Raw genomic sequence first — 70,710 nt, 5'->3', positions numbered from 1 at the left:
ACCTCATCCTTTTGTCGTTTCCCTCATCCTTCTGTCATTTCCCTCCCGCTTGGGTAAGATCTCCAATGTCCCCAGCTCCCCTTTTCTTCCCCGATGCTCTGTCAGGGACTTCACCCGAGTAGACAGCCTCCCGTGGTAATTTCTTGTACGTTCCTCCTCTCCTCTTCTTCCCATCATCTCCCTCCTTCCCAGACCACCCACCTACTCCCTTCGCATCTCCTGCAGTCGGCATTTTTTCCTCCTTGTCCTTCTCCTTGAACAGTCCACGTTTAGCCAACTCACCGCCCTTTGGATCATTCACTGGTTTTATGGGACTGGTTACCTCTTCCTCATCTCTCCCCGGGTGTTTTTGGTCTGCCACCTGATTCTCCTCCGGCTTGCGCCAAGATGGAGCATCGCTCCCTGCTCATCTCCCTGACCTGCCACCCCAACTGCCGCTACCCGAGCTACCCCGACTGTCGCTCCCCCCAGCACGCCAAGGTAAACTCAGCTTTCCTCCCAAGTTCCGCTCACCGGCCCCCTCATCTCCTCTTCTTTTCTCCGGGATGAATCTCAGAGCCTTTGAATACTGCTGCGCCTCGTCTTTCTTCAGCTTCGTCCCACAAACCCTATCTGTGTGACCTATGATGCCACAGGTGTAGCAGAAATCCGGCAAGAACTCGTAGACCAAGGGACACCACAAAGGTTTTTCATCAGCACCCACACACAAGGTCACCCCCCTCATCAGTGGCTTGCGAATGTCCAGGCGGACCTTGATCCTGAGGAACTGTCCTACCGCCGTACCATCGTCCTCAGCATCCATCTCCACAAACTCGCCAATCTCCGATCCAATGGCAATCCCAGTTGCCCTGTTCATCTCTCCTAGTGGCATTTTCATTGCTCGAACCCAGATCGGGATGAAGAAGAATTCCATCTCCTCTAGTACCTTGGTTTCATCATACTCCGCCATAACCACTGGATCTTTCCCAAACATCCACGACCCATCATCTAGGGCACGTCTCTTCCCCAAAGCTTGGAGAAAGGCGAACAGGAAGTGGTTCTCGCCGAGCTCTTTGCAGACAACCCCCTTCAGCGGGCACCAGATCCTCCCCAGGGCCTATGCTAAGCCCTCTGTGCTCACCGGTTTCTCCGCCAAGACCTTGCAGACCGCTTGCGCCGCCAGAGGTTTTGCCCTACCCTGGCCCCCTCCACTGATCTTGATCCCTTTCTTCTCCGCCTCCGACAGCTTCATGCGCTGCAACATCCCCTCCACCGCATCCATTGGATCGTGATCTCCCGACCCCGAGCACCACAATCGGGAACGGCGGTTCCTCCCTCTAAAACCTAGGCTAGCAGATCTTGGCTGGGCTCCGAAACGGAGGGTGAACGTGGACACGAGAGTGGAACGGGACGTGGACTCGCGGCTGATCGAAGGAGATCAGACCAGGACGGGACGGGAGAGGAGGAAGGAGAAGGGAGGGAACCGAAACCCTAGATGCACACCCACCTCGAGTCGCCGAAGCGCCGAGGACCTAGCCCGTCCGCACTGGCACGGTTTCTCGGAGACGAACGCGGGGGACCCCTATTTGAAGTGGTGCTTTAGTGGATGGATTAGATGGACTATAAATACGCCAAAAAAAGTGCAAGGGACTCAAATCAAGGTCCCAAGGAACACAATCAATGACGTTACCACCAATCTAGGCTTTCCTTTGTGAATATATTTGATATTTTTAACTTTTAACATAGATATATGCTCATGTTTCAATTACTAATCGGACAGGATGACAGGTCACTGGCTGACTAAAGAGCATCTCCAAGAGTTTGCTAAATGAGGTTGGCATCCTAGAAAATTTGGCAAAATAAGAAAATTTCGTCTCCAATAGTTTGGAAAACAAGATTGGCATTTTTAGCAACTTGGCATTCCTCCCGTCCGCACGCGCATCTTTACGCGCACGCATCCGACTGGGCATCGCGGTCTCGAGCGCCGGCGCTGGACTTCCTGCGCCCTCGAGGAAATTTCCTCGCCTCTTTCCCGCGCCAAGGCTGCGTCCCTCGTCCTGCCGCCTCCTTCTTGGTCGCGATTTTTTCCCGTGGCCGCCCCCTCCTTCAGTTCCCTCGCCAAGGCCGCCTCCTCCGGTCCTCCCCACCAGATCCCGACGCCTGCAGGCCTCAGGTTCGTTCTTCGTCTTCTCTATCCTTTTTCCCGATCAATTCCTTGATCTAGCCGCGTCCTCCACTATTTTTTGCGCCACCGTGCGTGGGTTCGACGGGACGCACCGCGCGGCAGCTGTCGTGTCAGGGCCGTGGCCGATTCGGCGACGCCGGGCCGGGCCGAGCCGGGACGAAGGAGGAGCGGTGGCCAAACAAGAAGGGGATCTGTTGGTAGTCATGGTGGTGCCCTTGATCTGGTAGTCAATCTAGGACATGCATGCTGGAGTCCGTTTTGTTCTGACGGGACGTGTGGCTTGGATCCTTCATCTTGGTGGAAAATTAGCAGTGAACGTTGTGTTCTGAATTTGATTTCTCTTCTATCTGTGGCCTTTGCTGTAGACTATTAAACTGCAGGCAAGTCTTTTACTGCTCATATGCTATGTCTGCATTGGTCAGTTTGAACTGAATCAAAATATTGCCAAGGGTGTAGAGCTGTAGCTTGACATCACTGACATCAACAGCTATAATCAAACATGTGGGTTCCAAGTCTGTAGTTAGGCTAATGTAGTCCTGTTGTCTGCTCTCTGCTCATTGCTAGTATGTGTCATCTTGGTGTTATCAACTCGAACTAGTACTTCCCATGTTAATGGTCCTGGTGTTATAATTACAATTCACAACTTCCCACTGGTGAATCTCATGTGATTAATTAAACCAGCCAGTTTGGTGGATGCGTTAGGTTTATGCTAGTGAATCACAGACAAACACTTCTAGTGTTCTTTTATTAATCTCTTTTATTTGAATATACTATATGGATTGATCTATCAAATGAGTTTGGATGTGGTAATGAACAAATTTCATTTTTATTGTCTCATATGTTAGACCGTAGGGATGAATGTTTGATATGATTCCATCACTGCATGTTTGTAGGAATTCAGTGACTATCTTCTTCTTGCAGAACCTCATTTCTGAATCTGTGTCCATCATTGATATGTATTCTTCCCCCAGGTAGACTCATTATGATGGAAGGAGATGGATTCTTGTCGGACATTCTGCTCGATGCAGATGATGGTGATGTTGCTGGTTTGGAAGAACTCAACACTCCGAACACACAAGACACTCAGAGTGCTCCTGTAGTTGAACCAAGTCGCAGTACAAAGGGATCGAAGAGGACAAAAAATTTTCATTGGGAGGAAGACGAAGTTATATGCTCAGGCTGGTTGTACATTAGCAAAGATCCCATTAACGGGGCCAATCAAACTCGTTCCACATTTTGGAGTAGAGTACATGCTTTCTTTGAGAAGGAGAAGAAAACCACAGCTGTGAGGTCAGAGAGTTCCATTATGCATAGGTGGCTAACAATTCAGTCACAAGTTAACAAGTTCTGTTCATACTATGCCGCGATTGAGCGTAGGAATAAAAGTGGAACAACAATCCAAGACAAGGTATGTCATTATGTGTTTAATCTATTACTCACATTTGGTTTATTTGAAAAAGATATATACATTGACACATTGTCTGTACAGATTGCAGAAGCCTCCAAGATGTACATGGAACTAGACAAGGACAAAAAGTCTTTTACTCTTATACCTTGTTGGAACATATTGAAAGAGGAAGACAAGTGGAAAGCCAAGATGAAAGAACTTGCCGAGCTGGAGAAGCAAGCAGACAAGAAAAAAAACAAGTCCACCAAGGTGTCCAGGCCAAGGGATGAAGCCACCAATAATGAAGCTATCACAGATGCTGCTGCTCAGTCAACCGAAGAAAGGAAAAGGCCACAGGGGATAAAAAAGCAAAAGAAGGTCTCAAGCGAGGAGGTGGCGAAGCTTGCATGGAGGCATTGGACAAGATGTGGGCGAAGAAGGAGGCCTTCGACAAGGAAAAAAGAAAAGGCGAAAGAGGAGAGGTTTATGGCTTCGCGTGAGGTAGACAATGCTGCACTAGAGCTAGAGAAGAAGCAAGTGTCAAATGAAGAAAAAAAAAAGCTGAAGCGGAATTGCTCAAGGAGGAAAAAGAGATAATGTTAGTGGACAAGAGGTCTCTCGACCCGCTGCAGCTGCAGTACATTGAGATGATGCAGCTTCAGATCATTGCTCGACGCAAGGAAAATTAGTTTTAGTGTCAGCTAGAGAACTTTTTTATTGTCAGCTACATAACCTATCTTCGCATTGTCGTTGAGAGAACTTTTTCATTGTCAGCTAGAGAATTATTTAAAGTGTCATGTTCATTATTTTCCTTTGGTTAATTGGGTAATATAATTATTTGCTATAAGAGTGGGGGAATTTTCTTTTTTGGAGTCAGATTCGGGTGCCTGTACTGTGTGCCCATTACTGTATTTCACTGCCAAATTTTATTGTGATCGATGCACTATCCTTGCACAAAGGTTCAGCACTCAGAAGGAAAAAGGGCTCAGGAATCAGTGGACTCAGAGGTTAGTAGCTCATCCAGTGTAAAATGGAGTCGTCACCAATGTCAGGTTCACTATCATGACCTGAAAATGGTACTTCCTGCGCAACAACAGGTTACAGGCTGCAAAAAATGCTAGCAAGGACAGCATCAAGTGCACAGCTGATTCAAATAGTTTATATCAATATGAAATAAACAATGCACCGATTGGAGAGGTTTATTTGCAATGTTTCAAATCAAACTGATCCTGACATTTAAATGAAAATACTATGTAGCTAATATAAATCAGGATGATGGTTCCAAAAGTGCTGGATGAGGTCCTCTTTCAACTGAACATGTGTTTCCTGGCCTTTGATCCTTTTGTGTGCATTAATAAATTCATCAAGTGTACGAGTGTTGTTGTCATGAGAAGGTTCCACATTTTCACCACCGTAATCGAAACGCTCGTCAGGGTCCACGATTCCTTCATCTTCCACAATCATGTTGTGCATGATCACACAAGCCCTCATGATCAATCCAAGAGTCTCTGTGTCCCAAATGCGAGCTGCTCCTCGAACAATGGCGAACCTAGATTGTAAAACCCCAAAAGCTCTCTCGACATCCTTCCTCGCTGATTCTTGTGCTCTCGCAAAGTACTGTCAGGAAGAGTGATGGACTTCACTAAAGTAGCCCATGAGGGGTATATACCATCTGCTAGATAATAACCCGTCGTATAATCGTGGCCATTAATGGTATAGTTCACCTCTGGAGCTCTTCCTTCCGCCAGGTTTGCAAATAAAGGAGACATGTGAAGAACATTGATGTCATTATGTGACCCTGGCATTCCAAAGAAGGCATGCCATATCCAAAGGTTGTGCGAAGCAACAGCCTCCAAAATGATAGTGGGCTTGTCCACATGGCCTTTGTACTGACTTGTTTTTCATAAGGACAGTTCTTCCAAGCCCAATGCATACAATCGATGGACCTAACATTCCAGGAAAACCTCTTGGCTCACCCATTGCCAGTAAGCGTGATGTGTCTGTCTCATTGCGATATCTCAGGTATTCACCTTCAAAAATATCAACAACTGCAGTAACAAACCTACGTAGTGACTCAAGTACAGTACTTTCGCCATTACGAACATACTCATCAGTTAAATCAGCTGGAACCCCATAAGTGATCATACGAAAAGCGGCAGTGACTTTTTGGAAGCAACTCAATCCAAGAATATTGGCTGCATTCCTTTTTTGCACGAAGTAATCATCGTGTGCTTCAACAACATTCATTATGCATAGGAAAAGATGCCTAGACATCCTGTACCTGAAGAAAACAAACTAAATTTTAAGCACTCGAATAATAATTCAGCAGATAATACGAACCAAAACGAAGTGAAAGAACAGTAACCTTCGACGAAAAATTCCATGGGTGTATGTTGGATTAACCACCAAATAATCTTGAAACATCCTTTCATGGCCGCCTTCTCTGTCCCGATAAAGAACTCTATGGCCAAGGACAGACCCACCATGACTTCTTTTGGCATTGGAATAAATATGCACAATTTTAGCAGCTGAGAATATCACGTAGTCATCATCATTGGATGATGAATCATCCAATTCTTTTTGAACAAGAGATTTCTTCAAAGGCATGACCCCTGGTCGGCAGTACATATATCAAAACACTAGATCACACAACGAAATATGATTGCCGGCTGGAGGCAGGAGATCAAGACGATTTTCTGTAAAGAACGAGATCAATCGGCGTAATAGATGGTTGCCTGATGGGAGGAGTAGATGCTGACCTGGTGGGAGGAGGAGATGGCCAGCCGGAGTAGATGATGGCCACCGGCGCGCTGGAGTCCGCGGCTCCTGGCGACGGGAAGACGGCGTGGAGCGCGGCGCAAGATGGAACGGCGACGGGATGTGATGCGGCAGTAGTTGATCGGTAATTTTGGTGGGCCTGATTTTTTGTTTTACCAAGCCCAAATGGAAACTCTTGGAGATAGCCTTCTTTTTAACTTGGCATATATTTTAGCAAATTGCCAAATCACAAGATTTGCCAAGTTAATTTTGGCAAATATTTGGAGATGCTCAACGCCAACCCACATTTTAACTCAAAAAGAAAAATGCCAACCCACATTAAAAAATATCAAAAAAACAAGAGCCGCAAAGAGGGTTCGAACTCGGATCTCATCTCAAGGATCAAACTAGCAGGCCTTACCATTACAACTTAGTATTGCTCAAAATCGATGGAAAAGAGGATAAAAGTATTTAACTGTAAAGAACTGACACAACTACAAATTAAGCCCATCTTATAGATTAGCCTACTTGGGCCCATTTGGATTGTGCTAGCTAATTCCCCGAAAAAATAATCTCGCATGCATGGAGTACTAAATGAAGTCTATTTGCAAACACTCTGTTCTGCTAGTCAGCAAGCTGGCTGGTTTCGGCTGGTTGAATAGTATTTTGTGAGAGGGGAAAAAGCTGAAAGAAGCCAAAACAAGCCGGCCGTAGACCAGCAGAACGGAGTTAAAACATTTTAGGAATATGTGTAACTTTTCGCGACGAATCTAACGATGGTAATTAATTCATGATTTGGCTACAGTAATGCTACAATAACCATCCTCTAATCGTGCAGTCAAATGCTTCATTAGATTCCTCTCGTGAAGTAGTACAGAGATTGTGGAGTTAATTTTGCAAACTGTTTTCATTTAATATCAGTAATTATTAGTCAAAATTCCCTAGCACAACTTGTGCTAGGGAACCAAACAGGGCCTTGGCCCAAGCTGACATCTGATCCTTAGCTGTCAGATTAAATTGGACGACTCAGGCTCTGTTTAGTTTTCAAAAAATTTCCTACAGTATCTATCACATCGAATCTTCAAACACATGCATGGAGCATTAAATCAAGTTGAAAAAAATAATTAATTACGTAGTTCAACTATAAATGATGAGACGAATCTTTTAAGCCTAATTAGTTTATAATTGGATATTAATTGCTAAATAACAACGAAAATGCTACAGTATCTAAATCCAAAAAATTTCGTGAACTAAACACAGCCTCAAATTCATCCCCGAAACCCTATAGCCTATTGTCCGCCCTTGCCCTCTCCTCTGTGTTCCTCTCCATGATGCGCTGCCTCCCTCATCTGCAAATCCGCCACCTCTGACCTAGCCCTGCTAATGGACAAGAATCCAACCCATTCCCACCCCGATCCAAAACAAATATGTTTTTTTCTTACTCCACCTCACCCCATTTCAAATCAAGTTATCCCCAGCCCAACCCAACCCACCATGTCTTGGGTTGCCATGGAGCTGCTCCCGTGAGGTTGCCATGGATACATCGTGTTGCGTACCATAGCTTTGACACTCGCTCTTTCTTAAACGCAATATGGTGATCCTCCTCCTCCGACGAGCCAGCAGCAACGAGACGGTAGCAGTACACCATTTTAGACTGGCCTGGTCTGAATGCCCGCTCGATCGCCCGCCGCATCACAGCAGGATTCTCATGGACATCCAAAATGACAACACGAGACGCACCAACAAGGGAGATCCCCTCCCCACACGCTTTGATGGAACCAAAGAAGACTTTAGCTTCAGGTGAGCTGTTGAATCTCTTAACTGCTTGCTGTCGCTGCTCTTGAGTTAAACCCCCATCCATCAGGAAAGTGTTAACTACTGCTTTCCATCCTTTCATTTTGGTGAACAGCGTTTCCAAGAAATTTAGAGAGCGCACATACTGGCTGAACACAAGTACCTTCTCTCCTGCAGTTTCTGAAAGAGACAACAGATTGTATATGAATTTTGCCTTCACGCATCATTGATATCAACTTGCCAGCGGAGAAATTCACTTTTCTCAACTGCTGAACGGCTGTACCTCACACCTCTAATGCAACAGAAAACTCAACTGCATTGCGCAGGTTAACTGAACGCGACCCATCTATTCAGAAACTGTTTATAATCGTGTCAACAATGTCGTGGCAATATGATTTGCATAAGACTACAGTGTCCTGAAATGTGTGCAGATAACCTGAGATTCAGATTCAGTGTCACGACACCCAAGAGAAACAGAAAAAAAAAGATCGGAATCCTGCTAGTGGATCATGGATGTAGGCATGAAAAAAGTACATGCTGACAGCATTCAGGTTACACACTTAAACTGCTTCAGTGAGACCTCATCCCAACCGATCTGTCTGAAGATTTTAAGCTGCAGAAACTGTCAGCCTCCTCCCTCCATCATCCAGGAGCAGTTTGCCTGCAGATAAAGCAGTTAACAATGAGTTATCAAGTGACAACTGGATTAAACAAACAATCATCTGCAAGTCAACCATAATCCACTAGCATTCATAATCAGGAAGAAATTTAAAACAACCAGAATTGAGCATGAAAACTTATTGCTTAGTTAGTCAACACTTATGCAGTTCAGAAAGGAGCTAATACATACAGATGAAAATCTGCAGAACAGAGGGAATGAGTGACCACATGTATAATAGATGAAAAATTCTTGGAAGAATGCATAAGTGGTAATAAACCTAGATATCTAATGTGGGCTGCAAGGATTGTTTGGCGCCCAATGCAATCAAATGTGGGCTGCAAGGATGCCATCCATGGTGAAAAACTTGGGTCCTCAAATTTATTAAAATAATATTTTAAACCTGTTCCGCTATAAAAATAAAAATATAGTGACATTCACACAAATAAAAATTATTTCTGCTTGTATTAATTGAATACAGTGTGCAAGTAGAGGTTACATTGCACAAGAGAATCTGAATAAAGTCCAGAACTGGTTTAGATCATTTTTTATCTGAATAAAAAAGAAGTACAGAGACATATAGGTGTCCTATACCCAGGGGACATGCATACGGATCCGCCGTGCATTTGCCTATGTTTGAATAAAAAGGACCGTGCATTTGCCCATGTTCCGTACCAAACTAAATTAGTGCAGGACATACATAGTGTTCAGTACAGAGGGCGTATGTCTGATAGATGGGCAAATCCAGTGTCCTATATCATGGTGCAAGCTAGGGATCAATGAATCTGAACAATCTTAGTGAGATTGGCAAAATATTCCTGCACCCTAACAAAATTAAAGAATAACAGAGGCTGCATAGTTTCAAGAATCAAGATGCAGCTTACTTTCTTTAGGAAAGATTACTGAATTAGCTGGAACAGGTAAGTAAGATTACTCCCGGAGCAGGTTGCCCAGCAGGTGCTTGAGCACCTCCACGGCGGCCGCGGGCGGGGGAGGGTCGGCGGCGAGGTACGCGGCGGCGCGTGCATAGGCGCCCCCCGCCGACGCGAGGCACCCGTCGAGGTGCTCGGAGACCGCGAGCTCGAACCGGAACACGTCCCCGCAGCTCGGGCACGCGACGGTGGGTGCGGCCGCGGTGCCGTTCGCGTCGGGGCGGCGGGAGGAGGAGATGAGGGGTGTGAAGGGGGTGAAATCGGCTGGCGCGGCCAGGGGAGGTGGCGATGGCTGCTTTGGGGCGGGCCTGGGGTTAGGGGTAGGGTTTGTGGGGCGGGAAGCGGGGTGGGAGGAGGAGGGGGATGGACCGGAGCCGAGGACGTGGGAGGTGCCCGCTGGTAGGGGATCTCGGCGCCCGTGGAGTGGGTGTCGTGACGGATGCGGCGGTAGGCGGCGGCGGCGCCGGCGACTAGAGACGAAGCAGAACGAGACCCTTGGATAACCCACGGGTAAACCCACACAAACCCGAAAAAAATTAATCCGTTCCAACCCAATTCAACCCAATTTACTAGCAAACTCATTCCATCCCAATCTATTTGTCATAAAAACTTATTAATTCATATCCAAATAATTTCACGTAACAATCCAACCTAAAAACTCCAAATATTATCCGACCCATCGTCGTCAGGCCTACTCTGACCTCCCCACGCGGCCGCAGCGGCCTTCTCCTTCCCCTCCTTACGCGCCGCGCCGCTCCCTCTCCTTGCTCCCCGCGCTCTGCTCCTCCGACTTCCTGCCACATCCTCGTCGATCCGCCCCCCAGCTCCCCGTGGGCTGCTCCACCGCCGTCGCTCTCCTCGGCGATCTGCGCGCCCGCCGCGTCCTCGTCGATCCGCTCGTCGCTGCGGCGATGCGGGTGGGGCCGCATCCTCTTCGGGCTCCCTCCCCATCCATCTCTCGAGGCTGCCGCCGCTATCAATCTGGATGGGCTCGGAGAAAGGGACGACAGCGGCACCGACCTCAGCGACCTAGGCCATCTCACAGGGAGGAACGGCATAGCAAGTTCGTGCAGTTCTTCTTCCTCGCACCGCCGGGGGAGGGGAAGGGCAGAAGGGGATGCGGACGCCGGAGGTGGATGCGACGAGCACACTCTAACACCTTGTCTCTTGACATGTCGCAGAGGCCGGTCTGGCAGGCGGTCGACAGCGCCGGCGTTGGCTGTAGGCGCGGGCGTGGCAGCGCTTGGACACCAACGGCAAGCACCAATCGCTCCCGCGTTCTCACCAAGCACGACTGCACAAGCAGTGAAGGTTAGTTTTGATTTCCTTACTCCCATTTCCTGATGATCCATGCTCAATGTTTGAATTGAACAAATACCATTTGAACTCCATCTGACATGCCAATAATGAAGTGCCAAACACGATAAAGAGGGTATTTTAATATAAGCCTGAAATTATGTTCTTGTTATACAAATATACTGTTTCTTACTTGCAACTGCACTGAACTACAACGTCAATCGTATGGCCTTATGTTCATGTTTGCTATGTCTCTGAACTAAAACCGGTCCAATAGCAAGTTGTAAGCAACTTGGTGGAATGGTAATAGCTAGAGATTGAATTTATTTTCATCCATCAATTTATGCCTGCTTATTTCCATTTTTATTTTCCTATCATGCTTGCAACAGCTTTGTGGAGCTGTGTCCTTAAACACTATTGTTAGAAGGCTGACATGTTCAAGTGGTCACGATCAAGAGCTTGAGTTGCCAAGGTATAAATTCTAGATGCTTTAAATGTTTTTTTATCCTTGCATGTCAGCTCTGAATATGAAAGTATGTTTTTCTCAGTAGCTATCATCCTTGACTTCACATTTCATAAAATTAAGAAAGGGTAGAAATAACAAGATGATTTCGCTCCTTTGTTGATCTGCATAAATGTGCCTTTTGGATCCATTCTTGCCAGCACACCCATTCAACATGTTAAATTTTGTAGGCACTACGTACACCCTTCATACTTGTGATAGTTTGTTGAATGGCTGTTTGAAACATGTGCGCATGGAGTTTGACATCTCTGAAACAAGTTCCTTTCCTTTAACTTGACAACTTTCCTTACTCTAAACTGCCCTCTAAACTGCCTTTAATGTGCTGCATTTACATATTGGTCAGATGAGGGCGCTGCGCGCTGGTTTAGCCTTTTTCAGGCACAGTTAAAACTGCAACAACTAACAGAATCCATTGTCTGCTTAATTACTAATTCTTTTTTTTTGGCATTCTAATCCTAAAATCAATATGGATGTGCCTGATAATTCTGAAACCAAGACACATAAGAGCACTTCAAAGAAGATGTCGATGTCATTTAGGCTAAGTTCTCCATGCATCTAAGGAAAGAACTGTAGCCTTGTCTTCCATGGTCTCCTTTTTCACTTCTTGCAAATAGCTAGGATAGACATGTTCAGTATCATCATGCTTGTAGAGATTTCACTACATTTACCCGATCAGAGTCTGATAAACATGTAGACGTAATTTGGAAATTTCGTGACTGAGCTGTGTAATATTCTCTTTGGATTCCTCAACTTGCTTTAGTACTTTGCATGCTTATGGCTGGAATGTTCTGTAGTTAAGACTCATGATTGATCCTGTGAAATGGAAGCCGGTTATTAAGACATCTGCCATGCATTTATTTGTACCTGATGTTCATTAGTCCTGTGAAATGGAGGCTGTATGTTAAACCACCTGCAGTGCATTCATTTCTACCTTACATACACTTTTGCCTATTGATGATTCGGTGGCACAATAATAGCTCATGTTTTGGTCATGATAGGGCGCGCAACGCTAGCATAATGTTGTAGTTTCAAGAATGGATAGTTAGCTTTCTTCTTTACTGCACTAGTAGAATTTTGTACACCAGAATTTGCATCTCAAATTTCTGTGTTCTTATTTGCAATGTCCCTGCAAATGATGATGTTTGCCTTTTTCTCAGATTGGACGGAAAGGCAAGGATGGGCACCACATGGCTGTCATGGCTCTGTCTAGGTTGTAGATGCTGAAATATTTCTTTTCTTAGGAGATTGTTGTATGTATGGAAGTGTGTAATGAATATCGTTTCTAACTGCTGATGTGTGACTGTAATACACAAAGATAATGTCTATTATTTGTGACAAATTGAGGTGGTTGTGACACATAATAGGATACAAAAAATTAAATTAGCCAAATTTAATAATAAAATAGGGTATCAAATTCAGCGTAGCCCACATTAGATTCTTTTACTACATGGACCATATTGGGCCTCCAAATATTTTATGACGAATCAAATCGTCATAATGGAGGTGCCACGTCATATTCTAGTAATCACCACATCGCATGAGGTAAAATTTTTATGATGTTTTCTATTCTATGTGGCACATGTACAGTCATCTAAGCATATAATTTTGTGATGTTTTTTGGTATTAATTATGACGAAAAATGAGTGTCACAAATTAGTGACGATAGAACAATCGTCATAAGATTTGTGACGAAAAAATATATTTTTGTTGTAGAAGACCTTTTATGACATGGTATAGGCGACGAACTGATTTTCGTCACCTAAGTGCCACAGATTATGAAAGATGACGAACTTTCAGTGACATAAATGAAACATCGCAGAAGCCCATATATGTTGTAGTGCTAGAAGACTCAGAGTCACTCGGTCAATACAAGGAAAACTTGGCGTACAAGGCTAGGGAAGAATAGACAGGTTCAGTCGGCTACGAGTTGGACTCGATGTAAACAGGCTAGTCGGCAACCCTTGTATCTGAGTAAGACTCTATAGCTTAGACCTGGCCATGCGGCTATATAAGCGGATCATAGGCCCCTCGCGGTCGTCAGGGGAGGCTCCTTCAAAGGGATCTCCAAGACAACCTCAACTCCAACAGGCGTGAGCGCGAGAAAGATGAGCGTCGCCACCGACAGGACGAGCGAGAGTGGTTCGGCCAGTCCTCGGACTCCCGTTATCGCCCCCGTTCTCCTGTCCAGTCTGGCTCATCTGACTTCCACTCACTAGAGCCACGCCACAATCGCCAAAGGACCTCTGTGGTCTCCATCAAGGCTTTCTCCCAAGACCTTCACGACGTGGAGTGGCCAACCGGCTTCAAGCCGAATCACATTCAAACCTACGATGGAAAGACTAATTCGGAGAGTTGATTGGAGGCCTATGGCATCGCTGTCACCACCGCCGGTGGCGACGAATATGTCATGGCAAATTACTTGCCGGTCATCCCAAATGACAACATTCGGGCATGACTGACGAGTCAACCGAAGAACTCGATCCACTCCGGGAAACAGCTCAAGCGCATGTTCTGCAACTACTTACAAAGGTACGTGGAAGAGGCCCAACTCATCCCATGCCCTCAACCAGCTTCATTAGCACAAGGGATAGTTGCTCAGGGACTTCGTCACTCGGTTTTGCGATGCCCGCACCACAACTCCGGCAGCGTCCCGATGAAGCTGTAATGGCGGTGTTCCAGAACTGCCTCCGGGACCCAGATCTCTGGAAGCACTGGGCACGCTACCCGCCGACCTCCATCCAGGTGGTAGATTTTGTAGGCAGGGTGTCGCCGAGATCAGAAACTCGAAGGTCGCAACACAAAGGTTTAGATAGGTTCGGACCGCGAGTTGCGTAACACCCTACGTCCTGTTTGTGGTTTGGATTGCCTGGAAGGTTGATTGTGTTTGAGGAGGTCCTTGCGCGCCCTTATATACTCTGGGGGGACAGGGTTATATGGAATCCTAGTCCGATTCTAGCTTAGGAGTCCTGATCTGTATTGACTAGTCCTATCGTATACGAGTACATTACATGACGTCAGGGTATAGGACATGCCCTATCCTATATTTCGTACAGATCTGTGCCACGTAAGCTATTCTGTGGCCCCAGATCTGACACTCTCTGCTTTCATACTTGTGTTCCTGAAATTGCTTACTATGCAATACATGTGTAACTAGGTCAATAATAATGATTATGTGAGTAAGGTTGGTTCTCCTTTATTTCTGAATATAATTGACGGTCAGATTTGGCACTTATTAAGGACCGTCAATATCGGCTAGGGTTGACTGATGCATACGGCTCGATCTAGGGTTTGGGCTGGGTTGGTCAGGGCCAAACTCCCAAGTTGATCTAATGCTTGAAATGACTCAAGTAGTTCTTTCTATGCTGAGGAGCCATGGTAGAACAATACCGGGTGAGGGCCTAGGAATTAGTTGCGGTGAGCTCGATCATACCTATTCGGGCTCGTCACCCATTCCGGACACGATAGATTTGCTTACGGAGCCCACACTTTGCAGACTTACAGACAGAGGGTGTGAGATGGATCTCGCATATGGCAATGTCCGTCCACAAATTAGGTGTGTCATATGGCCCTGGTACAAGATGGATATTCACTACTGCAGAAAACATTTCTAGGGGCGGGTAGATTGGGGTTTTCAGGGGTAGGCGCGCCACCCGTGCCTGTCTCCCACAACTAGAAATGGGTCTTTCCAGAGGCGGGCAAAGTGCCCGCCCTTGAAAATCAATTTCCAGGGGCCGGCCATGGCACCAACCGCCCCTGGAAACCCTTTTTCAGGGGCGGCCCACCGCTTGAGCCGCCCCTGAAAATAATGTTTCCAGAGGCGGCTGATGCCATCACCCGGCCCTGGAAATTCATTTACAGGGGCGGTTCAAAGCATGAGCCGCCCCTAAAATTCGTTTCCCGCTAAGCCAAAATTTGAAATTCCAGATTTTTGTTTCCTGCTTTATTAATCCATTCAAATTTCTGTTTTCCGCCAATTTATTCTAATCTGTTTCCCTCTGTATTTAATTATTCTAATTTTTGTTTCCCGCCAATTTTCACCTGTAAAGCAATTGCGCGATTCGATTCAACTTTTTAAAATTCTCTTTTCGCTTTATTTAAATTTGTGTTTCCCGCCAATTTTCACCTGTCCAGATAGTGCGCTATTGAGGATTTTTCGATCGATGATGAATATATTTCTTAAACATAACTAATTACAAATTCAACATAAAATCATATAAAAGTATCATTACATGCATCATTAGAGTATATCCATCATAAAAGTGCGTAGAGTACAGACATCATTTACGTTGAGTAACGCTACTAGTGCCGGCCCGAAGATCCTGATTTTCCCACTGACGGAGGCCTGCATATTTTGGGTCGGTTGATAATTCATGCTCAAGATGAACAAATTCTCCACCTATATGGACCACTTCATGCAAAATGAAGTGACATAAATCGTCGACTATAAAAAGAAGTTGTTGCTCATGGAGTGGACCTACGTGGGTTGGCCGTTGATCCTGAAAATATGAAATCCATTTCAAAATTAAGCCAAGTGTTAGATGCAAACACTTACAATATGTAGTTATGCATCTATCCTAGCAAAGAGTAGATGCTTACCCGTTTGGGATCTTTTGTGTATCTCCCGAACTCCCTCAGGTGCTCGCACACGTAGTATCCATAGTACACGGAACCTGAAGGTTGCTTGTGGCATGGATAGTGTGTACGCATCACCATATTTTTTTTCCTATGGGGGGGGGGTGTTCTCCTCCTTTGTGCACGTAGTGCCTGTAAGCCCTGTTTTTTATGAAAAAGAAAAGAAATAAGTAGTTATTTATGTGTGCAAGATTTAGCATGAAGTTGAAGTATAGGATAACGATTTTGCTAACATGCTGAGGATGCCCACGAATTCCTTATATCTGTCCGGATCGAAATCAGCGGAGTCCAATACAAGCATATATCCACGCTTTGGGCTGATCATAAATGCAATCTAATGATTTCTACAAAAATATCATATATGATTTCTTGGTCAGATATTCGATGGAAGTGCATATTATACCAAATCATTGAGACTACACTTACTGAAAGTTATATGGTGCCCATATGACATCCTTGTCCTGCCACTATTGAAACTGAAGCGATATGTACGTACCAACTGTCGCAAGGATTTTTCTGTGGCCGCTTTCCGCACTTCATTTATTTCCTTGCGCGATTGATAGTTTTTGAATTCGTCGTGGTCATCCTTCCACAACATTGGGCCGTAATGGCGCTTCTCAGCAATAGCTAACGGGTCAAGGAACACTACCTTCCTACCTGTCTTATCCGCTTGTCGTTGTAGCATCCTGTAGAATGAAATATCACAACTAATTAGATATGTATGCATATATAAGTATAGACCATTGCATATTAGATATGAATTTGGATGTGACACTTACATGCACCAGAGTCTGACCATTTCTATGCCTAGTTCTTTGAGACGGAACATTTCTTGGATGTCTTCAAAATCGAACATGATATTAGAGATACCTTTAGTTAGTGATCCGAAAATATCTGGAGGGTACCAAGCCCAAATGCTTCTGAGATGAAGTCTACATGCCCTTCTGTACCAAGTGTGCATCCTTTTCATAAAACCTAGAACCCCTTCCAACAAAGAGTGGGGTAGAAAATCTTTACCATACTCAAATTTTTTCGGGCAATCTGGTAAATCTGCTATGTCATCGACCCCAATTTTTCTAATGAAGTCGTGGTCAGTGTGGGGCACGGAAACCCTCGATCGTCTGGTGGCACTAGAATCTAAAACATCCTTTGACTTTTCCTTTGCCTTATCCGTTGACCCTAGCTTTGACGTCTGCTTGGTGTTTGCGGCGTGCCATTTATTTACAATTTCTGAGTCCTCCTTTTGGTAGGACCGTATCACTCGTGGTACATACCCAACAAGTTGTTGTTGTTGTTGTGGTTGATGAGCCGATGTCGTGTGCGCTCGTGGTGGTGATGCTTGAGCTACTGGGGCCGGTGAAGCAGGAGGTGCTGGTGGCAGTGAAGCTTGAGCTGCTGGGGGCGGTGAAGCTAGAGCTGTTGGTGGTGGTGAAGATGGAGCTGGTTGTGGTGAAGCTGGAGCCGCTGGCGGCGATGTTGGAGCCGGTCGCGGCGATGCTGGAGCCGCTGGTGGCGATGCTGGAGCTCGTGGTGATGGGGCCGCCAGTAGATAATCTAGAGCCGGTCGAGTCTGATGTGCCGACCCTTCTGGTGAAACAAGCAGTACGATATCTCATTTGTGCCACAAAATGGTAATGCCAATGCACTCTCTAAACATGGTCCTCCCATCCGAAGTAGGGATGTCTATCTCGTTGTCCTCATAGCTTGTTTTTAGTAGCTCCTGCACTCGCACGCATGCATATAGGGGCGGGATTGGTTTTCCATCAAATAAACCAGCAACAGGATCCACGTGGGCCTTGGCAACTTCTTTCATCTTTCCCGCTCTGCCTATTGGATAGAGTAGCTTGCATGGAGTAGTATTTGTTATGCAATCTATTGGATATGGTTGTGCTGTGGTTGAGGCAACACTGCTCTGAGCACAGGCCGTATTCGCTGTGGCTAATATCGGAGGGGGCATCGTCACCATCTGGCCGGATTGCTGCTGCCCTAATTGCAACGGATTCATCCATATTTGCCCTGATTGCTGCTCTGCTAATTGTGCAAACATTTCCTTAAACTTTGATTCCGCTGCTTTCTCAGCCGCTTGTATCATCTCTTCCTTGTAGCGGTCATGCCTCTTGTAGGTAGAGCGGTCCTCCTCGAATCCTTCCCTAAAGGTCAACTTTGAGGACACGCCTCTGATGCGGCCTCCGCGCTATTTGGTCCCAATGGTTGTGCTAAGCACATCCTTGTCCCTCTTGACGCTGAACTTTCCTTGTTTCTGAAGCTCGATAAGTTCGTACATTTTTTTGTGCGACGGCTTCAGTCTCGGGTGTGTCAAAATGTGGCTTGCCTTCCACTATCTTAGGCTTCCTGGCTTCAAGCCAGAACCAGGCACGCTCAGCAAGGCCTTCAAACGGGTCTGGTTGCCCTGCGGCTATTGCAGCCTCTCTTTCACGCCACCATTGAGGGGCCTTCCTTTGGTATCCACCGGGCCAAGATGGATTTTACGTACATTGCTCATTGCCATATCAGTATTTTTCTTACTTAGCGCTAGAGATTGTTCAGTGCTCTTTTGCCGAACAAACTCTTCTCATTGTGCTTGAGTGATTTCCCCATAATCCGCAAATGGTGTTCGGCCCTTTTTCACATACTTAGTGTTGAGTTCACTCTTCCACCGGCGGAAACTCTCACCCAACATCTTCCTAGCATAATGCCGGATCCTATCTTGAGTTCCTCTTGGCAAAATAAAGGTTTGCCTCAACATCTGCCACATCGCCTCCTTCCTTCCCTCAGGAACTATTGGCTAATTGTGGATCGTTGGATCCAAAACCATCTTTGTCCTTATTATAGAACCGATTGCGTTCCTAAACTTTATGCAGACCTCTGGAGGCCCTATGGGCTCGCCTGCAGCACTAACTACATTGACCACCCATTGGCCTTTGGGGTATTTGTTTCTTCCACGCTGACCCCATTTCCTTTTATTCTGGCTGCCAGAGGAAGTAGTTTGAGGTTCCGGACCAGAGTTTTCATTGCCTTCAAGTTCTTCCTCTGTTGCGTTTGCATGTTGGCCTCGACGTCTACTTCTTCCTATCGCAGCATCCTACATGGATCGTACCCTAATTCATCAACTTATTACGCGTATTTCTTGAAAATGTACAATAAATGCTGATTGTAAGTCCTTACCCGAGCTGGACTCGGAACGTAATCTGAATCAAAATCCGACAATGAACACATTTGTCTTGGAGCGATCGGATGTGGATCTAGTGCATCGCACCACACTCCTACTACGTACGCCCCTTGTCCTTCCTGGGGACCTTCGTCATCCCCACTTTCAACTCCGGCATCGCCCCAGTCCATCTGAGAGGCGAGTTGTTCAATTTCCTCCTCTTGCGACATTGGCGTTTCCCTTGGTGGGGAAGATGGCGACGGATCAGACATTTACAACTTCTACATTAAACGTGGATGGCCAAACGAGTTTAGTCGTGTCATACGATGGCCGGCAAGCGGCAAGGGAGACGTGAACGGAATGCGACATTAAATGAGTTGTGCCATGTGAGGATTTATATATATATACAATATTGCAATAAAATCATATATTGTAATAATGATAAAGTTCTTAAAGTCCACATTATATATATATATATATACATACAACAATAAAGACCTCGCAACTAATAATAAAGTCAACAATATATATATATATATATATATATATATATATATATATATATATACACACACACACACACAGAATAATAATGTCTTTCAAGTCAGTAATGCTAAAATCCTTAATTCCACAACTTATATATAGGGGTACAGCAATAAAGTCCTTAAAGTTCACAATTAATATATATACACAATAATAAAGTCTTTCAAATGAATAATGCTAAAATCCTTAAATTCCACAATTTCTGTATTTATACACACACACACAACAATATATATATATATATATATATATATATATATATATATATATATATATATATATATAAACGAACTAAATTACCTCTTGAATAAACTAAATTACATATGAACTAAAGTACACAATATATGAATTACCTCTAAATATATATGAATTTAAAAAAAAGCCTCTAAATTCCACAATTTAAATATATATAATTTTCTCTACTAAATTTCCTACTAAAAACATATATTACCCTACTAAAATTTCCTACTAATATCCTTAAATTCCACAATTTAAATATATATATGATTTTCTCTACTAAATTTCCTACTAAAAACATATATTACCCTACTAAAATTTCCTACTAAAATCCTAACTAGTATGAAGGAGCAACACAACTACAAATATGAATTTATTCCTAACAAGTATAAATAAAATTCTAGGACAAATATTTTTCTACTAACACCTATCATATTATGTGCCCACTGCATAGATCTACTAACAAGGATTCCAAAATATCTACATTTCCTAATTTATGATTTTTCTATAATTTTTAAATGAATTTACATGTTTATTGCAAAATTTTAGTAACAAACTAGATATTGCATCTAGGTCCTTGGGTTTTGCAGAAAGAGCCTAGAAAGAATTGGGGGCTAACAATTTGGCCCTTGGCCGGACTGGAAGCAGGGGAGGCGGAGGCCGGCTGGATTCCGGCGGCTTGGCTCGCTGGCGGTGAGGGGCCAGGGGTGGATGAGCAAGAGGGGAGCTAGGACTACCTTGGGGAGGGTTCGGCGCGAGCGGAGTTGGACGGTGGTGACCTGTCCGCGGCGAGCAAGGGGGCTGGCGGCGGTGGTATGCTGCGGCGGCGGCACTCCTGCGTCGCGGTGGTGGTGGTGGTGCAAAGCTAGCGCTAGTCCCGGTGGAGAGGGCTGGCGCGGGGAGGTGGCGCTTGTCCCGGCGGAGATGGGCGGCGTCGGAGGCGGGCTAGGGTTCTGGCGGAGATGGGCGGCAGCGCGGGTCCCGGCGAAGATGGCCGGCGGCGCGGAGGACCGAAGGAGGAGCGCACCATAGATCCACGTTTAGGGCTGGAGGACAAGGTGGCGGCGGCGGCGGCGCGGGTCCCGGCGGCTCGGCTCCACCGGCGGCGACGCGGGTCTCGGCTGCTCAGGCCGCAGGGGAGCTCGAGCTGTGGACCGGCGGCAGGGAGCTCGAGCACCAGTGTGGGTCGCGGAGAGGAAAGGACGGTGGCAGCGCGGGCGGAGAAGGACAGCGGTGGCGCGGGCGGAGAAGGACGGCGGCGGTGAAATTTGGCAGCCTGGCGACGTCCCCTTGCTCAGTCCGCGAAAGTGTCTAAGTCCTGGGCTGGCCGCTGTATTATATAGGGGAACGATTTCCAGAGGCGGGTGACATCACCACCCGCCCCTGGAAATTATTTTCCAAATATTCGGAAATTTGTTATATATGCAAACAAGTATCAAATGTCGTCCAAAAAATTTGTAAATTTAACCCTACTATTATTGACACAAATAGAACAATAGAAAAATATGGAAACAATATTTTGAGAAAGTATTGTAGTTCATAGTGTACAAATCACAATATAGGGCTCTCACTACTATAACATAAACCAATTCTTTGAGATTTTCACACCCCCAAGAAAAATATAATCTGGGATACAATTTTCATATTTTTTTGTTATTCTACTTGTCATAACAATGATAGGGTTAAATTTTCAATTTGTTTGGATATGTTTTGCTATTTTTTTGAATTGATTAATTTTTCTGATGAAAATTGAAAATTAATAGTAGGGGCGGGTCTTCATTTCACCTGCCCTGATAAATTCTTTTGTAGGGGTGGGTGAAAAAATTACCTGCCCTTACAAACACTTTTGTAGGGGCGGGTATTCCTACCACCTGCCCCTATTAATATTTTTTAAAATATCCTTCCAAGTGTTTTATATCCAGAATAAATACCAAAATAGATAAAAAAATGTGAAAATTTAATCCTAGCGTTATTGTGACCAATAGAACAAGAGAAAAATATGAGAACAATATTTCAGCATTTATTTATCGTTAATAGTGGGTAAATCACAATGTATGGATGTCATGCTATAACATAAGCCTATACTTTAACATTTTCACACCCTCAAGTAAAATTTACACTGGGATACAATATTCATATTTTTTTTCTTGTTCCTCTTGTCATAACAATGATAGGGTTAAATTTTCAAGTTTTTTGGATATATTTTGCTATTTTTCTGGAATTAAATGATTTTAATGAAGTAAATTAAAAAATATTACTAGGGGCGGGTGACGCCACCACCCGCCCCTAGAAGCCTATTTTCAGGGGCGGGTGGTGGCGTCACCCGCCCCTAGTAAATTTTTGTAGGGGCAGTTGACTCCACCACCCGGCCCTAGTAACTATTTGTAGGGGCGGGTGATGCCACCACACGCCACCACTCGCACCAGAACTTGATCTCGACGGCGCCGTGCTTTCCTCCCTGCTTCGCGCACCACCACCGCCACCTTCGCGCGCGTGCACGTCGCCGCCACCTCCCCGTGCGTGCGCGCCGCCTTCACCTCCCGCGCCTCCCCACGCCACCATCGACCAGGCAGGTATGTATTGATTTGTTTTTTGTTTCATTCTTTACATTCCAATGCAAACACACTTATTTAGTGATTTAGTAATTTAGTTAGTGATTTATATATTGATGTATATATATTGATGCATATATATTGATGTATATATACAGTAATTTTGTTGCATTTTAATTTTACAAAATGTGATTTATAGTAATTTAATAATTTTAGTTTGTAAATTAAGTGAATGGGTGTTGTGTTTTTAATGAATGAACTCATGTATATATTGATGTTTATATAATTTTGTATATATTGGAGACACTATAAAGAGGTAGTGAAACCCTATTATTTTATGTTTTCCATATTTTCACTCTAATGATGTATATATTGGTGCATTTTCAATAAATACACATATTTCTAGGAAGACATATGGCAAGTGGTGGCTTTGGTCATGGTATACGGCATCAGGATTACGACCCGCCCCAGGCTCATAATCCTAGCATCACTTTCAGCAGAGTCAACAGGACTAGACCAAGGCGATGTTCTCAACAGAACAGTTCAGCTCCAAGCATAGTAAGAATCATCTTTTGTCTACGACCCACAATATTTGATCTGATTAATAAAAATATTTACTAATGTTACATTGTCTCTAATGCAGCGTATCAATATATTTAAATGACTTACTGAGGTTCTACAACACCTAGGTGGTTCACCTCTTCAGGTGGTAACCACAGAACGCCAATAATTCAAGAAAATAACAATCTCTTTCAATATACCATCAAGACAAGATGCAGGTACTTTGATTCAAATAGTGGCTAGTGGGAAAGAATCACCAGTTCAGATGACTTATGAAAGAAGAGCCATAGAAGCCTGCCTTTTGAAACTTCAGAATTATGGTTATCTGATTCCAGATTTGTCATGGTTCAAAATCAAAGCACTTCAATAGAATCAACAAGATATTATGATAGTTTTTTTGATTGCGCAAAGCAGTTAATGATAGTTTTTATGATTGCGCAAAGCAGTTAATGATATGTGCATTCCATCTCCATTGCAGGATATATTTGGTAACACCTTTACGGCAATGAGCTTAGAAGAAATTTTATGTCAAGCCGTGGAGCAGTTGGGTTATTGTTTGACTGAGGAGGGACCAGTATATACAAGGGAAGGTCTCTACCAGAGTTCTTTTAAATTTTGAACTATGCCAGATCCTACTGCGAAACCAATGTTCACTGTCTATGGCAAAGCACTTCCTCATAGAAGCGAAGCAAAGGATAGCACACTTATCCGTGCATTGATTTTCATTGACGATGTCCTGGGCTACAAGATTGGTGATGTTAACTATGTTTAGTACCTATTGCTTCGGAATAATATTCCTTAGATGATGTAATAGGCATGCAATTGAACTTTTGCAACATGTATTCTGTCGCTATGTAATGTAGGCTATGAATTTGTTAAGTCTTCTATCTAAGTGCAACATGAATTTGCGCTTATCTGAATCCCACCAGTGCATCAGCTCAGTATCCTTTGGGTTGGAGAAGAAACGTCTTAGGCGGTCGGCAACCGGGAGGTACCACATAACCATCGCCGGAATTCGCCTCTGCTTCTCAGAGATGCCTAAAGTAGTATCTGGTGCCTCTGCAACACTATTCGCTGCACCCTTCCTCTTCCTTTCGTTCCTGTCTCCTGGACCTTGATTATCGCTGCCACAATAACCAGCATTGTTTTTGTACCTATTTGCAAAACATACATGGCATTTGTCCAAGTCTTTGAAAGCATCCCCACGATACAAAATACAATGATTTGGGCATGCATGAATTCTTTCCACACCCATTGTGAACGGGCTGACAAGCTTTTTTGCTCGATATGTGTTCACATACACTTTATTTGGCTTCGGAAGCAACCAGGCCAACATACCCGGGAGATCATTGAAACTACTATCTGACCAGCTGTGCTTAGCCTTTAGAGTCAACAGCTCAAGTACAAAACGAAGAATGGTCCCGTGCTTCGGACATCCTTTAGACTGCACATATATATTTTCCTTTGCTGATTTCTTCACCGTCTTGAAGTTTTCTAACCCCATTGCACTACCAACCAACAGCTCCGCTTTAGTGTGACGCAACAACTGGCTCAGAAAATCACCATCATCAAGTTCATCGCTATCATTATCACTGCCAAGATCGATGGGACTCCCGTCGACACCATCAAAATAATCATCACCAACACCTTCATCCTCACAGCCAGTATCATCAAAATCATCAAACAATATATTAAACTTGGGCTCTTGCATTATTTCATCGATTGAATTCTCTCTCTGAGTTTGTTCTTCTTCACCATGTTTATTCCAGATTATGTAGTTGTCTACAAAACCACTAATCAACACATGCGATCTAATTATAGTTGTGTCGCTGAATACTCTCAAATTTTTGCAGGTTCTGCATGGGCAATGTATCATCTGTGTCTTCTCAATTATTGCATGGTTTTCCGCAGCTTGAATGAATTTATCAACTTCTCCGCGGAAATATGCATTCGTCCTTCATGCTTTGTACATCCAAGTTCTATCCATCTCTAAACACCAACAATAGAAAAATAATACATGATTCAAACGAATTAAAACAAGCTCTTAAATAATTTGTGAAATATATGCCAAGTAAATCTACACAGAAGCGCAAATATTGGAAAAAGTCAATTCACTATGTCATCCGATATAATAAAACTTTGAACAAGGGTTAATCCTAGGTTTAAAGGCTTGCGTTTTCTAAAAGTATTTTGTTATTCTTTCGTATTTCACATAATTTAAAACAAGGGAAATAATAATTCTTGTGAAAACATAGGATGGAAAACAATATCTTGCATGTGTATAAATATATGAGGGAAATCATATCATTTTCTCTCTCGTCTATATTTTTGGAAATATGTTTACTTCTAAATGAGGCTAAAACTTAAAGATTGGGCCCAAATAATTACCTAATCATGTGCTCCAACTAAAATAGCGTAGATTTATCCAAAAATTAAAGCAATTCATGGCTTAAATGTTAAATCCACCTAATTTAGATCTACATCTAGCTAGAGGAATGAGAGCACAATTTGAGCATTAAAATTAACCCAAAATCTTAGAAAAAACATAGAATTAGGTGCTACTTACCTCCTAGAGCCTCCAACTTCAAGAAAATCGAGTTTAAAACCTTCCCTCCCCTATTTATGATGCATGGAATTTTCGGACAGCACCTCCCCCGAGAGAGCACTGTTCTGTCGGGAGGAGGAAGAAGGGACGCTCCCAGATATTTATGACGCTTTTCAGGGGCGGGTGGCATTACCAGCCGCCCCTAGAAATGGTTTTCCAGGGGCGGCTGATGCCACCGGCCGCCCCTAGAAATCCGATCTTTAGGGGCGGGTGGCGGCACCACCCGCCCCTGAAAATAGGGGCGGGTGGTGCCGTCACCCGCCTCTGAAGATGCATTTCCAGGGCCGGGCGAAATGCTATAGTACCCAGCTCCTGTTGCTGGAGCGGGGTACATTTGCACCCGCCTCTGGAAAAAAAGCGAGGCGTCCTTGGAAATCGTTTCTGTAGTAGTGGCAGTGGTGCAAGTCACTTATGTGTGACCCAATGCGAGGCATATTAAGTTGTCTATCCTAGTTGAAGATGAGATCACATCACTTGGTGAAGTCGTCTATTAAAGGATAGTGGCAATGGACGAGGATCCTTATACCACTTAGGTCTAAGCCTCCTAAGAGCTCGTTCGGTTATGAACCATATTCAATCCAACCTGGAATAATAAATATAATAAGAGACTAGTGATAGATACAATAAAAGACTAGGATTTATTCGAGTCAAAAACTAATTGCAATAAAATAGACACATAATAGGCACAACAAGATACCGGGATTGATTCCGCACCTCTCGACTCATGGATTGACTCCCGGTCTCATGTTGCACCTATCATGTGTACAATTAATTTTCGACCCGGAATAAATTCTAGTCTCTTGTTGTATCTATCACTAGTCTCTTATTATATTTATTATTCCGGGCCGGATTGAATCCGGTTCATAACTGAACGAGCCCTAACTCCGCCGCATCTTCGGGTCCACCTCCATGTTCTTGTAATGCGTGCAAGTCACCTACCTGCTCCTAGTCAATTTGCAGTATGTCTGCACCTGCAATCGACTAGGATCACGGTGCGCCCACCAATGATATGCCAACCATTGATGTATCCACCGAGGTTGTCTCACCTAAGGATGTGTCCACCAAGGATGTGCCTACCAAGGTTGCCTCACCCAAGGATGTGACCACCAAGGTGACTCCAAAAAGGGCGCCTACACCTAGATTGCCAAGAAGCAAACAGTTGTCTCCGCATGGACTCAGACCATTGTTAAATACAAGCATGGGGAACTCATGCTATCGGATTAGGAACTAACAGCAACGAGACTGGCATATAAGGCCTTGTATGAGCACTACATATCCATAAGTGCAGGTGGTGCTCAATTTATCATTGCCAACTTAGATGCATCCCAATTTGGCACAAATGAAGACTAGACGTTTTTTATTGGTTTGAATGATATGTATGACCTCTTCAACCTTGACGCCCTGGATCTTAGCTTGATGAGGTGCTTCACATTTTACGTCAGCTCATACTAGAGATTCAATAATTATTAAAACCAAGTATCGCAAAGTACTAACATTTTCATTTTCGCTAGAAAAATATCTAAAGATATTAGGCATAGAATTTCAGCCGGTTGGTTGAAATGGCGTCAAGCTTCTGGCGTCCACTATGACAAGAGGGTGCCACAAAAGCTAAAAGATAAGTTTTATAGGATGGCGATTCACCCGGCGATGTTATACGGTGCTGAATGTTGAATGTTGGCCTACAGAAAGGCGACATGTCCAACAATTGAGTGTAGCAGAGATGCATATGTTGCGTTGGTTTTTTGGGCTCACAAGAAGAGATAGAGTCCGGAACGAAAATATTCGGGATAGGGTCGGGTGGTACTAATTGAGGAGGAATTGATTCAACATCGGTTGAGATGGTTTGGACATGTCCAACGGAGGCCTCCTATGGCGCCGGTGCATAGTGGGGTTCTAAAGTGGGTCGATAATGTAAAAAGAGGTAGAGGTCGACCTAAACTGACTTGGGACGAGTCGGTTAAGAGAGACCTTAAGAAGTGGAATATCTCCAAGGAATTAGCTATGGATAGGAGCACTTGGAGACTAGCAATCAACCTACTTGAACCGTGACCTTTGTTTCTTTTTCTGTTTACCCCTAACTCTACATTCTGCCTTGTGCCCTTTTTGTGTTTCTCTTATCCTTATTTCTTTTGGGTTTCATCTCTAGCTACCCCAACACGTGGATTCTTCGTTGCACGTAATGCAATGGACCTGGCATATGACACCAAAACATACAAAAATCAATATGTAAGTATAATCACTATGTCATATTTGAAATGCTAATGTATTTATTTCAAGCGTGGTATAATGCAGGATTTGAAATCTCCCCCAGGCCTGATTACAAAACAATCACTATGTTAGATTCGGAAGATGATATGCGAGTTCATCATGAAGGAAATCGTGCACCCGGATGGCGAGTTGCATATGTAATGGTCCAGTTTGAGATGGGATACATTTTAAATTTGTTGTCTTGTAAATTTGTGACTTGTTGAAAACTTCTTCTAAATTGTGACATGTCTGAAACTTGTGCTGGATGAGATAGCTATGACTTGTTTTTTTAGCAGGATAGTTGTGACTTGTTAAATATAACGGATATATGTTGGATGAGATAGATGTGCTTGTCGAAATATATATTGTTTTTGTGCTGCTATGGAGTATTTCTGTAGGTTTTGTGTGGCTGCCAAATCCTGGCAAGGCTTCAGGATGCAGCCAGGAAGCAGGACACCAGGGTTGATAGGTAAGATGTAACGAATCTTATTCAAAACCTGTTAGTAATGTACTCCAGAGATGTTACCATTGACGGAACATAGGTAACGAGCTTTGTGTGTAGTCCTTTATCTATGACTACAACATTGGTAACGGACATCATTATTCATGACCGTTACCAAAACTGACAAATGGGCCCATGGAGGATGACACATGGTGTCATTGGTAACGCGGTATAGGTAACGGAGATCATAATGGTCTGTTACATATCTACCGTCACAGGTAACGAGCGTGGTGCCCGTTCCCTCTAATCATGGACGCAATGCCCGTTACTAATGGCTGTCTTCGTTCATTACCAATCTTGGATTTTCATGCAGAGATACCTAACTTGTGCCCCGCAATGCTCGCCTACTCTTTTGCAGCAAAAGCGAAAATATCAGGCAAACCGACCTTGCAGCATGACACAGGAGCAAAGTGCTCTTCTTTTTTGCCCTTCTCCTTTATTTGCATTGTCCAACGAGGCCGAGGCAGCACAGAGAGCCCGTACCAATAATGCAAAGAAGCAAGCATTCCCTCTGCGTTAAGGAACTAGGCAGCGGAAACTGGGCATCGATCTTTCGTAGAAAGGCATTTTTAAATTTTAAGACCGTCCATAACGTAGTAAAAAGTGGACGCTGGAACCTCTCTCTCTTTTCAAGCATCGATGCATGCCATTGGAAGTTGCGATGCTGATATAAAAGGGCAGGCTTCCGAATCAACTACATGCATCGATGCTTGGGAATAAAAAAAAAATATATACACGAGGGAGTGCCAAGAAAGTGACGGGGCAGCACCGTGGAGTGCGCTTCCTTTTCGTGCCAGCGGAATGGGTCTTGTTTCCACTGGTCTTTATGCGGAACTTTAGTTTCACTGTGTTTGTGTCTCCACAGTCCCCTCTACTTTCCCTCTGCTCCACTGCTACTTCTCTCCTAAGCAAGAAACGCAGAGGATGCATATATATCCCCAGAGACTCCATAACCATTCCCAGATAATACGAGTACGTCACATCCGAGAGCGGCAAATACACGGGATGGATAGCAAAGACGACGGCCAAGTTCCCAAGCCTACCGAAGCTTTATGGCATGCCGCTGCCGGAGAGGAGCCGGAGCTGGTAGTCCATTCGCAGCGTCCCGGGGAGCCCGACTGCTCCAACTATCTCAAATTCGGCAGGTGCAGGTACGGGTCCAAATGCATGTTCAACCACCCTCCCAAGCCTTGGGCAGGGCAATGGCGCGCCGGCGAAAAGCAGGGGCAGCAGGTTGCAGAGTACCCGCGGCGGCCCGGGGAACCTGACCATTACGCTGCCGGAGAGGAGCCGGAGCTGGTAGTCCATTCGCAGCGTCCCGGGGAGCCCGACTGCTCGAACTATCTCAAATTCGGCAGGTGCAGGTACGGGTCCAAATGCATGTTCAACCACCCTCCCAAGCCTTGGGCAGGGCAATGGCGCGCCGGCGAAAAGCAGGGGCAGCAGGTTGCAGAGTACCCGCGGCGGCCCGGGGAACCTGACTGCTCCCATTACGTCAAGTTCGGGAGCTGCAAGTTCGAGATGAACTGCCGGTTCAACCATCCTTCCCGCAAGCAAGTGGTAGGAACGTTTTTTGTTCTTATGATAAGCTCATTTCGTAATATTTCCAAGGGGCCATGGGTGGAACGTATGCTCCATTTTATACATACCAAATGTTGATCTAAAATTTGGCATACGATCAATTCTGTAGATTCAGCATCTCTGTCCATTATTTGTTTACTTATTTTCAAAAGGGTGGGGTTTTTTTTAGCATATTTTCAAAAGGATGGTGGGTGGTACTGGTGACGCGCAGGCCCGATTAGTACTTTCCTGTATTCTTTTTTTCTCTCTTTTCTGGAAGCTTCAAGTTCTTCCGGAAAAAAATGTCAATTCCTTACCTTTGCAAATCGACACATTATATATGTTGTTTAGAGGATTCTGATTCTGAATTCTAATACCAAGTATTTTTCAGTATTTTCCTGCAGGAGCATGCAAGTGCAACCACCACGAAATTGAGGAAGTGAGACTCAACTCCCTTGGCCTTCCACTTCGAACAGTAAGCAATTCTGGTTCATTTTCCTTGTCCACTAAAATTTGGAGAGGCTAATCGTTGAATAAGACTTGCTTCTTCGTATTGGTTCATTTTCTGCTGCTATTTATTTAATAAATTACAAACTTTTTGGTGGACCTGGTGCAATTTCCTTTGCAGGGGACAGGACTGTGTTCATACTATATGCAAAAGGGAATCTGCAAGTTCGGCTCTAACTGCAAGTTTCACCACCCAAATCGTTCAGAATCAGAGCAGGAGAAATTGAATGCGGATTCTCAAGGGTCCTCTCAACAGAATTTTTACTCTATACTAGGAGATATTATTAAACCTGACCCAGATCTTTCCCTCCGGCATGCACCGCCTCCCCTCGACCTCCCCGTTCCATCATATCTACTACAACAATCGTCCAAGGGGAAGGAGGACAAAAGCTTTTCCCCTACCCAACCTCGTCAAGTCTATTCGTGTCCAGAACAGAGTGGGTATCAACAGGTAAATGAAACAAACATCTCCAGCAGTTTTCAATAAGTATTTTCCAATATCATGCTAATGGGAATGTTTCAATTTTTTTTATAATTATTGGAGGAGTTGCTTTTGCAGTTCCTTAATAATTTCATTCCAATCCAATTAGCTTTTTGGAAAAGCTCCATCTCTCTCTCTATTTGGTATTTTAGGGAGAGTTGAAATTGATTATTGGTTTACCCAATAATTATTGGGAAAAGAGAAAGATAAAAGATTTTTGGGGTACTATTTTTTTTGGCACCAACTCCTCTGATATTGTAGTTGGATTGGGAAATGGGGATCTACTCCGGATTCTCTTCACATCCAACCGCATGGTAACGTTTGCGCGTGCGTGTGGTGTGGGGAAGGGTACTGCTTTTATTCTGTTCAATCGAATCTTTTTTTTAGCAATAGCTAAATAGCTGATAATTATGGTTTTCGTACCTCTCTGCTCTGCTGACTTTGGCATAATCCACTGCAGCTTGCAGATTCGCATTTTGAGCCTGCTAAGCAAGTCCGTTACACTAGGGATCAACTTCTTCAGCAGCGCGAGGTATCTGCTCTTTGCTACATATCTAACCACTATTTATATGGCTGCTTATTTCGTCATGTGAAATTAATTACTACAAGCGGCATTAGAATACCTTCGCTTCCACACAGAGAGACATATTTTGCATAGCATTTCGTGTGGAATTTATTCTTCAAGTTCCCTTAATTTTCTATATGGGACGGGAAATTAGGGTAGTCTCAGTGGGGTTTCATGGGCAGTTTCATAGCATTAAATTGTAGTCCACAGTAACTACATAGTTCACATGGCACATTTAATCATAACTTCATTCAAGAATTAAATGCTATAGTTTGTTTATGAAACTGTGTGATGAAACTGTCCCCTGAGAGTGACATTTCACTCCAATAATAAGCTGTTATGGCAGTTTTGGTAATAGTGCAATAAAACTATGCACTGAGACTGTTCTTAGTTTCAACAAGCAACATTTGAATACCTTCACTTCCACAGATAGAAGTATTTATCATAGCATGTTTCGTGGAATTCATCCTTCAAGTTCCTTTTTAAATTGCAGTGCAGTAAAATTGAAAATAAACAAAATCTTGTCCGGCTGGGGCATGGCCCATGTACCGCTTATTTCAAGCTTGGGAGGTGATTGTTTTAGCCTCTCAAAGAATAGCGCTGTTAAATCCTGAAATAAATTTAGAAAAATGCAAGCACCGCGTCGAGTCTAAAATTCGAATATGGGTGGGCAGGTTCTACCACAAAAAATCTTACCAGCTAAGTTATGCTTAGTTCACAAAAGAGAGATTTATTAACTAGATAGAGTTATGCAATCGTTGTTGATAGTCACTAATGCACGCAGGCACCCGCCTTAACCAAATCGCAGTATAGTGATGGGCACGTGGCATTATCATTGCAACCTGCACATGTCAGAGGTGGGAAATTATTTGGGGAACTAAGTTCTGGTAGGAAATCATGATCAAACTCAACGAAAGGTGTAATAATTGAACTAAACCCACCTAAAGTGCCGTGGCTCAATTCAGCCTGATATGCTTATCGGACCTCATTGGCACGGGCATGGATTTGTGTTTATGTATAGGTCTTCTAACAATAATGAATTTTAAGTAGTTTGCTTGAGTATTACCAACCAGCGGTCTTGATTTGGTTTCAGTTGATCCCAAGATTTCCTAGCTACCGACTACCATCATAGCTTGTTTGGTTGGGGATAATTAGTGAGAGAAATTAAAAGTTAAGAGGTGAGAGTTTAGAAATATTTGTTTGTTTCATGGGGACGGGAGTTTTGATGGGATCTGGAATGTGAATTTAGAGGACCAACTCCCACCAATGATTTCCTAGGGGAAGGATGGTAATTGGGTGGGTATTGTGCTTTAAGGAGAAGATCAATGCATCACAACCGTTCATCTTTTCTTATATACCCATAAACGGTGGAGCTTGATGTTTTCCTATTCGATTAACATCTGTTACAATTGTGAATTTCTCCGATTTAAGTAACCCATTGCTTTATTATTAGTTATTTTACTGAATTTGATATCTTTTCACATTTACATGTGCCATAAGAAGACTCAACAGCTTGTTGATGTATCTAAAGACATATTGGAACTCAAGCAATGCATTGTTATGGAACTTCATGGTGAAGATTATAGCTGGCCTAACAATGACTCGAATGTGAGAGACTTCTCTTTTCTTGGAGAACATTTTTTTGTACTCTCTAATTTTAATGTGTTATCAGGTATATATATAACATTGGATCATTCTATTTTTTATGTTATAACAGTTTTCATGTTTGTTAGGTACATACTCTATCATACCATCAATATGATTTGGCAGACAGGCGTGAACGCCATCCACGATCAACTGCACAAATTCCTGAGGTTGCTAGTGAAGAGAAATATTGGGACAACATTGATGAAGAAAAAGGATCGTACGGTACAAGCGGGAAGCAAGAGCAATTCTGCAAGCATGACCAATTAGGCTGTTTTGAGTTTGACTCTAAACCTCAGGTATTTTGCTACAAGTTGACTCCATACATCTAATTGGGAGAGGTTGGTGTGTTTGAACATTTCCAGTGTTCCACACGCTTCATGCACTTCCCTTCGCGGCGGCATCCTCCTCCTCGCGGTGCTTCCCTTCTCCTCCTCCTTCTCTTCTCCTCTGCTTCGGCCTTCTTCTCTCAATTGGAGGCGGCGGCAGCAGATTTGGGAAGGGAAGAACCCTAGGGGTTTTGGGGGGGGGGGGGGGGCTACGGGGTCTTATAGGCCTCGGGCTAGGGTTGTGTGGGCGGCCGGCGCGGCTCGGCGTCCGGGCCAGGATGCGTGGGCGAGGACGCGGAGCGGGAGCGTGCTCGCGGGTGGCGTGGCCGACAAGGTGCAGGCGGGTACCGGCGGGATTCGCGGCGCGAGGAAGGGGCGGTTCGGCGCCTTGTCGTGGAGCAGGGAAAGGTGCGGAGGTGCGGTGCGAGAGCAGGTGGAGGCGATGGCGTGAAGAGGAAGAAGAACAGGGGAAAGGAGCGGCTGACAGCTGGGGTCGCGGTGGTAGCGGCTCAAGGAGGAAGAGGTGAGGGCGGCGTGCGCCGGTGGTGCGGGCCGCTCGCGGAGCTGGGCCAGGGGAGCGAGGTAACGGGCCAGCGCGCGAGGTGAGCAGAGCAGGCCGGCGAGAGGCGAGCGCGCGGGTTGGGCTGCGTGCGCAGCGTGTAGCTAGGGCCAGTTTGGGCTGTGCTCATTGGTTGGGCTGGAGCGGAGCAGGCTGGCAGGGCAAAGGGCCGAGTTAGCAGGCCAGGTTAGGGAGGTTAGGTGGGTTAGAGTTAGGATTTGAGTTTAATTTGAATGGCTGAATTCAAATTAAATTCCACTCAATTTCAAACAAAGAAAATAAATCAAAATCGAATTTTCAAATAAACAAGGTAGTGCAATAAATCCAATTAAATCCAAATAATTCACACTAGCATTATAGTCCTTATGTTTAATTTAAGTTTTAAATTCTAGGAATTTTTGGGAGAGATAGAAGACATTCTTAGATTATTCTAGCTAATATCACAAGCGCACAAAAAGTTTTTGAAAATCCACATTTTTGGAGTTTATAACATTCCGTAAAAATTACGGGATGTTACATTCATGATTCCTAGAGATTCATTGTACATTCATTGTAATGTATGATATCACTGAATTTCATCTCATGACTAAACATATTTGCCATGTGACTTCTAAATTGTGACACTGGGCCAGTCGTTTTCAGCACCTCTACCACTGGGTCATAAGGCTGATCTTGACATCAGCTTCCCTCATTTCTAGTACTTGCTGTTTGTCTCTATTAACTAGATTGATCTGTGTCTAAGTGTCTTGCTACAATATTCCTACAACTTAGTTTTGTTCTATGATCTACAGGACAAGTGTATCAAAAACAAACTTAACCACGAGAAGGTTCAGTTTCAGCAGAGGACAGGGTCTCAATGCTACATTGCAAAAACTTATGTCGTGGTAAGAAACTACCTGCCATCAGATACTTCATTGAAATTCTCTAAAATGTCCAGCCACCTAAAAACTCATAAGAGATCATGCAGCAAGAAAAGAAAATGACATCCATTCTTATTTATTTAAGTAGAGAAGAAAAATAGAAAAGCAGCAATCAATTGCAGCACATAACCACTGTGTATGTGTGTCCTTTGTTTCAGTCGAATTTTTTTAGATGACTATCACATGCCGTGCATAGTTTCGGATGTGTTCTTATCTTACACAAGTATGCCTAGGTCAGCTTTGCTCCTACCTTATACAATAGAATTTTCTTCTACAATTTAAGCTATTTTGTTAATGAGGTAGGCTACAATAATCATGAACACACATTGTTAAAAACTCCATTTTACATTAAACCACTTGAATTGCACTTTTTCAGAGAAAACTAGCATGTTTTGACAAAGATGAGCAAACACACTATCATTTCAGACCAACCAGATCCTAAGCTAACATAAACTATTTTCTTTGGAAATTGTCCTTGATTTGTGATTGATTATTCACATCCTTGCATCCAGTTATTAGTACAGTTGTCTATGATATGTCTACTTTTTCTACTTTGTATCCACTCTATCATGCATGTTTCAGTAGCTATTTTAATAATTTTTATCTACTTCAAATGTGATATTTGTAGACATCCTTTGATCAGATAGGGTTATCATGTTTGGGTGCAAGTACTTCCTTTATTGGATGAGTTATACGGTAGTACTAATTCAGTTCATTTCATTTCAGAAACAAGATAAATACAAAGATACCGAGCCAACTGCAATTGATCTGTTCAAGGAGACGCATTGTAGTAGCAAAATTGGCTTTACTGAATCTGTGAAGAAAGCAATTGTAAGTCCTTGTTTCCTTGTTTTCCCTATTCTCAACAAAGTCCTAGTGAAAGTGTGAAACTAAACTTGAGTCCAATGTGCAACACTGAGATTTATTCATTTTGCTAGGATGATATGGAAGCAATTGTTGCTGAACCAGAACACGATGGACAGGATGTCAAGTCTTCCACTGATGCTATTTCCGAAGTCTTGCCGCAGTCAAGTAAATTCTTGCAAAATGTAGGCATTATGTCATCCTCCAAGTCAAGCACCAGAGTAGGTGTGTCTTCAAAGGTGCAAGAACTTGAAGCTCAGCTTGAGACGGCGAAGCAAGAAAAGGCCGAACTTTGGCAAGAGATGGATAGCTTGAAGTTGCAGGCACAAGAATCTGAGTCAACCATGGCTAAACAATCACATGAGGTTGAGAGGTTGAAGGATATCATGAAGTCCCAAGGACAACAATCTGAGGCAGCAATGGCAAAGCAATTAGAACAGATTGAGAGTTTGAAAAAGACAGTTCAATATTGTAGTGGGTTCCTTCGTCAAATGATAACCATTGCTGCCTCAATCTGCTCAAATGATAACCATTGCTGCCTCAATCTGCTTCAGAGTAGGGAGGAAGACAGCAATGTGACAGATTGACGAACTAAATCATCACAACTCTTTTGCCACTTCAACTGCCACATCACATGCTATGTCAGCTGTCATGTCACATGCCACATCACTAGCCACGTCATTTCATTCTATGACGAACCAAATCGTCACAAAATTCTTGGAACACCATCTGCCACGTCACATGCCATGTCATTTTGCCATGTCAGCAGCCACTTGGCAACTCCATAGACAAATAGTTTGTGATGTTTTTGGTTTGATATTATGACAATTTGGATCGTCATAGTTGTTTGTGACGATGATGTGTTTGTCACTGAGTTTATGATGTTTTTTAAGTGTTTCGTCACAGAAGGTGCTTAGACACGGACCTTCTGCAACGATGCATTTTTCATCATGAAGACGTCACAGATTATAAAAAGTGACAAAACAACTCCTACTTGTGACATAATCAAATGGTCATAGAAGGTATCATGTCTTGTAGTGCCTCTAAGAAGTCCACGTTGTCGAGTTTGGCGAGCACCTCGTGGAGTGCAGCTGCATCGATGTTGACTGCAATAATCATAGATGGCTTCAATGGCAGTTTGAGCCTTGGGGATGCAGGGCCAGCTCTGCCATTTTAAGGGCTCCTGAGCGAACCACCAGAAATTACAGGCCCTTTAGACTAAATATTTTCTTATTTATAATAGGAAAAAGTCCACTTTTGGCCCCCCAACTATTGTGTTGGTCTAATTTTAACCCTGAACTGTAAAACCGTCTAGTACCGGTATCCCAACTGTCAAAACCGTTCACTTTTAGCACCTGGGCAGGTGTGAGGCTGTTTTGACCGACGTTGAGCGGTTTTGACCACGCCACGCTGGCGTTGACTGCCACGTAAGATGCTGGCCTGCATCACGGACATGTGGGACCCGCATGTCACCCACTCATTCCCTCCCTCTCCTTCCTCCTGCCGCCGCGCCCGCTCGCCGCTACACTGCCTGCCCGGGTGACGACGGCACGGTGCCGTAGCTTCCTCCGCCGGCCTCAGCCGCCGCTCGCAGCTGCCCCTGCTCCTGCACGCCTCCCACATGCCCCTAGGCTGGCCGCGTGGAGCTCGCCGTGGAGCTCCTCCCCGCGCCGCCCCCTCCCCTGCTCCTTCCCATCTCCCCTGCGGCACCGCACGCCAACCCACCGCTGTAGCCGCAGCCGCCACCGTAGGGGTCCGCGCGTGGGTGCGCGCCCAGGCCGAGCGCGCACAGCACCAGCAGCTGCTGCAGGTCCATCATCAGCGGCGGTGTAGCCGAACGCGGAGTTGAGGCAGCCACTGTGGAGCCCCCATGCCTGGCCGCAGCGCCAACCCCCCTCCCCCTCTCTCTTGTTCCCCTCCCATCTCCCCGCACACCTCTCCTCCTCGTATTGCCGCCGATGCCGCGCGCGCACGCCGCTCTGCTCCCCGCTCGGCCCGCGCGAGCCCGGAGGCTAGCGGCGGCGGCAGAGGGGGATTCGGATTGGGGAGCCAGCGCCGCGGGGTTGCTCGGCCCCCCGAGGGAGGGATCTTGCCGCAGTAGCAGCCTGAAGCCGGTGCTCCAGTGGCCGAGGCCGAGCGGCGCCCGCCGACCGCCATGGTTGGCAGCGACGAGGTCAACCGTAACGAGTGCAAGGTGCGTGCGCGCGGCCCTGCCCGCGACCTCCTCCCCTTTCCCTGCCTGCCTTGTTGCTTCCCTGTGCTACCGGTTCCGCGCGGGCATGCGGCAGAGGGGCAGGCCTCACTGCCGGCGGCAGAAGAGCACAGAGGCGCAGCACTGGGAGCTCCCTCGCTGGCGCGCGTGGCCTCGTGGGAGGGAGGCCTCGTGGCCTCCGAGCTTACCGGCACTTCCTCTTCGAGCTCCCCTTCATGGCCTCCTCGTGGCCGCGGGAGGGCGGAGTGTCGCTGTTAACGGCTGTTAAGTGCAAAATATATGTCGTCAACTCCTGCATAAAAACATAAAGAATGAACATCAACAGTAGTGGTAGGAGTTATTACTAATGAATTCCATGAGAGTTGGTGAATTGTTGATTGCAGGGACACAAGTCCGGAATAAGAAGAAAACACAAAGAATACGCAGACGAAATCACAAAAGATCACTCCTGCGTAACACATACAAAAGAGGCCCACAAATAAGACCAAACTGACCAACGAAGCCCCGGCACCGACCATCTGACATCAGGACCCACCAGGCAGTCTACTAGAGAAAGGCGGTGGCCAGAGGCGGCAATATGGGGCCGGCCGAAACTAGACTGGCACCTGTCCAGGTGCATTTTGGCGGGAAGGCGGTTCTGATCCTCCTGAAGGCGGTTGATGATGTTTCCATATTTATCTTGGTGGGAACCGACCTCAAGGCACTATATAAGGGGCCTCCCTCACCCCCTCTCACACACACCACCAAGTGTTCTACACACCACCAAGATGTAGACTTGTGCTCCATTCCAAAGGCGAAGCGCTGCTTAGGCTAGTGCTTAGAGTAGGAGGAGGGTGATGAGTAGTTCGGGGAAGCATTGGGCCTGTCGGTGGTCTTCTCCAGTCTTGTACCTTTACGGATGCTGGCTTCCTCTAGTATGAGTAAGTTAGTATTTATGATTCTTGTATTGCATAGTGACAGGTAACCGCACCCGGGGCAGGCCGAACAGAGAAGAGAGGGCAAAGCAAGAAACCAAAAATCGAATCTTCGACTTCAAAAAACTTCCTCAAAATATAACGAATCGAAACGGAACTTGAGGCATAGATGCGCGATCTAAAAAATCAACAGATCTAAAAAGAAGCTAGCGAAAAAAATTGAATATAACTCGCGAATAAAAAATCACATAAAAAGTAGCTCCGAAAATAGAGAAAAAAATAAACACTCGGGATGCATGATTCACCACAAGATTGATGTTTAGGGCGCCATTCGGCTGGCTGGTCTGGGCTGGCTGGATGGCTGGTCTGCCTCACTTGGAATTGCCTCAAAGAAGAGGGGCATCGGGTTTTTTCTTTTCACAAAAATGTTGGTGTAACAACACTAACATAGATTGAGTTTATGTAGTTGTGACGGTATGGTGAAACAGGCCAACTATCTGTTTTGAGACGGAGAGCTCAAATTCTATACTATTGTTTTCAGAAAGATCTTATACAATTTTCTCAAAAAAGCATAAACGGTTCATTTCTTTTTTTCCACCAAAATATAGAAACATAAAATAGTTTGATAATGTAGGACCCTGGAAAAAAATATCCAGTTGTCCCGTGGGGCCTCCCTGTCAGCTACACATGTTTCAAAATTCGAATTCTTGACATCACACGAAAACCAGAGGACACCAGGCGAGCCGACCGTTGCAAACGGAGCAAGCGGAAGTGGCCGCCTAGCCTATAAATACAAGCACTCCTGCAATCCTGCTGCAGCGCCTCCGCAATCACCAATCACCACCACCTCTCCGCCAACTCCGGCGACAGGAATCGGCTGTGGCCACTGAGCGATGTGTTAACACAAATCTGCTAAACACACAAGCGTTAGAATATGCGGATTGCAACGATCAATCACCAGCGAAGTTCTCTGTGCCAACCGATCAGATCGGTCCTTCAGGGAAAGCCGCAAAACCTAGAATAATGAGCTCGGGAGGGAACCTGGCGGAGCTCGTGAAACTAGGGTTGTTTTGAGGTCGGCAGGCCACTCAAGACGTCTTCAAACGCCGTCGAGACGCAGAAAGAACAGCAAAAGGGTTGGAAAAGCTAGGGTTTGAGAAAATAGTATATTGATTTGTTCAATTGTGGTTGGTTCCCCTCAATCGATCGTGCCCACCCGCCTGAGCACGCGCCAGCCTTCCTCCTTCGTCTCTCTCCTCGCGACAGAGGCCGAACAAGCGTAGGACCGAGCAGGCCGAACAAGCGTAGGACCGAGCAGGCCGAGCAAGCGCAGGAGCCAGCAGGGACTGGGAGCTCCCCAGAGAGCGTGATGGCGGAGAGGTCGAGCACGCGGAGGCAGCGGATGAGCATGAGTGGCGCCGCCGGGAGCGTGTCACTGAGGTGAGGCATCGGCGCACGAGCTCGACGACGGAGGGGGTGGCGGTGGACGCGACATCCAGGTGGAGTGAGAACACGGTGGTGGTGGCCTCGGAAGGGAATCACTGGCGGTGGTGGTGTCACCGTCGCTGGCGCGGGGGACGCACTACCGGGGCTGCCCTAGGACCCGCCCTCCTCGGCCTTCCACGCCCCACTACCAGCGAGCTTTTCCTACCCCTCGTCTCCGGTGCGGTGGCCAAGGCCCTCCCGTAAAGTCTGCTGTCGGCATAATGGGAACGGGGGTACCCATAACCCCCAATCGATGTGCGATTAAGGAAGAAGGGACCCACCAGCCGCGTCAGCCGGCGACGTCAGCCGAGCGCAGCTGTGGGCCCCCACCCGGGACATCCGCTCGCGGAGGAGGGCACCCACCAGGAGCGGGCCGGGCCTGACCCGGCGCGTGAAGCCGGGAAGGACGCTTCCTTCCCCTCGAAGACACCCGCCTGGTAAAAATATCTTTACCAGCCGGTTACGGCGCCCAGCCGCCGGGCTCGGTGCAGAGCCCGAGCGGGTGTGCGGCTTCCCCATAAGAACATCATGATTACGGAGATACCGTGCGCTCAGAAGATAATACAATAGGTGGCGGATAGCTTATCCCTGAGCTACCCGTTCCATAGGCATAAAGATGGACGGTGGCCGGGACCCACCGTAGTTTTCCGTGCCCCCATCACAATAAAACTAGAGCCACCCCAGGTCCCGGGGTTGACTAGAGTCACCCCGGACCAGGAGGGCCCGCGCGGCGACTCTGGAGGGTGGCCACCTCGCGCCACCCCGGGCATCCTTTGGGACATCCCGGGAGCACGAGGGCCGGCCGAACTGCCCCGGATCACTTCGGGGCGCAAAGGCCCACCGGACAGTGTCTATGGCCACCCCCGAACACCCTGGGATGCCTCGGACACTGGCAGGTCCCCAAAAGCCTGCTACGGCAGGCCCGACAAGACGCCTGCCTGCCTGACAGAGGAAGGGCAGACTGGAAGACGGCGCCCACCATGCAAAGGGTGTGTTCACACTAGTTAGAGAATAACAAAGAATGCAGGTGTAGTCTATAAATAGGAAGGTCCCAGAACATGTAAAGGGGACTGGCTAACTCATACATTTCGGGCTTGTGCTCTCAACTCGGGATCAGCAAAGAACCAATCACAACATACAGAACGTAGGGTATTACGCCTCCGGGTGGCTTGAACCGTCTAAAAACCACCGTCTCAACTCGTTTCCTTAGGGGAGATCCTTGCGCGGTTTATACCCCTAGCCGAATCTCTAAACGGGGTTCCCACGAATCCCTGCTCGCGGTACTCACCTACCGTCAGCCGCCCACGCCAGCTGCCGTGCGCAAGCGCCGCACCAGTACAGCCACCCAGCCGCACTGCCGCCTACCGCAGCAGCACCCCCGAGTATGTTGATGGAATTTGGGCTTGGCCCATGAACAATTTCAGAAATTCCAATAAATCTCAAAGGCCAATGTGTGTGCATGAGGAAGTGAACTAGTGGTGCAACCTTTTAGTCCCACCTTGCTAGTTGAAGTGGAGTGTGACCAACATAAATATGGAGGTTGTCTTCACCTCTCCAAGCTATGTGTGTGGGGGAGAGAAGGGGAGCTCCACACGCGCGCGCTCGCTCGGCTCGCGTGGCGTTGCGAAATACGTGGGCGCACGATGTCCTTGCTGTTTTTTTTGGTTACTTAGCCATTAATAAGTCTACAAGATATGGAAGTCTAATTAGTTTTCTAATTTTTCGAAATCCGATCATGACGCGGGGGCGTGGGCTCTTCTATATATTTGACCAATCGGCCTCTACCAAAACACGATCTAATCGAGTTAGGGTTTTGCCTCTCCTTGCTGCTGTGCCGCCATCGTAGCTTGCTCCATCCCGAGTGCCGGCGTGCACCGACAAACGGGAGAGCAGGTCTCCGGAACCATTTGCTTTTGTGATCCTGCACCAGGAGAGGGTGAATCAGATTTTTGAGATGTGCCAAGTGCGGCTGCTCGAGATCTTCGCCATCGCTCGTCCTCTGTCCAAGTCGGCTGCTGCAGCGTACCGTCGTCTGCATCGCCGGTTGCTGCGCTCTGTTCGAAGGACCGTCTTCGTCCCGACTGCACCGTTCGTCTTCCCGGCGGCTCCCGCGCAGTACGTATTTCGTGATTAGATCTAGTTCATAATCATGTTTTCTGAGATTATGTTTATGATGTTCTGTCTAGTATGTTAGAGTCTTACATGCTAGGTTTTATCCTCGTCATGTTTAATCTAGTTCGGATTTTAAACTTACATTTGTCTATTTTTCCAACACATGTAGCAGTCCACGCGTGTATGATACCTGTGCCTTAAACATAACCCAAGATCCAAGGTAACGTAGTAGCGCCTAGAAAAATCTTTCAGGGTGCAATCAAACATCATACGTGCATCCATCCACCATGGGTAAAAGAGACTATTTTCAGTATATTCTACAATTTTAGGAGTTGGAACTACGCTATCCGCCAAACACTAAATAAACAGCAAACGCACATTTTTTCAGGAGCCTAGCTAGGTGTTGTTGTTCTATAGTGGAGTTGATGAAGTAGAGCACTCCCAAAAAAGACTCTTACATATGTTTCCTTTATTATTGAAACCAGTGTTTTTAATTCCGATAGAGAAAAAAAATCAGACCTCACCCATAAAACCGAAGTATCGAGAATATCGGAATTTTAATTTTATTTTTTTATTTATTTTTAGCGAAAATATTTAAAAATTAATTTTGGCTGGTAAAAAATTGGACCCCACCGATAAAATCGAAATATCGGGTATGTCCTGAAATTTCGGCCCATATTGTGAACCCTGATTGAAACTAGGAAAAGTGCCAATAAAATGAGGACGCAAACCACAAAAGCTTACCAGCAGAGTAGCATAATCCCAGCATCTCCCACGGAATCATGCCCTACGAGCGGGACCCGCACAGGCCAGCGAGGGGCTTTTATACATTAACCCCATTGAGCATTGGCAAAGTTGGCCCAACTGACTGTAGTAATTTATCTCACACAAAGAAACTTAGCTTCGTCGTCGATTATATTCCTCGAGATTATATGCATGGTAGAGTGTCACTGTTGAAATGCATAGTAGAAGTGGCATGTGCTAGTCTCGACGGGTAGAATAAATTTTAATCATATTGACAAACATAAGAGGATTTCACATTGCAGAACAGAAACAAATTCAAATTCAAAATTTCATGTATATATGTCGTTACAGAATAATATTTTTTACGCTCATGAAATGGATCCAAGTAACTCGTATATATTTTCTCAAAAGTCAAACAGTAGTCTGGGAAGGATGAGATGCCGGGTACCTAGGAAGGCTGGGAGGGAATATTACACGTTTGATTCCCGGACGCCTAGGCAGAAAATCAGAAATAAATAAATAGGAGGAACACGATGAGGCGAAGTGGCTGTGGTGAAGTGAAACAAAACAATACATCGTGTGTTCTGCCCGCCTGTCTCCACAACTGCAAGGCTTGATATCCACGACGATCATAGACCTAGGCCCCCGCAACCCGTGCAGCCATGGTGATCTCCATACGCGACGCCATGCTAGCCGGCGGTGTGCAGGGAGGTGGCGGCCGCCAGCAGCTTTACCAGCCGCTCCGCTGCGGCTTGTACGACGACGGCTCGGCCAGGGGCGGCGGCCAAGGCCAATCCGCTGACGGCCTCGCTGCCGCTCTCTCCGAGGAGGCCGCCGACGCCGTCAGCGTCCCTGCTCAGGGGGCCAAGAAGGTGCTCATCCTGATGAGCGACACCGGCGGCGGCCACCGCGCCTCCGCGGAGGCCCTCCGCGACGCCTTCCGCATCGAGTTCGGCGACGCCTACCAGGTGTGCCACTACTGGTCTCCTAGCTAGTCCTAGTGCTTTTTTTGGTCTGAAGTGACTGAATTTCACAATGCAAGTGGCGCAGGTGTTGGTGATGGATCTGGGGAAGGAGTACGGGGGCTGGCCGCTGAACGACATGGAGCGCTCGTACAAGTTCATGGTTCGCCACGCGCGCCTCTGGAAGGTGGCCTTCCACGGCACCTCCCCGCGGTGGGTGCACGGCATGTACCTCGCCGCGCTCGCCTACCTCTACGCGAAGTACGCACGCGCTCCTTCAGCTCCTTGCTTCAACATTTGTTCTGAATGTGTTCTGAATTTTGATTGATCGATATGCTGCAATGCAAATGGTTGGTTGGTTTTGTGCAGCGAGGTGGTGGCGGGGCTGATGAAGTACAAGCCGGACATGATCATCAGCGTGCACCCGCTGATGCAGCACATCCCGCTGTGGGTTCTCAAGTGGCAGAGCCGCCTGCAGCGCAAGGTGCCCTTCTTCACCGTCGTCACCGACCTCAGCACCTGCCACCCGACATGGTTCCACTACGGCGTCACAAGGTGTTACTGCCCCTCCGCCGAGGTCGCCAACAGGGCCCTGCTCCGGGGCCTCCAGACCTCCCAAGTTCGCGTCTTCGGGCTGCCGGTCAGGCCCTCCTTCTGCCGTGCCGAGCTCGACAAGGTCCCACTTGTCTCACAGAATACTATTGAATCAGCCGGCTTTTTTCCACCAGCCGAACATGGTTATTACTTGTGACCACTGTGATGCTGGCTGGCTTACCTCTGCTAGGTTCGTTCATTCACAGGATGAGATGAGGAAAGAGCTTGAGCTGGATCCTGACCTGCCTGCCGTTCTCCTGATGGGAGGCGGCGAGGGTATGGGTCCGGTGGAGGAGACAGCGAGGGCCCTCGGCGAGGAGCTCTACGACGACGAGAGACGGCGCCCGATCGGGCAGATCGTGGTCATCTGCGGCAGGAACCGGGTTCTGCGGTCCTCCCTGCAGTCCCTGAAATGGAAGGTCCCTATCAAGGTAGGTGCCAGTCACCACCCCAAGAATATGCCGGATGATCTAGAGGATCATGCCTGGTTTGATGCGCATTTCTCAGGTTGCAGTTACGGTTTGGTCTTGGTTGTGGCTGACGTCTCAGCATGTTTTTGCTTGTCAGATAAGGGGGTTTGAAAAGCAGATGGAGAGGTGGATGGGGGCCTGCGACTGCATCATCACAAAGGTTTGTTTGTTAGCGCCATTCAGGCTAAGTTAATTGACTGATTGTTTCAGGCGGCAGTGCTACAACTGATCGAGATGGATGGATTATATTTGATTTATTCCTGGCATTTGCAGGCTGGTCCCGGCACAATTGCAGAAGCGTTGATAAGGGGACTTCCAATCATCCTGAACGGTTTCATCCCTGGACAGGTCGGTGCTTGTCCTTGTTTCGCCATCGTACGTGAAATTTTCAGACCTCTAGCTACTTTCCATTAGTATCCACTAATTTGGTTTAGTGAGGCTAATCAAAGGTAATTTGGTGGTCCTACTAATTATTACCTGTACGGTTTGTACGTAGGGTGGTAACTCTTCACAATCCATCTTACTTCTTATATATTTTGAGCTCATAATTATATAAAATTAGAGCCCCGGTTCTTAAATTATTTAGACTAAATTTTAAAACCCTTTAGACCTTTACCACCCCTATTTATAGCCCACCGACTGTAACTATTTTTGTATTTTATTGGCTAATATTTTTGCCTTGTCCTAGTAAATATTACAAGTTGGTGGTATAGTGCAATATTATAGCAATTTTTGTGGGTCGATGGGCACGCCGGTGATGTACGGTAGTCAGGTGCTTGATTGCACGGCGATGTCTTGCCTCGCCTCCCCGGAGCTAGTAGATGCAATGAACATGTTTAGGGATAAATTGATTGCAAGCCTTCCCTGACAGGAGCACCGAGTGCTGCCAAAACCGCTCCAAGCCACCATGTCTACATCAGCCGGACGCACGGTTCCCTACTCAGTATGGCCGTCTACCGTAGGGCCTGCTCGGGGCAGCGCGCAATTGCGCTGAAGGGAGATTAAATTTTGGTGGACGCTAATTCTTCTCGAGCCGTCGACTCTCAGCCCCTCATAATTGGAATAAATTGTTCATCTGGAAAAAATTCATCAGAACAAAAAAAATTAAAATTTGTTCAGTTGAATCTAATCTTACCATGGAAATGAAAAAAAAATATTCCACTAGAACAAATAGGAAAACAAATATTTCATCGCACCTTCTATAAGAAAAAGAAAAAGAAGAAGAAAATAATTAGCAAAGCTAGGTCTTAACAACTAGTGGGCCGGCCAAAAAAATGAAAACGAGCGGGCCACGCACGTGGGGGCGCTTGTGCACGCGCACCCGCGCGCATGACTGGAAGTAAGTATTTGCGTTTACGTACCCCACTTGCTTATCTGGCCCTGAGTGGCGAGTGTGGACATAATTTAATTAGTCCTAGAACCCAAGCAGCGGGACTATGCCGACGCCCGGTGGCCACACAAGGGTAGGGATAAGGAGGCTCCCTAATAGATTAGTAGCATTCTTCCTGAATGATTAAATAAAAGAGATACAACCACATACTTCTAAGAAGCCAATCTATAGAAATAAGGAACCAATTCAACTAATCAACTAAAACCAATTAACCTAATTAATCTCTAACTGAACGATTCCACCCTGTGCGACCGATGAGAGAAAAGAGTGAGAGGAAGAGAGATCGAGAAGAATACACTGACCTCTAACACGTGGGTCCCACATGTGGGATGAGATATTAGGATGAGTTTATTGGGGGAGCTAAAGAGGGTGCACCAAATAATCCTGAAAAGTAATTTTGCGACAACCTTTATACCACATTATATTATAGGGGATAGTTTATTATTGGTGGACTACCGGAGATGTTGTAGCTCAGTAACTTTTGCTCCTGTACAGGAAGTAGGAAATGTGCCTTACGTGGTGGACAATGGTGCTGGTGTGTTCTCCAAGGATCCAAGGAAAGCTGCAAATCAGGTTGCCCGATGGTTTAGTGTAGATGTGGATGCGCTAAAGAGATACTCCCATAATGCGCTGAAGCTAGCCCAACCTGAAGCCGTGTTTGACATTGTCAAGGACATCCACAAACTCCAGCAACAATCCGCTGCGGTTACCCGGATCCCCTACTTCTTGACTTCGTCATTTTCGTATCATATGTGAATTGAAGAATACTGTTACAATTACATATTCTCCATGCTGGATATACCTTGCAACTTCGATCTGCCTGCTGATGAAGAACCTGTATAAATAGGGTTGATATTCCTTGGAGTAGATCTTTTGTTCCATTTCCATACACTACTACAAAAAATGATTTGTACCAATGCTCCGACACTACTCCAGCACCCCTCATCACCGCCGGTTCGTAAGGAGTATCACCAACGGTTCGGGAGGCGTTGGATTTATGTCGTTGGTGATAGTGGGGCCATCACCGCCGGTTCCAGAACTGTTGGTGATGTGCACCCATCACCGCCGGTTCGCATCTGGAACCGTTGGTGATGGAGACATCAACACCGCCGGTTGAATACACGAACCGGCGGTGAAGACCTTTTTCCCATCAAAAAAAATATTTTCATATAATAATATTGCATCATTTGTATAACATATATAATATATAATTATAGCAGCAGAATTCAACCATACGAGCTCATACATCGAGATTAAACAAAAGAGTCCATACAATCACCTCTCAGCGTTATCTCAGTATAAGTAGAAATAATTTTCAGCGCATGAGGCACATCATAGCCCGCCTGCTGAACAAAATAGATTGTAGAGCAACTGAATCACTAAGCCCTCTCAAGTCTCAACATAAAAGAAGAGACAAGCTTGATAATGATCTGAACCGAGGCCTTTATATAGAATCTATCAGCAGATTCAGATAGTGAAAATTAGGATGGAACCAACCATTTTTGTAGAATCAGCAAACCAGGTGTTATATAATATGGCATGCATTAAACATCTACAGAATTACTTTTTACATATGCCTGAGCTCATATATCATAGGCATGAAAGGCAACAGCATCGTAAGCTAATTCTTTTGCACTCAAAAGTTAACTTGCAATGAAATACTCCTCCATCCCAACTAATGCCCAAGACATCTTTTCCATATTCAGCTAATGCCTTTAGAAGTGGATGGAACATGGAATTTAACTCAAAAGGGGCAATCCGCTAGAATAAATAAATGAACATTGCTAAATATGAAGTAAATCAATGACACAGATCTATCAGCTCAAATGGCAAGAAGTATAACACATTATAAAATAAAAACCATCTAGAAACATGACAAAGGGGGAGTAGAATGCAGAGGAGCCATGCTGAGCAATAATTTTGACACAAGGCTAAAAGGGACTAAGAATGAACATGCCGTCTCTACCAAAAAACCCTCCAAGCCCCTTTTAACCCCTTATCCAAGCGAACATCTATCGCCTTAATTATTATTACACCTCCAGGCCATCTAAACTTCTGGAGTCAACAATAACAACCATGGAAGAGCTCTGTATTCCTCATATATATATCTTCTGGATTTTTCAGGAGTGATGCATATACATTTAGGTTTTCAAATATTGAAAAGTAGGCCTAGGAATCAGCATCACAATTCTAACACAGCATTCTACTTGGTTTATTTAGGCACATGCTCTAAGAAAATATCATAAATGAATGTCATTGTAATAAGGAACTCACCATTTGTCAACAGATGGGAAATACAAGTTCATTCCAAGCATATGGAACTCCAGGAAGGCACCAGTGGCTGCAATCAAATATGGTATTAGGATGACTCCAAAGGCCAATATGAGCATCGCTTCTGAAGGCCCCCATCAAAGTCACATTTAGTATTGTCCGCGGTACAGGTCAGGCAGGTAATGTTCAAACTTGTATGTTGCAGGATTATAGTAAGAAAAAACAACTCACTAAAATGTTACTTACGGTTGGATTAGTAACAAGAAGATCATCTCCTACAATCTGCACTTGCTCTCCAATCTCAGCAGTGAGTTTGGCATAGGTGGCCCAGTCATCCTGATCAAATGGGTCTTCGATGGACACAATAGGATATTCAGAAACAAAGGACTTGTACAGATCTTTCAGGCTGTCACCTGAGATTTTGTTTGAACCATCGTTGTTCTGGCAAAGAAAGTTAATTAACATAAATATAAATAAAAACTCATTTGTTATCATAAGCCCATAGATAACTTAAACAACAGCATAAAGAACAGCTATAAGTAAATAAAATGCTTAATAAGAAGTTGCAATTCTTACTTCCTCCTTGAAATTAAGATCATAAATCTTATCCTTCTCACTGAAGAATTCAGAAGCAGCAACATCCATTCCAATAACCACCTGCCATGGATAGGTTGAATCAACAATACACGAAGGTTGAATTATGAGGTAAGTAGTGAAGAGAGGAGGTACCTTTCCAGTGTATCCAGCCTTTTCTATAGCTGCCTTCAACAGTTCAAGGCCCTCTTGAGTTTATAATACATAATTATTGCAGCAGAATTGAACCATAAGATATTATACATTGAAATCAAATGAGAGAGTTCAAACATCATAATAAAAAATATAGAGTCCACGCATCAAGTTTAAGAACATCTAGTCCATACACCAAATATATTACAATGCTTGACAAGAACGATACGATCTAGACATTACACCTAGATTATGTTGTACTCAGATCCTGGCTTCACCACGTAGTCCACAAGCCATCCAGCTAGTTCTTCTTGAAGTGCTACTAGCTCGCCCATGAGCAATTCACGTGAATCCAACTCAGTGTTCTGGAAAAAAAATGACACAACAACAAGATATTAGACAAGTTAGATAATTCAAGACACAAGAACATATATCAATTAACCATTTCATACAAACCATTTCGGCGCTTCTGCAATCACCGGTGTAGCAGTGCATGTAATGCATTACATAGAACCCACAATGATCGTTGCCCGGAGGCTGCTTGAGGATGTATTTAGCCTCTTCTACAATGAAGTCTCCCCAAAAAGGTCTATGGATTTTTCTTTTCTTACGGTACTTAGCGAAGGCCCTATATATGAGCAAAATTATGAAATAGAAATTGCATGAATAAGACACACGACATTGAAATATCGTATAAATTCACTTGCTTTACTTACTTATTGACGACATCAATGACGGGCTGGATTAGTGGTGTTCTTGCATCTATCCTCATCTGCTCCAACTTCTTCAGATTCTTTTCGTCAAGAAAGTCCGGTTCCCCATCACGTATCATCTGGTCTAGTGCATTCACAACATCATCAGCAACTAATGTTTCCTGCATGGTTTCATTTACGCTTTCATGTCCGGTTTCCTCTACTATTTCCGGGTTAGTTGTTTCCTCCACTGTTTCATGCCTGTCCTCATGGACGGAGTGCATTGTCTCACCAACCTCACCGTGCTTGTTCCAAACTTGGTAGTTGGGCATAAAACCTCTAAATAACAGATGAAAGCGGATCTGCTCAACATTGCCAAACTGCTTCTGATTTTTGCAATCAATGCATGGGCAATACACATAGCCATCATCTTGTAGATTCTTGTGTGCCTTGGCAGTCTGCACAAACGAGTCCACACCATTGACAAAATCCAAATTTCCAGCCTTTGTATCGTACATCCAACCTCGATTCATCTATGCACACAAGAAAACATCCAAGAATCTGAATTTAGTAAAATTATCATCTCAACACATAGATTTTCAGTTTATCAAGTTTCGTAACAAATATCACACTTTAAGGGCCATCTAAATCAATTAAGAAAGAGGCTTTACTTCAATAATTAAAATATCTACTTCAATTTTTGTCAAGTTCCTTATCATCAAAACTAAGAAATGCCATCTAAATTAATTAAGAAAAAGCATTTACATCTCGATCATCACAATTAATAAATATCCTATAAACTAATTAAGAAAGACCCCTTACATCCCAATCATCGCAATTATGACAACAATCTAACCATAAAGAGCTAGTTCTTACCTTCAATCAAATATGTGAAGTCCAGTCCTCAAAATTTAATGAGCCTCCATGATGACTTCATGATGAGTGTTCATGAGAAATTATCCTAAAGTGAAGAAAAAGAGACTCTCCTTGATCAATTCATCACAAAATGAATGACTAATCCTAAGATAAAGGCTATGAATCAAATGGATTGCTAGCTACAAACCTATCACAAGTTGGTTCACTCAAACAACAAAAAAAGAAGCCCCAATGATGAGAAATGATCCAAAAATGGAGAAAAAGCCCTCCTTGATCAATTCATCACGAAATGCATGATTAATCCCAAGAAAATGGGTACAAAGCCAATGAATTGATGGCTACTAACCTTAGAATAAGTTGGTGGAGCCAATACATCGAGAATGGTGAGGTTTCATGAGAATTTCGGCAAAATCCGGCAGCAACAATGGAGGAGAGAGGTGTGGCCGTCGGGTTGGAGAAGAAAGGTGGTGGGAGGAAGGAGGAGTTGGGGTTTGTACTGTACAGGCTTATCACCGCCGGTTCTAAAGACAAACCGTTGGTGATGCTGCTTATCACCGCCGGTTTGTGTTACAAACCGGCGGTGATATGCTCGCAGGACATCACCAACGGTTCGTAACACGAACCGGCGGTGATAATCAGCATCACCGCCGGTTCCAACCGCCACTACGGCCACCTATTGTGATCCAGCGGTGATACCTTATCACCGCCGGTTCATCTTGATAGCCCGTTGGCAAAGGACAATTCTCTAGTAGTGCGATTTTTTCAGAGTGGGTCAAAATGTAACCCGTTGCTACAAATGGAGCGGGGTTACTGTAGCAAGTGACCCGCCCTGGTAATAAAGCTCTTTCAGAGGTGGATCACCGCCTCACCCACCCCTAAAAATACTCGAAGCTATAGACTCCTGCCTTCTTCCTCCTCCCGAAAAATTGTTGTTTGCTCGGGGGAGCTGCTCCTCGAAAATCGAAAAAAAGTGAAAAGGGGAGAGAAGGTTTCAAACGTGATTTCCTTCGAGTTGAGGACTGTAGGAGATAAGTTGATGCTAATCTCATATCTTCTCTATAATTTCAGGATTGTTTTAAGGCTCAAATGGAGCTCTCTATGCCTCTAGATAGATCTAGATCTTCATGGTGTGGGCACGATGGAGGTGGCGATGCTGGTAGAGACGAGGAGGGGTGCATTGAGGTCGGCGTTGTGGTGGAGGCTAGGGAGCGCGTTGGGGAGGTTGGAGGCTAGATGAGCAAATACGTCTTCGATTCTAGGAGCTTGATGCTTTAGAAGAGGAGCGTCTTCATGCCCTCCAAGACTTGGAGTTGTATCGTCAGAACATGGTGAGAGCATACAACAAACTCGTTAAGCGGCGAGTTTTAAAGAATGGCGAACTAGTGCTCGTACTCCGACGCCCCATCATCGTCACGCACAAGACAAAGGGCAAGTTCGAGTCCAAATGGGACGGTCCATACATAATTGAGAAAGCTTATGATGGAGGAGCTTACCAATTCATTGACCACCACGGCAATCGGCCGATGCCCCCTATCAACGGGAGGTTCTTGAAAAAATATTTCGCATAAAATCTTTTGCCTTGGATCTGGTCAATATGCATTTACGATTGCATAATTGGCCCTCTTTAAAAAAAACGGACTTCAAATGTCCAACACAAAAATGGCTTCCCCTATAACAGTGCTTAGTTGCGGTGTAAGACTTGACTGCCTTGGGACTTTGTCCAAAAGAAGCTTGCGACAGATCACCTTCCATACACAATGCAACACGGTACACACATGCCAAGCATCCCTCACTGGAGGCAGTGGGAACATCACTTGGGTTACTTCTTAGCAGCAAGGTCGTCATGCTTCTCAAGTTTCTGACATGGGACAACACACCCTAGGGAAAACTATAGGAGAAGAGCAAGAAAGGGCTACCTGATGCAACACAAGTTTCATCTAGTGTGGCGCTAAAAAAAAGTTTCATCTAGTGTGCAGCCGTTTGCCACCCTGGGAGGTGAGAATAAAAGATACAAAATAATAAAGTGTCAACCAGGGTTCATTTAGATCCACCAATAAGGTGAATGTCTATCTCTAAATTCCACCGGAAGCAATGGATGAGTCAAGAAACCCACTCAAAAGAAAAAAAAGAGAAAGAATTCCAAAAATAAAGAGTCTCTCAAGAAGATGACTTTAACTCAAATGGTGGGCAAAGTTAATCTGAAGCAGACAAATTGGAAGGCGGAGATAGTTGTTCACCACCCTCGGCAAAATTCATGGCGAGTAAATTCCTTATCCATTGTCCCAAAAACCAGTTACCCCAATTTCGACTATACCTTTATATGTCTCCATGTCAGAAACAATAAGAGGCTGTGGTGCTACTCAATACACGGAAGTCTCAGGTAAGTTCCATCGCCATCCGGTAGGGCAGCGGGAGTACACTGTTACCTTTCACCCACATTTGCTGGAATAATTGTCACTATGATCCTAGCCAGCGCTTGACAGCTAAGTCCTTCGGTAGTCATATCCTAAGTCGCTCATATAGCTAGCACTCAGCGGGAAAAGTCAACATTTTCAAAAATAACACCATGTTTTCTATAGTCTGTTGACTATTTTACTCATGTCGTGTTGTTGCTTCAACAACACATCTGTTCATCTCCAGACAGCAAGGCATGACTTTCGCCTCTCGTCTACATACCTGGACATATCTGGACATCTTACGGAGAGACCATGAATTCTTTATCTGGTCGTCCAGTAATGCAGTTTCTAAGTAGTCATCACCAGATTGAAGTGAGATGACGCACCAATACGGCCTGCGTCAGGATATGAAGCCCTTCATCCATTCTCAAGTTACCGCAGCATGTCTAAGCAGTCACCATCATATACGATGGTACTATCAATCTACTGCATTGCATGTTTTCGCTTCGCACCTTCGGGAGCCACTACTACAGAATAGGCTTTGTTCCAGGCCATTTGTCCCAGCAGCCTTTGGGCCCGGGACAATAGGTGGCTTTTGTCCCGGGTCCAACGGCTAGCCGGGCCAGAGGGGGGGGACAGGGGCCTTTTGTCTCGGTTGGAGCCACCAACCGGGACAAAAGGCCCCCTTTTTGTCCCGATTGGTGTCTCCAACCGGGACAAAAGTCTTGGCCCCCTTATCCCCTTCCCTCTCCCCCGCCCGAGCCATTCAGCTCACTTGTTTTTTGCTGTTCTTGGCTTGGGAGAGAGGAGTTTTTGCTCATTTCTACACCATATTTGTGAAGATCTTTGATTCCCCGTCCATCCATCGGCGCTAAAGGTTTGGGGCTTGTTTTTTTCTTCTTCCTTGGCTTGTATAGCTCATTTCATGCTTTAGAAATAGAGAAAATGTGTAGCTAGCTCATTTCTTGGACATTTAGCTAGATTGCATATGTAGGTGTGATTTTCTTTTAGATTTAGATGAGTATGTGGATAGTAGAAATTTTTAGAATGAGTGTAGACACTTCATGTGATGTACTTGTATATATGACCATATTGTGGATAGTTGATTTTTGTATTCATGAATGAATTAATGAAATGAGTATATTAGAATTTTTTGTATTATGAATGGATTATTTTGACACTCTAGTGATGTATTTATTCAGTCTCACATTGAAACCATCTAGAAGCTAAAAAAAATCTTTATTTCGAAACAAGTATACGTCGTTAATCTCCATCCAACGGTGATGGCACTACCTTTCGGGGATACACGATGCGCTATAACGACGTCGCGAATCGGTTGGTCGCATCACCAGCACTTCCGATTGATAAGAAGACAGCATTTGACGCAGTGAGCATGGCCGTTGTTGTACTGAGAGCATATCAACGAGCACGCTGCTTGTGCCAAGTGCTGTGCCTATTAATCGTAAATGTTGGTGCTGCGACTGGCCGATTGGTGACATCCTTGTACCGCATCGTGTCCCCTGAAAAGACAGTGTCATCACCGCATGGTTGAGGTTACTGACATATACATTTTCAAAAATAAAGGTTTATTTTTCTTCTATAGGGTTTCTGGATATTGAAAAGAGTGTACTCCTAGAACTGAAGGGTGTCAAAGTAATTAGAAGTTATAGAGATTTCTTTCAATTAATTAGAGATTTCTTGAGGATTAATGATACATTTCATCTTTTTTATATGATTTCACTGTTATTTGCAAGAGTTATTAATCTGATCATTATAATTGTAATAGTAAATAATTTTTGCATTGTAATGGTAAGAATTGATAATTTTGTGGAAAATAAAGATATTTTTCAGTAAAATATGGCTTCAGCAGCTGGAGGGAGTGGCGCCGGTGGGGGTGATCATTGTCCTTCTGGAGAGAAGGGCACAACTCGAATAGGTTGTCGGTCCAAAAAACCTAGTACTTTTCATAGGGCATCGCTCCGTTATTTGGAAAAAGAATATAGAGAATGCATGGCAAGGGGCGAGGAACCTCCGTTTGATCTTGAAGATTTATTGCGGCGTTACGGTTCGTCACCACCAAACTCGGAGGTTTCAGCTCCGCCATCTTCTTCTGCGCCAGCAAGAAATCCGTTAGAGCATTCTGCATTCCAACGCAAGGACGGTTGAAAACCTATGTGTTGTTGTCCGAATTTTTAAGTTTCATGTATAGTACTCCTTTGTTAAGTTCTGTAATGGATTAAGTACTCCTTTTAATTAATCAAGATGTATGATGGATATTGCATATCTTTTAATTATTCATGTTATGTTACATTTAGTTTAATTTAGGTTTGATATATTTTATTTATTCGATACGTGTAAAGAATTCAAATCGATTTATTTAAAATGCAGATGGACCGGCAATGGATGTACAATGCTGACCAACGTTCGAAAGAATTCATTGATGGCCTGCATTATTTTTTGTTTGTGGCGGAGGCAAACAAGCAGAATAGTTTTATGTGCTGCCCATGTGTTCATTGCAACAATAACAAGGATTACTCATTTTCAAGAATCCTACACAGCCACATTTTCGCAAATGGTTTCATGGAGAAGTATGTTTGTTGGACGAAGCACGGAGAACAGGGGGTTACCATGGAAGACAATGAAGAAGAAGATTTTGACGACCACTTTCCCGGGAATGCTGGAATCGGTGCATTTGATGACGATATTCCCATGGAAGAGCCTGAAGTAGATGTAGCAGAAAATGATCCCAGCGACGATCTGGGGCAGGCATTGCACAATGTGCAGGCAGACTGTGAGAGTGAAACGGAGAGGTTGAAGTTCCAGAAGTTGTTAGAGGACCACCGTAAGTTGTTGTACCCAGATTGTCAAAATGGATTGAAGAAACTTGGCACCACCTTGGAGTTGCTGCAATAGAAGGCGACAAATGGTGTATCCGACAAGGGATTTGGTGAATTACTCAAACTTGTTAAAAAAATGCTTCCTAAGGACAACGAATTGCCTGCCACAACGTATGAAGCCAAACAACTTGTTTGCCCTTTAGGATTGGAAGTGCAAAAGATACATGCATGCCCCAACGACTGCATCCTCTACCGAGGCGAGTACAAGAATTTGGATGCATGTCCCGTATGCAGTGCATTGCGTTACAAGATTAGAAAAGATGATCCTGGTGATGTCGAGGGGGAGCCTCCCCTGAAGAGAGTTCCTGCAAAGGTTATGTGGTATTCGCCTATAATACCACGTTTGAAGCGTCTGTTTAGAAATAAAGATAATGCTAAGTTGATGCGATGGCACAAAGAGGAACGCAAGAAAGACTCGATGTTGAGACACCCCGCTGATGGGTCGCAGTGGAGAAAAATAGATAGAACGTACCCTGAATTTAATTTGGATGCGAGAAACATAAGGTTCGGTTTGAGTACGGATGGCATGAATCCTTTTGGTAAGATGAGCAGTGGTCATAGCACTTGGCCTGTGACTCTTTGTATGTACAATCTTCATCCATGGCTCTGCATGAAACGAAAGTTCATTATGATGCCAGTGCTTATCCCGGGTCCACAGCAGCCCGGAAATGACATTGATGTGTACCTAAGACCATTGGTCGAAGAACTCTTATTGCTATGGGGCGATGAAGGTGTACGGATGTGGGATGAATACAAACGGGAAAACTTCAACCTACGAGCATTGCTGTTCGTAACGATAAATGACTGGCCTGCTCTTAGTAACTTGTCAGGACATTCGAACAAGGGATACAAAGCATGCACACACTGTTTAGATGATACCGATAATATATGGTTGACTCACTGTAAGAAGGTTGTATACATGGGTCATCGTCGGTTTCTTCCCATCAGGCATGCGGTACGAAAGAAGGGCAAACATTTCAAAGGCCAAGCGGACCACCGAATAAAACCGATGCATCGTAGTGGTAAAGACATCTTCAACATGGTAAAAGATCTAGAAGTTATTTTTGGAAAGGGATCTGGTAGCCAACCTGTTCCGAACGAAAACGGAATGGCGCCCATGTGGAAGAAGAAATCTATATTTTGGGAGCTACCATATTGGGAAGTCTTAGATGTTCGTCATGCAATTGATGTGATGCACCTCACGAATAATTTTTGCGTCAACCTGATAGCATTCTTGGGAGTGTACGGAAAGACAAGATACAGTAGAAACACGTCAAGAATTGCAACGTATGGAAGAACGAGATGCTTTACATCCACAACAGCGAGATAATGGACGACAATACTTAAATCCTGCCAGCTATACTCTTAGCAAGGAAGAGAAATAAACCATGTTTGACTACTTGAACAGTATCAAGGTTCCATCTGGATACTCATCCAATATAAAAGGAATCTTAAATTTGGCAGAGAAGAAATTTAAAAATCTCAAGTCCCATGACTGCCATGTGCTTATGATCGAACTTCTTCCGGTTGTGCTGCGGGGGATTCTGCCTGATAACGTCCGGTTAACCATCGTGAAGATATGTGCATTCCTCAACGCAGTTTCTCAAAAGATAATTGACCCGGAGAATTTGATAAAGCTGCAAAACGATGTGGTGCAATGTCTTGTTGGCTTTGAGCTGATATTTCCACCATCTTTCTTCAACATCATGACACATCTTCTAGTACACCTTGTCAAAGAGATTGATATCCTCGGACCAGTATTTCTACACAACATGTTCCCATTCGAAAGGTTCATGGGGGTACTCAAGAAATGTGTTCGTAATCGAGCTCGTCCAGAAGGAAGCATCGCTAGTGCCTACGGAACTGAGGAGGTCATTGACTTTTGTGTTGACTTTATTGATGACCTTAAACCGATTGGAGTCCCTGAATCGTGATATGAGAGGAGACTAACTGGAAAGGGTACATTAGGAAAGAAATCTTATGTCTGCACAGATGATTTCTCATTCAAGAAAGCGCATTATACGGTTCTTCAACAATCATCCTTGGTTGACCCATATATCGAGGAACACAAGAAAATTCTGTTCTCCAATTTCCCGGAAAAGTCTGAGGCATGGATTACATGTGAGCACATGAACACTTTCTGCAGCTGGTTGCGGAAGCATCTAATGCATAACATGGATATAAGTGAACAACTGTTCTTATTGGCTAGGGGACCATCTTGGAATATCTTAACATACCAAGGTTACGAGATAAATGGAAACACATTTTATATGATATCCCAAGATAAAAAGAGTACCAACCAAAACAGCGGTGTTCGTATGGATGCCATGGACAATAATGGAAAAAAGGACACATATTACGGCTACATTTAAGAGATATGGGAGCTGGATTACGGTCCCAATTTCAAGGTGCATCTATTTCGTTGCCAATGGGTTAAGCTATCTGGAGGAGGGGTAACAAAAGATGAGTATGAGATGACAATAGTTGATCTCAACAATCTTGGGTATAGAGACGAGCTATTTGTCCTAGCCCAGGATGTCGCTCAGGTTTTCTACATTAAGGACATGTCCAGCAAGCCAAAGAAGGGGATAAACAAGCAAAAGGATGAGCCTAAGCGACACATAGTTCTATTAGGAAAGAGAAACATCGTTGGAGTGGAGGACAAGACAGACTTGTCAGAAGAATATAATAATTTTATTGCCATTCCACATTTCGAAGTAAATGTTGATCCATGCATTCTGATAGCCAATGATGATGCTCCATACTTGCGCCGTGATCATAATCAAGGGACATTTGTGAAGAGAAAGTCTATTACGCTAATCCTTCATGTACTTGAATCATTTTATATTATTGTATAAAAATGTAATCGCAATTCGAATACTTTTATTATATATGTACTGTACAATTATACTTTATGTGTTATATATATTATTTTTTATATTTTCACTTAATTACCAGACACAATTATAATTTTCATTCAATAATGGATTACTCAACTAATTTTATTTATTTCATGAAATTACATTCACATTAACACACTATACTCTCTCACTAACACACATAATCTCACTAACACACACACTATCTCTCAAACTCACACACTACTCATTTATATCATGAAATTGCTTAATGTTATCTAAAATTTACTTTTTAAACGTTAATATCGTGATAGAATCCACTTTGTGTCGAAAAGCAACAATTTGAAAAAATTTGTTCACCTAATATATATTTGCATGGTCAAAATAACAAATATCATTTCAAAAAAGTTAGATATTTCATTGACCCAATCACTTGAATGAAAATTAATTATTTTTGTTGCGTGTATCAAGTTTATATAGAGATAAGAAATTTTGTTCCATAATTTTTGGAATCATAATTTTATTAACTGAATTAACAAATGAAAGCCAATTTTAAAAGAGAAGTAAAAAGAAACAAAAACAAATATAAGATTTGGCGGGACCGAGGGAAAACGGGCCCCTTTTGTCCCGGGTGGTAGATCCACCCGGGACTAAAGATGGGTCGCGGGCTGGGAATTTTCCCGGCCCGCCCAAAATAATCTTTAGTCCCGGGTGAAGCCACCACCCGGGACAAAAGGCCCTTTAGTCCCGGGTGGTAGCTTCACCCGGGACAAAAGGCCCCCTTTTGTCCCGGGTGAATCCACCACCCGGGACAAAAGGCCCCCACCCTATATATCTCTCATTCCTCCGCCTTTCACCAGCACTTGGTCAGTTCTTGATCTCCGCTTCGCTCGTGCCGCCTCCGTCCCCTGCGCCCACCGCCTCCTGCTCGCCGCCGTTGTTGTCCCAGAACACCGCCGTCCCCCGCCACCAGAGGACGCGCCGACCGATCTCCGACGCCGCACTGCGCCACCAGTCCCGAGGTCCGCCATCCCCGAGCGCCGCCCAGAGCTCCGCCGTCCCCGAGCGCCGCCCAGAGCTCCGCCGCCCCACCGCGCCGTCGTCCCCGATCTCCGCCGTCCCGAGCCCCCACCCCGAGCGTCGACGTCGTCCCTCCTCCCCGCTCGCGCCTATCGTCCACCGCCGCGCCGCTTGCGCCGTCGTCGTCCTCGACCTCCGCCTCGCCCGTGCGCCGCCCCGAGCTCGCCGTCCCGACCTCGCCCCAAGCTGCATTAGGTGAAAACGGCACCGACCGTGGGCCGTTGCCGCCCTGGCCCCCAAACCCTAAATTTTGTGCAAATTCAGAGCTTGGGCTTCAGATGGTGCAGAAGGCCAAAGACAACGCCTCGAAGAAAGTGTACCATCACACTCTAGGCCAAGGAGGCTACAAACTTGCAATACCCAAATGGGAGAAGATGGAGCAGGATCTGCTTGACAGAGGCATTTAACCTGCGACCATGAACTGGCCTGAAAGGTCAAGGACCTGGTTTTATGGTCACGGGGGAAGCTTGGACCCATTGACTGGTGACTGCATCTATGGGCCAAACATCCAGCGAGCAGCCTAGAGACTACAGGAGGCCATACAAGCAGCGGTCGAGGGAACATTCCAGCCGGATAGAGAGAGGGACGAGCTGACTTACGCCCTTGGGAATCCAGAGCATCCGGGCTGCACAAGAGGCAAAGGCATGGTTCCGTGGAAGTATGGGTTCAGGGATTACATTGAATCATATAGAAGCCGGGAAAGAAGAAAGAATGATGAGCGGGAGCACATGCGAAGGCTAGAGGAATGGCTCATGTCACACGATCAAAGACTGGAGGAAGAGGTTCAACGCAGCAACAGCAAGCGCAAACGGTGCCTCTAGAGCCTAATGTCGCAGCCGATCATCTGTCTCAGCGGAAAAGCAGTTGCGCTTCCACAGACGTCGCCGTCGCCGAGCCAACGGGGATCCAGGCTGCAGTTGAAGCGACGGCCCCGTAGCGATTTCCAGTAGATGAGATCACCCAGCGGACACCTTGCGACCTGCAGACTGCCATTAAGAACTTAATGTTCACTGTTGCGTAAGGTACCGCCATGCCAACCCAACCAGGCGACGTGTACCACGGGCAGCAATTCTGCCAGGATACACAAGAGTTGGCATGGAGCAGGTGTGCCAGGGTTGGGAGACGCTCGAGCTTGATATTCCTGGAGGCGATGGGGAGAGGATACTAGCAGAAGCCATTCATGGCTACATCCTATGGGATAAGCGCTACATTGTCCTAAAGTCGGATGATCAAACACCAACACCGGCATCTCAGCATGCCTCTCCATGGCCGGCATCTCCGCAAAACTCCCCAAGGGCAGCACTGTCTCGTCAAGGTTCACCGGCACATTCTCCATTACCATCATCTCATGCGCCGATGAACACTCAAGCATCACCGTCGCCTCCAGGGTCACCCCCTCCGCCGCCGGCAAAGAAGCAGAAACGGCCGTCGGCAAAGAAGGTAGCTGCACCGGCTAAGGAGCCTCAAAAGAAGAAGGAAAACGAGAAGAAAAGCAAGGAGACTCCTATAAAACCCTGGGACATGAGCCTTGAAGAATGCGATCGGGTAACTCAAGAAAGAGTTAAAGAGCACTTCAAGCCGAAGCCGGAGCCCGAGAAAGTGATAAATCCGATAGATTTGAAATTTTTTAAGGGAATGTGCGAAGCAAATAAGAGAAAATTCATTCGGAGAGACCCCCCTTCAGACTACGAATGCACAATTATCAAAACTACTGAGAAAAAGAAGAGACAATCAAAGTCGTCGTCGTCCGACGTTCCACAACTCGGATCCCAAAAGAAACAATCAATAGAGCCTCTCATAGTGGGACAGACGACACAAGAACAAGACTTTGTTACATTTTTGAAAGAATCAAACCTGACGGCGGCTCAGATTGTAGGGGGAGAAGATATTCCAAAGGCCGATGTGGTCGTCAAATGGACGTATGAGATCGGCAAAACTCTTGTACCCCCCGAAGTAGTGTTCGTGCTTCCAATGCAAATGTATAAGCTGCACCAGCACTACATGCGTGCGATGGCCGATTGCATCTTCATGTAGGGCGCAAAGATTAAAGATGCCGATTTCTTGTGGGGGGAGGCCATTATATGGATAAACTGGGAAGAAATTTACCAACTATTCCATCAGGAGGCCCTCGACATCTCTATGGTCGGCTTGTGGGTTCTGTAAGTATTTTACTCTCCTTACGTATTGTTTTGCATGATCTCAACATACTGATCTCTTGATTTATTCGGTATCATGTAGAATGGAGATACAAACTTGCAGGAGAAAGGGATACTCTCACCTCGCCTTCATCGACCCAATTACTTGTAATTGGAGGATTCTACGCGACACTGCCGATGAGATATACCAAAACTTGTTCAAGTACATAAGCGTTCATCACAACAAGCAAATGATATTGTTTCCTTACAACTTTGCATGAGTGATTCCTTTCGTCTAACTCTTTCTATTCTGTAATCGAATTGTTTAAACCTTAACTACCAATAACTGCCTCCGTATAATCTTGCAGTGAACACTGGGTCCTAATTGTCATAATTCCCGAGAAGAGTCTACTCGTGGTTATGGACTCATTGAGGAGACCTCCAGAACAATACGAAAATCTTCTTAACATGATGAAAAAGTAATTCTACCACTACTTCGTGGATGACCGATAATTTGAATCACTTTTTTACTTGACTATAATTGTTCTAATCATGCACAGGATTTGGAAAGAATTCGCTAAAAATCATCCAGGCAAATTTGACAAGGAATTGAAGATCAAGACAGATTTTGCGGTACGCACTTGGATGATTCATTGCACAATTCATTAGTTTTATTATATATTCATGTAAATACCTGATAATTTCTTCTCTCTTAAAGTGTATGAGGCAGAAACAAGGCACTGTATTATCCGCATACTATGTATGCGAAAACATCCATGGTCTGGTAGGTCCTCCAAAGGGCTGGACAGATTGGGAGGAGGAAGTAAGTAAAAAACTTGTTAATATTTGAACTCGTATTTTAATTAGTCGAAAATAATTATCCCCTTTTTCCATAGGTCGCGGAGATGCGCGATAAACTCATACCGGAGGAAAAGATTATGGCGATTCAAGAACAATTGTCCGGATTTATTATTGAGCAAGTCCTCGATCCAAAAGACGAATTCTACAATGATGGACTATCTAATATTGACAATCGCAGCAAATATGATAATATACGTGTATATATGTAATTAAGAACGAATATACCTATGTAAATATATATGTGTGTGTATGTATTAAATTTCTATTTATGAGTATGTATGTATTATATATATAAGCACTCCAATAATATATATGTGTATATATATATATTTATATAATATTGGTCCTAGACATTTTCATATGTAAAGGAATTCACATGTATAGATATGTGTATGCATATATATATAAGTGAATTAATTTATATATGAAAACTATCTAGAACAAATATTATATAAGTATATATATATATATATATATATATATATTAGTGGAGATCATACACACTGAATTCAATACATAAGTTTAATTGAAATGCAAAAGTATAATTGAAATAGAAAAAGAATTGAGAAAAGGAAAACAGAAAAAAGGGATCTTTTGTCCCGGTTGGTAACACCAACCGGGACAAAAGGGTGCGCCAGCCACGTGGCGCTGGCAGCACCTTTTGTCCCGGTTGCCAGACCCAGGATAAAAGGACCCTTTTTGTCCCGGCCTGGCGTTCCCAGTTGGGAAACCGGGACAACAAATATTTTTCAACCGAGACAAATTAGTCTTTCTGTAGTAGTGAGCAGTGCGGCGCGCCGGGCCAGCGTCAAGCCGTGAAACCCTTCGTCCAGTCGTACCAACACTACATCATTTAAGCAGACACCACTAGATTGAAAAAAAAGTCTCTGTCGAGCGGTACGGCACTTCGCCGCACGCTAGAGGTGACTAAAGATTTGTGATGGCTAATGCCGTAGCGTTTTAGGCGGCCGCGGCATGAATCCCCATGTTATTATGGTTCTCCATGGTATTGACGACATCACCCTCATCCCCTCGTGAGCTAATAATTTTCTTTTTTTTTTCCTTTTCTTCCTTTTGTTCTCTGTTTTGGCTGTCCTGTGATAATTTGCACAAGTAGCCTTTCTATGCGCCCCGGCGTGGATAACTCAGTTTTATACGGGACGATTCTTCCAGGAGCCCCTCCTTCTAGATCAGACTCGTCGCACTAATGCATGGCGTCGTACGGCGGCATGCACTTCACCCTGCACAGCGATAATAACCAGGCCGGTGCACGCAATTCGTAGCATGGCGCGCAGGCTTGTGCCTTGTGGCCAGAGTTTAGATAGTTTGGGTTTAAGTCCGACGCCCCAACGATGAATGCCTTGGAGCATGAAAGATAGTAGTATATGCATGCTAGTGTGCATGTACATGCTAATATTACCCTGGACTTAAAAGGAAGAGGCAAGGAAAGAAGAGAACCATGTGAGACGTGCATGCATGGTACTGTAGCACTAATGATGTTCTCGAGGATTCTAAGTTAAGATCAACTCCAACAACAATAGAGCGATGATAATCAAACTACGGCCAACGATACTTCATGTACATGACCGGCGGCCCTGGTGTACAACTCTGCACAATACAGTAGGCGGCGACTTCAACTCTCGTCTGCTCGGCATGGACGCCAGTGACCTCAGCTCACAACCCTGAGCAAATGCGAGGGCTGGCAACACTCTTGATGTGTGTTTGGTTGAGGGTTGGGGCGAGGTGGGTTGGGTTGGACCCGCCCCTACGGCTGTTTGGATGCAATCCGAGGTGGGTTGGGTTGGTCCCTTGGAAGAATATTCCTCTCAGATGCGAGTTCATCCCATTCCTCAAAAAATGACGGACGGAGCGAACCCCCTAGAGTCGACACGTTTTTCCCGATGGCTGCCAACGGAGCAGATGGAGCGGGGAAGACTGGGCGATGGTGGTGGGCCGGCGGAAGCCGTGCAACGGCGCGTCGGCGGCGGGCGGCGGAGGCCGGGCTGCGGCGCGTTGTCGGCGGGGCATCGAAGGCAGGGCGACGGCGACGGGGCTTTGGCGACGCGAGCTAGGTCGCTCGCGGATCCGACGACGACGAGTGGCGGAGGAGGGCGGGGCGGCTGCCTCAGATATGAGGATTTTGGGGGGGGGGGACGGCGGCGCACGCCTCGGCGGAGCGCGCGTGGTCCCACAGGGGCTGCGGCAGAGGGTGGCTGGGCGAGTCCCGCCAGCGGGGTGGCGTGGGGGCTGGGTGGAATCGAGGGTGGGAGAGGAACCGAGGAAGAAGGGTCCGGAGAATGACTGGTGGGACCCACCATGCAGTAGCTCACGGTTGTTCACGGTGTTAAATGAACCCTGCATCCCCTCTTTTTCATCCCTCCAACCAAACAAAAAATGGAACCAATCCAACCCCGACCCCAAACACAAACCAAACATGATAGAGATTGAAGCCAACCCCAAAACGAGGGTCGGAGCCAACCCATCCCTATTAGTCCCAACACCAAACACACGGTCGGGGTACCTATCAATGGCCGGGTGCGACGTCATGCGATCTCAGCGCACATCGCCGGCGGCCGGCGGCGCGAGGGACGATGACGTCTTTCATACACATACAACACAAGTATTACTATGTGGAAACAAGTTATATATGAATATTGTACGTGTGCTAGCCAAAACGGAGCAACACACGCACACATGAAAATAAAGAGCAAATATACGACCAGCAAACTTCATCCAAATATTGAAAGGAAGCAAACGAAACGATTAAGGGTGCACAGATAGTGCCCCTACGTGACACGACACACACAAAAAAGACTCTAATCAAACGATAAATCTTATACGACTCGACGAAGATCTAAACTTCTTATACTTTAATTCCTCCACTAGAATAAGAGGTGGACAACATCTCCTCTTGGTGAAGCGCCCCCTTCCTGTTCATGGAGACTATCCTCCCTCTTGTTTCTTCTTTTCTCCACTCCCCTTCTCCACGTAGGGTTAGGAATTGGAGGTGAAGGTTTGAGATTGAATCTATGGATTTGATGGGAAAGGAGACCCTTCCCTCCTAGGGCTTTTGGAGATCAATTTCGTGTTGAATCTGTGCACTCCGAGCGTTTTTATTTTTCCGCTATTTTTGGGTGAATTTCTATGCGATTTTCGATTCACGAGTTATATTTGATCTTTTCAGAAACATCTTTTTGGATGTGTTAATCCTTGAAGTTGCGGATCTATGGCTCGAGTTTCACTTCGAATCGTTGCGATTTGAGTGAGTACTTTGGACTTGAACTCGGTTATCTTTCGTTTGCCCCTTTCCTCTTCTCTGTTTGTTTTGCAGCTGTGCAGGAACCATCGAGCCAAGCAACCAGCAGGCGGCACGGCGCGGCGGCCAGGTGCGCAGACGTGCACGCGCGGCGGCGGAGACGCTCAGGCTCGCGCGACGGCCGGGCGGCGCAGGCAGGCAGGCTTCGGAGCGGCGGCCAGCAGCAGCCAGGGCACGCAAGCGCTCGGGGCGTTTTTTCTATTTTTATATTTTTTAAAAATATTTTTTACAGAAATATATTTTTGGTTTCACAATTTACAGTTTTATACCCCTACTGCCCAGCAAGAGGGCGGCAGGGGGCTGCCCCCCATCTGCGCGGCGGCCGGCCCCCTGCCGGGCGGTAGGGACCTATATGTAATTAAAATTTGAGTGCTATCGCATGGAGGCTCTTACCGTCCGGTGGAGGGGCGGTAGGCAGGCCGACCGCCCGGCAGGGGGGCGGCAAGCTCCCCCCAATATAAAAGAGGTCCCCCCACACCTGCATTTGCAGCAAACAACATCCATAGAGGAAAAAAGGAGAGACGTGGGGTGAGGGAGAGAGTTGCAACAGCGAAGCCTTACCGGATTTTGGATCCGAACTGCAGGTAACCAATATTTCTCAACTTTGTCATTCTAAATTTTTTGTATTTTTAATTCTATGATTAGTGTTTTTTATAATTGTAACCGCTTAGGCTTCGAATTAGTAGTTATAATTGAAGCCGTACCATGGTTTTAGAAACTGGTTTAATTAAAATTAAGTCTTTGGATGGCCAGATATGTCGAGGAAGGTGGTTTCAAGTTAATTACGGTGATTTCTATAGAATTACTCGTGATTCCTATGGAGTAAATCTATCAGCATTGGAACGAAAACATTGCAGTCTAGATAAACCCCTAGAGAGGAGTTTTGGTTCCATACGCAAATGGCTTCACGGAAAGTTCAATGTGAATCCAAAGACTCATTTGCTTACGGTTCATACCGTGACTTCCTGGGAAACAAATTGGGATTTCTGGGAGTTGACGCTTATAAGTAGTACGGAAGAATGGAAACATTACATGCACGCAGCTCTTCAAAGAGGGTGGCTTCTCGTAATGGTAATTTTAATACTGAACTGAAATTTTAATACTATAGCATTAATTAAATTAAATTGCTTTACAATATTAATGGATTCATACGTAACTTACGTGCAGATCACAAGTGCGGAATCCAGTAGGGCTTCGCTGTTACAACTCACTCCCTCACCCTACGTCTCTCCTTTTTCCCTCTATGGATGTTGTTTGCTGCAAATGCATGTGTGTGGGGGGACCTCTCCTTTTTATATTAGGGGGAGCCTGCCGCCCCTCCACTGCCGCCACCCTGCTCGGCGGTAGGAGTATAAAACTATAAATTGTGAAACAAAAAATATATTTCTGTAAAAAATGTTTTTAAAAAATATAAAAATAAAAAAGGCGCGCTCGGGAGCGGCAGGACGTGCGAGCAGGCCGAGCGGACGGCCCACGCGGGGAGGCGCGACAGCCCACCAGGCGTGCACACGCAGCCTAGTTGCTGAGTAGGCTGAGGCGGGCACTAGTAGTCCAACCTGCTGAATAGGGCGTGCGCAACAGGCAGCGCCAGGCCTCCCGTCGCATTACTGCCGCCGTTCCCTCGACCCCTGCTCGCGAAAACCTGAGTCCCTGTTGTTCCTCCGCTCCCTGCACTGCCGGCCCTAGGCCATCGCCCCCCTGCATCGCCCCTCTCCTGAGAGCACGCCGCCATGAGCAGAGGCCGCCGTCGCCCTGCCCTGCACCGCGCGCCACCTTCCCCATCGGCTCTGCAGTTGCGGCGGCCCTACTCCCGAGCGCCCCTCCTATAGCAGCAGCGCTTCCCTGCTGGTAGTCCAACGTGCTCAGTAGGCCGAGCGAAGGCACGACCAGGACCAGGCCAACAGGTAACAGCAGCTTCTGAGCTAATTCGGTTTGCATTCTCTTTGCTCAAACTGTTTAATTCATGCTTACGTATTTAGACTAGTTTGTTACCTTTTTCTTGTGCTAATAATTTTGAAGTTTTTTTATGCTTAGTCAAGTTTTTATTCTTGCTAATTCTTATTAGTCTTTACATGCTTAGCTTAGGGGCCTCTTTTACTGTTGATTAGTTAATCTTTTTTATGAGTCTTTTGATCGTTTTTTGTTGAGCTTTGTTTCCGCTTGACTTTGAGATCTGTTAATCATTGTTGAATCTTCGAATGCTTTGCTAAGTTGAATTGTTGGTAGTTTTGCCCGAGTAGATCGCTTTACTTCAGCTTCCGCTTTGTGTCAAGCTTTCAACGTGGCTTCTTGCTTCCGCTTTGTGTCAAATTTTGCTTAATCGTTCCTAGGATGAGCATGTCACCAGTTGACTTGTGTCATTGTGGCGATTAGAATAGATGTATTTTAGACGGTGGATTGGAGTCAGCTTTTTGGAAGAGATTTTTATCGGCTCCCATTCACCCCCTCTGGTCACTCGTTCTACTAAACTCTAATCTTCCTCTCCACCGAGCTGGTGGAGTACGCCAGGATATTGGCAACATCTGTCGCCGTCTGGGCCTTCATGCGTTCCTTCTCTTCACCTAGTTGCGCCACATCATTCTTCAATTTATCACGGAGCTTGGTGAGCCAGCTGATGTTGTCACCATGTTACTCAAGATCCTTGTCGAAGGCCGCAAGGTTCACCGAGGAAATGTCCACCACACGCCGAATGTCCTCTGCTCGCTTTTGTGCCTCTTTCATCTTCTGTTCGTACTCATCGGCCATTGAAGCATACCTCTCATGCAAGGAAGTTGTCTTCTACCTGTGGTTCACGAGTTTCATCTAGTCGCCTTGAACGAGCGTATACTCAGCCGCCACCTCAGAGCCTGCGGCCTTAATACGCTGCAAATCAGAGCACAAATCTTTTTCGTCCTTGTCAAGGGTCACCTCCTCGAAGGTAGCCCCATTCTCCAAGTGCTGGGCAAGTATCCCTGGGCGCGTTGTAAGCAGCACCAGATCAGCAGGAAGCGGAGACTCATACATGCTGGCCCATTAGCCCATAAAAAATTTCAGCATGTGCACTACCTTGACGCCATCAAGCGGCACCTTCTTCGACGGAAGAGGCGAGCGAGATCAGTAAGGATTATGTACGCCGACCGCTCCTCCTCCAGAGCCCTCATCGGAAGGACAAGACTTGGAGGATTCATGGGCTCGCCATCCACAGAACGGACCGAGTTGATGACAAAGCGAGGCCCGCCAGAGACCAGCTCAGAGACGTAAGCCTCCATCTTCTTCTTCAGCTTGAGTGACCTCTCTAGAAGGGCAAGCCTTCCTGTCTTTATTCCAACCTGCTTCTCCGGAAGCGAGATTGGATCTTCTGGTGTCTCGATCTGCTCTGCACCCTTCCCCTTCAACTTCTTGGCTCTCTCGGAGAGTGGTAGCTGGTCATCATGATCAGCAACAGTGTTGTCGCCAGATTTTAGACCTGATAAGGCAACATATCATATAAAAGAAATCGAAAGAACACAAAAAAAGAAATAAAGTTTCAAGCACCTTGTGACTGCACTAGTGGTTCAGTTGCAGCAGTAGGATCGGCAGGGGTGAGTTGTGCATCTGGTCCACCAAGTGAATCCACGTCAATCGAAATTGCTGGGAAGTTACGTGGATTTATCCAATGGAGAATTGCATAAAGATCGACCTGTTACTTAATAGGGTCAGTTGGATCCATGCCACTACAACTTCTTGAAATTGGATTTCATGTTGAAATACATGCCATTGAGTGGCATGATTTT

General features: G+C 45.3%; 4 protein-coding genes and 3 long non-coding RNA genes across 10 annotated transcripts in view; 4 read left to right on the top strand and 3 right to left on the bottom strand.

Annotated features, from left to right (window-relative positions):
• The window catches only part of LOC120680191 (glutathione S-transferase T3-like), a 9,897-nt gene extending 5,478 nt beyond the window's left edge, over window positions 1-4,419 (top strand). The window contains exons 1-3 of one of the 2 annotated variants that reach the window (XM_039961802.1): window positions 1,840-2,152; window positions 3,136-3,572; window positions 3,654-4,419. In XM_039961802.1, the coding sequence (XP_039817736.1) occupies window positions 3,147-3,572; window positions 3,654-4,148 (921 nt within the window). In that variant the 5' untranslated portion in view covers window positions 1,840-2,152; window positions 3,136-3,146 and the 3' untranslated portion in view covers window positions 4,149-4,419. Of the gene's footprint in view, window positions 1-1,839; window positions 2,153-3,135; window positions 3,573-3,653 lie in introns of those variants that run through there. The other variant, XM_039961801.1, reaches the window with a different exon arrangement.
• A 4,010-nt stretch (window positions 4,420-8,429) lies between these two features.
• On the bottom strand, window positions 8,430-10,251 carry LOC120679457. Its single transcript, XR_005677202.1, has 2 exons — window positions 9,645-10,251; window positions 8,430-8,763 (listed from the first exon to the last, which is right to left on the bottom strand). It is a non-coding gene; the product is annotated as an uncharacterized LOC120679457 (long non-coding RNA).
• A 124-nt stretch (window positions 10,252-10,375) lies between these two features.
• LOC120679456 lies at window positions 10,376-12,869 on the top strand. Its single transcript, XM_039961042.1, has 4 exons — window positions 10,376-10,755; window positions 10,874-11,003; window positions 11,378-11,460; window positions 12,669-12,869. The coding sequence occupies exons 1-4, from the start codon at window positions 10,604-10,606 to the stop codon at window positions 12,733-12,735; spliced, it is 432 nt and encodes a 143-aa protein (XP_039816976.1). The 5' UTR covers window positions 10,376-10,603; the 3' UTR covers window positions 12,736-12,869.
• Window positions 12,870-29,403: 16,534 nt separating this feature from the next.
• Window positions 29,404-36,954, top strand: LOC120679077 (zinc finger CCCH domain-containing protein 43-like). Of its 2 annotated transcripts, none has more exons than XM_039960574.1 (9): window positions 29,404-30,098; window positions 30,490-30,573; window positions 30,727-31,056; window positions 31,547-31,618; window positions 33,152-33,259; window positions 33,385-33,594; window positions 34,975-35,067; window positions 35,830-35,934; window positions 36,042-36,954. In XM_039960574.1, the coding sequence occupies exons 1-9, from the start codon at window positions 29,463-29,465 to the stop codon at window positions 36,552-36,554; spliced, it is 2,151 nt and encodes a 716-aa protein (XP_039816508.1). In that variant the 5' UTR covers window positions 29,404-29,462; the 3' UTR covers window positions 36,555-36,954. The 2 variants fall into 2 exon arrangements, with proteins under 2 accessions (XP_039816508.1, XP_039816509.1); XM_039960575.1 differs by having other exon boundaries at window positions 29,406-30,098; window positions 33,155-33,259.
• Window positions 36,955-43,944: 6,990 nt separating this feature from the next.
• LOC120679264 (probable monogalactosyldiacylglycerol synthase 2, chloroplastic) lies at window positions 43,945-47,780 on the top strand. 2 transcript variants are annotated; one of them, XM_039960812.1, is made up of 7 exons: window positions 43,945-44,402; window positions 44,485-44,657; window positions 44,766-45,072; window positions 45,197-45,421; window positions 45,558-45,620; window positions 45,734-45,835; window positions 47,346-47,780. In XM_039960812.1, the coding sequence occupies exons 1-7, from the start codon at window positions 44,097-44,099 to the stop codon at window positions 47,604-47,606; spliced, it is 1,437 nt and encodes a 478-aa protein (XP_039816746.1). In that variant the 5' UTR covers window positions 43,945-44,096; the 3' UTR covers window positions 47,607-47,780. The 2 variants fall into 2 exon arrangements, with proteins under 2 accessions (XP_039816746.1, XP_039816747.1); XM_039960813.1 differs by having other exon boundaries at window positions 43,955-44,402; window positions 45,734-45,808.
• A 410-nt stretch (window positions 47,781-48,190) lies between these two features.
• Window positions 48,191-49,926, bottom strand: LOC120679265. Its single transcript, XR_005677086.1, has 4 exons — window positions 49,851-49,926; window positions 49,698-49,778; window positions 49,125-49,562; window positions 48,191-48,305 (listed from the first exon to the last, which is right to left on the bottom strand). It is a non-coding gene; the product is annotated as an uncharacterized LOC120679265 (long non-coding RNA).
• A 3-nt stretch (window positions 49,927-49,929) lies between these two features.
• On the bottom strand, window positions 49,930-50,341 carry LOC120679266. Its single transcript, XR_005677087.1, has 2 exons — window positions 50,304-50,341; window positions 49,930-50,212 (listed from the first exon to the last, which is right to left on the bottom strand). It is a non-coding gene; the product is annotated as an uncharacterized LOC120679266 (long non-coding RNA).
• Window positions 50,342-70,710: the final 20,369 nt, after the last annotated feature.

Source organism: Panicum virgatum, chromosome 6N, assembly GCF_016808335.1.
Source record: "Panicum virgatum strain AP13 chromosome 6N, P.virgatum_v5, whole genome shotgun sequence".
Lineage (NCBI taxonomy): Eukaryota > Viridiplantae > Streptophyta > Magnoliopsida > Poales > Poaceae > Panicum > Panicum virgatum.
Note: the sequence above shows the minus strand (reverse complement) of the source record. Positions and strands in the feature narration are given on the sequence as shown.

Excerpts from the sequence above, each read along its gene's own strand:
- LOC120679456 (XM_039961042.1), top strand. The coding sequence starts at position 10,604 with ATGCGGGTGGGGCCGCATCCTCTTCGGGCTCCCTCCCCATCCATCTCT. Across the intron at positions 10,756-10,873 it reads AGGGAGGAACGGCATAGCAA|AGGCCGGTCTGGCAGGCGGT; the intron begins GTTCGTGCAGTT and ends GACATGTCGCAG. Across the intron at positions 11,004-11,377 it reads CGACTGCACAAGCAGTGAAG|CTTTGTGGAGCTGTGTCCTT; the intron begins GTTAGTTTTGAT and ends TGCTTGCAACAG.
- LOC120679077 (XM_039960574.1), top strand. The coding sequence starts at position 29,463 with ATGCATATATATCCCCAGAGACTCCATAACCATTCCCAGATAATACGA. Across the intron at positions 31,619-33,151 it reads AACTTCTTCAGCAGCGCGAG|AAGACTCAACAGCTTGTTGA; the intron begins GTATCTGCTCTT and ends ATGTGCCATAAG. Across the intron at positions 33,260-33,384 it reads GGCCTAACAATGACTCGAAT|GTACATACTCTATCATACCA; the intron begins GTGAGAGACTTC and ends CATGTTTGTTAG.
- LOC120679264 (XM_039960812.1), top strand. The coding sequence starts at position 44,097 with ATGGTGATCTCCATACGCGACGCCATGCTAGCCGGCGGTGTGCAGGGA. Across the intron at positions 44,658-44,765 it reads CTCGCCTACCTCTACGCGAA|CGAGGTGGTGGCGGGGCTGA; the intron begins GTACGCACGCGC and ends GGTTTTGTGCAG. Across the intron at positions 45,422-45,557 it reads AATGGAAGGTCCCTATCAAG|ATAAGGGGGTTTGAAAAGCA; the intron begins GTAGGTGCCAGT and ends TTTGCTTGTCAG.